This window comes from Pelobates fuscus, chromosome 1 (assembly GCF_036172605.1).
Source record: "Pelobates fuscus isolate aPelFus1 chromosome 1, aPelFus1.pri, whole genome shotgun sequence".
Taxonomy (NCBI): domain Eukaryota; kingdom Metazoa; phylum Chordata; class Amphibia; order Anura; family Pelobatidae; genus Pelobates; species Pelobates fuscus.
In genome coordinates this window covers 269601721-269673809 of record NC_086317.1, presented here as the reverse complement: position 1 = coordinate 269673809, position 72089 = coordinate 269601721, and positions in this window count along the sequence as shown.

Genomic DNA, 72089 nt, shown 5'->3' with positions numbered 1-72089 from the left:
TGCCCTTTGTCAATAGACATGTAGTGTGACAGCACACACTGTCTCTTCATGAAGAATAAAACCTATTCATCCTCACCTTTGTGAGTTTTGGTGGTGATGCAGCAATGTAGGTCCTCCCCATCATGGTAATCAGGTTCTGAATATCATTGGGAGTAAAGTTTTTGCATAATTGGATGAATGGCGACATTGGATGGTTTTACAAACTTTTAACACATATGGAAATAGGGTGCTTTAGGCTGTCTGAGCATGTTGAGAAATGTAGTTTATAATAAACAGTGTCAAGGCTGGCTATAGTTTGCAGACTACATTTCCCTTCATGTTTGTGGACTTGATGCGTATGTATAACATTTTCCTATCGGCTGTCTTGCCATCCAAGGAAATTGAGGTTCCTATAGGTACAGAGAACTCAGTACCAATGTTAGTCATTGCCTGTGCAATTGCTTTTTAAATATCCACAGCTGCATTTTTTTTAAGGTCCACTATCAGTATTATCCCCCATTACACATCCTTCCATTAAATTAGTCCTTCATGAGTATCTTGTGCAGAAGTGATGTCCCGAACGGTTCGCTGGCGAATAGTTCCTGGCGAACATAGCTTGTTCGCGTTCGCCTCAGACGGCGAACATATGCGATGTTCGGTCCACCCCCTATTCGTCATCATTGAGGAAACTTTGACCCTGTACCTCACAGTCAGCAGACACATTCCAGCCATTCAGCAGCAGACCCTCCCTCCCAGACCCTCCCACCTCCTGGACAGCATCCATTTTACATTCATTCTGAAGCTGCATTCTTAGTGAGAGGACGGACAGTTTGCTGCTGCTGATTTAATAGGGAAATTGATAGCTAGGCTAGTGTATTCAGTGTCCACTACAGTCCTGAAGGACTCATCTGATCTCTGCTGTAAGGACAGCTCCCCCAAAAGCCCTTTTTAGGGCTAGAACATCAGTCTGTTTTTTTTCCTGTGTAATCACAGCGTATACTGTGCCCACTTGCCCAGTGACACCACTCATATGTGGTGTCACAATAGCTTGCATTTAACAAAAAAAAACCTTTTTGGACTGTAATATAATAGCAGTCAGTTTCCTTCACACGTGTGCGTTTTAGGGCCTGCCAGGGCTCAGTGTCACACCAGTGCAACTCATATCTGGTGTAACAGTAGTGTACATTTAAAAAAAAAAAATACAATTTTGACTGTAATAGATTGAATAGCAGTTAGTTGTCTGCCAGCATGTGTGTCAGGCTCACAGCATATACTGTGCCCACTTGCCCAGTGCAACCACTCATATCTGGTGTCACAATAGCTTGCATTTAAAAAAAAAAAAAACTTTTTTGACTGTAATATAATAGCAGTCAGTTTCCTTCACACGTGTGCGTTTTAGGGCCTGCCAGGGCTCAGTGTCACACCAGTGCAACTCATTTCTGGTGTAACAGTAGTGTACATTTAAAAAATAAATAAAATTTTGACTATAATAGATTGAATAGCAGTTAGTTGTCTGCAAGCGTGTGTCTGGCCTACAGCGTCTACTCTGCCAACTTCTGCCAGTGAACAGTGCCACTCATATCTGTTGTCAGGGCCGCCATCAGGGGGTGACAACCATGACTGTTGTCATGGGCCCGGCGGTCCTGGGGGGCCCAGGCACCCAGGCCCCCAATTCCCAATGTGCATACATATATATAGCAGTTATCGCTATATACATGTGTTTTGGCAGTGGCAGAACTACTGAGGGGGCCCATCAGGTGGCCCATGCACTTAGGGCCACCCGATGGGCATATCTCTGAAGGGGCCCGATCAGTGCCGTGGATTTTTAAGAGCTAGTCCGGGCCCCTTTAAGGATCCTGGCACTGGCAGTGCTGGGAGGAAGTGAGCTCACTTCCTCCCAGCTAACACCCGCGCGGGAGGAAGCACCAGAGAGTGTGAAGAGGAGAGGAGGACAGTTAGACCCACACCCACATCAGCCCCAGGCCCCCAGCCAGTAGAGTCCACCCTCCTGCAGCCTAAAGGTAAGAAACAGGAGGGTGGGAGGAAGCATTGGGGAGTGTGAAGAGGAGGACAGAGTCAGACCCACACTCACATCAGCCCCAGCCAGCAGAGTCCACCCTCCTGCAGCCTAAAGGTAAGAAACAGGAGGGTGGCTAAAAAAAAGTGTCAGTGTGTCTGTATCTATGTGTACCTGAGTGTTTGTGTGTGTCTGTCTGTATCTATGTGTACCTAAATGTGTGTGTGTCTGTCTGTATCTATGTATCTATCAGTGTGTGTATCTATGTGTACCTGAGAGTGTGTGTGTCTGTCTGTATCTATGTGTACCTGAGTGTGTGGGTGTCTGTCTGTATCTGTATATCTATCAGGGTGTGTATCTATGTGTTTGTTTGTATCTGGTTGGTAGTGTGCACCTGAGTGTATGTTTTTGTTGTTTTATTCTTTGATTTTTTTTTATAGCAGTGCTGCAGCTTTTATGTTCATGGTTTTCTAGTGTCTGTGCTTTTGATTTTTATGTACACTTTTTGTCCACAATCATTTTCACTACTTAGTTGATATTCCCCATTTGTTTTAGTTGTGGCTCTATTTAAATGTTTAAACAGATTGTTAGTTCGTTTTGGTAACTTTGTTGTAATGTATATCTTTTCTATTTGGCGCTGCCTGTCCATGTTGTGTACGTTTTTATCTTGCATAGCCTGTCTTATATTTTATTATGTGCATGGCCCATTTTCGGTCGTTTGCATTTATTTTTTAAAGTGTGTTAATTAGTGCAATATATATAATATTTTGCTGGAGCGCTCACGCTTTCTTTGTTTTCTGAGATTCTCAACTAAAGCTGTGTTTATTTGGTGTTATTCTGCCCATAGAATTGATTACTTTATTGTTGTTTTTCTACATTTTTACACAAATATTTTATTTATATTTAGTTTTTTACGTGTATCTGTTTATGTGTGTCTGTATGTATCTGTGTCAATGTGCACCTGAGTGTGTGTGTGTGTCTGTATCTTTCAGTGTGTCTGTATATTTACATGTATGTCAGTGTGTATGTATCAGTGTTAGTGTGTGTATGTGTGTATCTGTGTATATATGGGTGCCAGATTGCACCTGAGTGTGTATCTGTGTGCGTGTATCTGTGTGTCTGTATCTGGGTGTCAGTGTGCACGTGAATGTATGTGTGTGTGTGTGTAACCGTGTCTGTATATTTCCATGTATGTCAATGCATGTGCCTGTATCTCCTATGTGTGTGCATGTATGTATATCAGTGTGTGTGTGTGTGTCAGTGTGCACCTGAATGTGTCTGTGTATATGTTTGCATGTCTATGTATCTATGTCAGTGTGAACCTGAGTATATATGTGTGTGTAACTATGTGCCAATATGTGTAACTGTGTGTCTGTGTATTTACATGTATGTCAGGGTGTGTATCTATCAGGTGTGTGTGTGTATACACTACAGACAAATGCACGCTTGCATTCAAACACCAACATTCAAACACACACATGCTCAATTCAATACCATGTTTATACTCAAACACACATACACTGCTGAGTGCTAAATACAGCCCTGCAAATTGTAGATCCCCAGCTAGCAAAGCATTCTGGGACTTACAACAGATTCAGAACTACATTTGGCCACTTTACACACACTGCATCCACTAAACACACACTGTGCATTGACTACACACACACACACACACAGACTCTGCATTCACTCTACACACATACAGCATCCTTGTGGGCATATTCAAGGACGGCCCTGTGGGCGGACTCGTGAGTGGGCTCTAGGGGCCCAGACCTTGAACTTTGTCAGGGGCCCCAAAATTTCTGATGGCAGCCCTGTCTGTTGTCACAGTAGCTTGCACGCATAGTACCACTAATCGAAAAAAAAAATGACAGGCAGAGGCAGGCCACCCCGCAGGGGCCGTCGTGGTGCTGTGATTCCCTTTGGCCCTAGAATAATGCCCAGTGTTCCCAGGCCACATACCCTGAACTCGAAAAGTTCTGAGGACATAGTTGACTGGCTAACACAGGACACCCAATCTTCGACAGCTTCCGCTTGGAACCTTGACGCACCATCCTCCTCCAGCTTAGCTTCGGGCACCTCTCAAGTTACCACTCGCCCGCCTACCACCACCACCAACACTAGCACCACAGCCACTTCACTTGGTATGTCAGAGGAGTTATTTACACATCAGTTGGTAGAAATGAGTGATGCGCAAGCATTATTGCCAGAGGATGAAGATAACAGGGATATGTCTCAGTCAGGCAGCATTACACACATGGACGTACGGTGTGATGATGATGATGTTGTACCCGCTGCTGCTTCCTTTGCTGAGTTATCAGATACAAGTGAAGCGGTTGATGATGACGATGCGTCCGTGGATGTCACATGGGTGCCCGCTAGAAAAGAAGAAGAACAGGGGGAAAGTTCAGATGGGGAGACAGAGAGGAGGAGGAGGAGACGAGTTGGAAGCAGGGGGAGGTCATCGCAAGGAGCTAGTGGCACAGTCAGACAGCATGCATCGGCACCCGGGGTCAGCCAGACAGCACGCCAATCAACGCATGCTGTTGCCACCACCAGAATGCCGTCATTGCAGAGCTCAGCAGTGTGGCATTTTTTTGTGTGTCTGCCTCTGACAACAGCAATGCCATTTGCAACCTGTACCAAAAGAAACTGAGTCGTGGGAAGTCCAACACCCACCTAGGTACAACTGCTTTGTGAAGGCACATGATCGCACATCACAAACGCCTATGGGATCAACACATGAGTACAAGCAGCACACAAACTCAAAGCCGCCATCCTCCACCTGGTCCAGCATCTTCAGCCACGTCAACCACTGCTGTCCTCCTTGCCCACTCTCAACCATCCGCCACTCCATCTCTCGCCTTGAGCAGTTCCTGCTCATCTGCCCACAGTCAGGTGTCTGTCAAGGACATGTATGAGCGTAAGAAGCCAATGTCACAAAGTCACCCCCTTGCCCAGCGTCTGACAGCTGGCTTGTCTGAAATCTTAGCCTGCCAGCTTTTACCATACAAGCTGGTGGAGTCTGAGGCATTGAAAAAATGTGTAGCTATTGGGACACCGCAGTGGAAGGTACCCGGCCAAAATTTCTTCGCACATAAGGCTATCCCCAACCTGTACTCGATTGTGCAAAAGGAAGTAATGGCATGTCTGGCACACAGTGTTGGGGCAAGGGTCCATCTGACCACTGATACCTGGTCTGCAAAGCATGGTCAGGGCAGGTATATCACCTACACTGCGCATTGGGTAAACCTGCAGACGGCTGCCAAGCATGGAATGCGCGGCTCTGCAGAGGAGTTGGTGACACCGCCACGACTTGCAGGCAGGCCTGCTGCCACCTCATCTACTCCTCCTACTCCATCCTCTTCCATAACCTCCTCGGCTGAGTCCTCTTCTGCTGCTGCGTCTTGCTCCACATCAACGGCACCCCCCCCAGCTCCCCAGGTACTATTCCACATCCCGGATACGGCAGTGTCACGCCGTCTTGGGGTTGACTTGCCTGAAAGCAGAGAGTCACACCGGACCAGCACTCCAGTCCGCCCTGAACGCACAGATGGATCAGTGGCTGACTCCGCACCAACTGGAGATCGGCAAAGTGGTTTGTGACAACGGAAGAAATTTGTTGGCGGCATTGAATTTGGGCAAGATGACACATGTGCCGTGCATGGCACGTGTGTGTAATCTGATCATACAACGCTGTGTGCTTAAGTACCCAGGCTTACAGGACGTCCTGAAGCAGGCCAGGAAGGTGTGTGGCCACTTCAGGCGTTCCTACATGGCCATGGCGCACTTTTCAGATATCCAGCGGCGAAACAACATGCCAAACATTTCAAACATTAAAGATTATAAAGCGATTAAGTTTAAGCAAATAATGGAAACATTGAATAAGAAATCCCAAGTAGAAATGTGGTATAAATTGGAAAGATCAATATCACAAAAATATTTGAATTCTATATCTTGGCAAACGAATTATAAGGAAAAAACTACCTATCAAATAAAAATCTAGAGTTATTAAAGATTTATAAAAAATGTGGAATAAAATTAAACAAAAACTTAAATTAAAATTGTTTAAATTATTTCTTCTATTCCAATCTCAATTGTTAAAACAAATCTGATAGATATTAATATTGATCAGTGGATAACAGCAGGTATACATATTGTTAAAAATGTTATTTCAAATTGCAAGGTTAAACCACTTGAACAATTACAGAGGGAGACAAGCTTACAAAGCAGTGGCATCTTCTGTTATTTTAGAATGAAAAACTATCTTCAAAGGTTCTCAATTTTTGATCCATATAGAAAAGAGGATTGAATATACAGGTTTCTTTTCAGGATTGGATAGGATCTCAAACCTTGGTAAAGAAAAACATGCATTGTTTAAATCGATTACATTTGAAGTTGTATGAGCTCAGAGGAGCAGTGACTGACAGATGTCCTGGCGTGCTATGGTCCATACGGTCCCGGAGAGTCAGACACGACTGACCGACTAAACAACAACAACAAATTAAAGAAGATTTATCCAGAATGTTAGCTATTCCCTCGGATTGCAAATTGTATGCATATATGGTAGATGTGTAACCCTCTCCAACATTTCTGATTAATGATTAAAACAAAAAAAGAGAGTTTAATAGAGAAAGATTTGGACTTTAAACCTGAAATATTTTTATTGCATTTAAGTTTAAAAAATTTAACAAGAATAGAAAAATAAATTCTGATACATATTTGTTTCGCATCTAAATATGTAATAGCTAAAAAGTGGAGATTGCCTACTACACTTAATTGGCATGAAGTAAAATCCCAAGTTAAATACCAGTTTAAAATGGAGTGGCATAGGTCCAAAATTGAAAGAAAAATGGCAACACTGGATAAACAAGATATCTATGGAAGTATAGATTTATTTTGGCTCTGGATTATGTTTATATGCATATTTTCCTTTTGGAGGAGGTAGTTGCATATAGGAAATTGCCCACCTCTCCTTGCCCTTTTCCTGTTTCTTCATTACTACTTAATGTTAGTTGTTAGTATGTTTAGTTATTTGTTGTATGGTTCAATATAATAGAATAACAATGCAATTTTTAATATAAATGTATGTCATACGTAATGATCCGTTTGTATAATTAAACAATAAAAATTATATATATATATATATATATATATATACACACATACACTGTATCTCACAAAAGTGAGTACACCCCTCACATTTTTGTAAATATTTTATTAAATCCTTTTATGTGACAACACTGAAGAAATTACACTCTTCTACAATGTAAAGTAGTAAGTGTACAGCATGTATAACAGTGTAAAGCTGCTGTCCCCTCAAAATAACTCAACACACAGCCATTAATATCTAAAGCATTGGCGACAAAAGTGAGTACACACCTAAGTGGAAATGTCCAAATTGGGCCGAATTAGCCATTTTCCCTCCCCGGTGTCATGTGACTCGTTAGTGTTACAAGGTCTCAGGTGTGAATGGGGAACAGGTGTGTTAAATTTGGTGTTATCGCTCTCACAATCTTTCATACTGGTCACTGGAAGTTCAATATGACACCTCATGGAAAAGACTTTCTGAGGTTCTGAAAAAAAATAATTGTTGCTCTACATAAAGATGGCCTAGGTTATAAGAAGATTGCCAAGACCCTGAAACTGAGCTGCAGCACGATGGGCAAGACAATACAGCGGTTTCACAGGACAGGTTCCACTCAGAACAGGCCTCGCCTGTGCATGTGTTGAATGCATGTGTTCAGCGTCATATCCAGAGGTTCTCTTTGGGAAATAGACGTATAAGTGCTGCCAGCATTGCTGCAGAGGTTGAAGGGGTGGGGGATCAGTCTGTCAGTGCTCAGACCATACGCTGCACACTGCATCAAATTGGTCTGCATGGCTGTCATCCCAGAAGGAAGCCTCTCCCAAAGATAATGCACAAGAAATCCCACAAACAGTTTGCTGAAGACAAGCAGACTAAGTGAACCGTGCCAATTATGCAACTCTGCTTCAGAATGGCTGGCTAACTGAAATAAATGAATAAAACTAAAGTAAAGTAATCTTCCATCCTATCAACAATAACATACAAAATGTATAACAACTAACAGGGGGGAGGAACTACAAAAGATCTTCATTTTCTTTGGAATGCGCAGACACTTAGGAGATAAGTGCATCACAAAAACATGTTCAGCTGGGGGACTTGGACATAAGTCCAAGTCTATATGGCCATTATGTTAACAATATGTAAGAACTAATTATTAGCTACACTACCGTATTGCACAGTTTAGGCCAACATCAAGCTAGATAATTTCTCCAACTCTTCTGCAATCGCAGCTTGACTATTTTAGTCTGAATTTTGCAGCTGATTTTACTATTCAACACAATTCACTGTTTAATGAATAAACTATATTGTATTTGTTATTTGTGCTTACTGCTGTAGTAAACGCATAACATAACAAAGAATGTCAAATATTAATGCAAGATAAGTTGCTAATGATGCACTGAATGCTTTAATATGAGCAGCATCAGAGCTGTAACATGCATTTTGCGGTTGGAGTAATGAATTTCTGAGACCCAAGAGTGTAGACCTGAATAGGTTAATACATAGAATGCCTGCACTGGGAATATGTTCCACTGTAGAACTGTTTTGTTACTGACATTAATGTTAATGGACTCTATAATTCTCTGTAACACACACACACTCGCTTCCCTCACGTCCTCCCCACAGAAAAAGCCATAATGTAATCAGCGCTGATGCATTGCTGAGGATGCTCCGTCTGTTTTATGACTACCAGCCCCGAAGCTTTCCAAGTGAGATACAGCTTCTCGCCTGGGAACTGATTGGCTTTAATGTCAGCGTTACAATGAATGGGAACTGAAAAAGAACCGAGGCACCTTGCCTTACAAACAATGAAAGCCAAAGAAGACTTCAGAGGGAAGAGGCAAGAGGAAAAAAAATGGTCCTTATAGAAAAATAAAAGAAATCTGTAATGGGGAGACATGTGTTTCTATATGTGGATTTATTTTACTATGGTGATTGGAGAAATGGGTTTTAAAACTAAATTTGAAACACGTAGTTTTTAGGAAAGCATGAGGAAGAAAAGATTCCCACTACCTAACTATACATACTTCCTATCAGTAAGTAGTTGATAAGCAGGGCTGTTTTAACAACATTATAGGCACCTGGGCAAAGCGGTGCACTGTGACCCTGCCTGCACAACCACACACAAGAATAAAAATTTAAATTATAAGAAAAATTAAGCTTATATTTCTTGGTACCTCCATCAAAATCAGTTTTAAACATTAAGAAAACATGCTGAACAGTAGATATTATTTTACACTAACTTTTAGTAGGGAGCAGGGGGAGACAACTGACGTTGACTGTTAAAAAAATATTAGAATAACTTTATTATAGCTTTACAGCTTCAAAAAAATAATGTTTTGATTTTGTCTTGCTTATGTAGAATTAGTACGTATACATTGTTTTTGTCAAGATCAAGATATGTATTTGTAACAGCAAGATCACATGTCCAGATTACATAATACTGATGTGATTAGTCCACCTAAACATTTTAATATAGAGGGTTTGAAAACTGGTCAAGAAACCTAATGATATATCTGCCTACCTCAAATTCTCATGGAATGTAAATCTCCATCACTTGTAAAATGTTGGTGCTATATAATATTAACTTTGAAAAGAGACCTTATCACTTGATGCTCACAGTTTTTGTAACGATCACTGTGTCACTTTAACTGGGACACAATTGGTCAACTCCACCATAAAGGATACATGTACATCTCAGCAGACATGCATGGCATAAATAAAGCAATACGATGAGTCAAACATTGTGTATATTATAATGGGGCAACTGGGTGCAAGAATTAATACACATCTAGTTGGGACCAACACATAACATTAATTCAGTAGCACAACTTTGGGTAAAATAAAATAAAATCACTTGACTTTTAATTTCAAAATAGCCGTCTGGAATTTTCCTTACTCAGGAAATTTAGTTGATACTTAGCTACTATTAGCAACACCTCAAGGTATAATTCATGCAAACATGATCAGGATATTTAATTGATATTACACCAAGCAACACAGTAGAGCAGAGGGAGTATTTGTGCTAGACATAGTAGTGACTGATAGTTACATTCAACATATGCTTATATATACACTTTAGAATTCAGGATTGTTCCAGATTTATGTATTACACAAGGAGCTTGCGGAGTCGACAATTGGCTTGCATAATTTAGTTGAACAAACTTTACGTTATCCGATTCTTTCATTATTTTTCAGTAATAACTGGGTGTGATAACAGTTCACTCACATTATTACATGAATGTGATGACTATTAATTCAGATTATTACTTCAATTTATCATTAAGCTGTGTACTGCGCTTTCCACGTTGACCCATTTTTGTACCTTGAAAATTAGATTATAATTATTTTTAGATTTAGGTACAGCCTACACCCCTTTTGATTCAACATTTATTATTTTGTACTGATATATGACAGATATTTTTTATGAAGATATTATTCAAGTGCATTACACAAAAATAAATTACTAATTGCTATACATAAAATCAATTATTTTATTTAATGGTTTGGCATCATGTCAATCTAAACTGAACTTCAATATAAACATCAACAAATGGCTAGTTATATTGTGATAATGTTATTATCAGAGGTGATTAATACAAATACATACTGTAAATTTACAGAACCTTGGTTATTGTATTCTTATTTCATTGTTTTAAAAACTATCATTTGCATACCTTTTTCTTTTTGCGTAATGAGTGAAAAATTTATATATTTCCATTTAGCAATAGAAAAACTATACACTATTTCTGGAAAGGTGCAGTGATATAAGGAAAAGTGACCTGTGTGCCTCTGCTCTAACTCCTGATAATAAATACACTTGTATTCAGAATTCCCGGGATTGAAAACATGCTTTTTCTAGGCAACCATTTAGATTTACAGATGGACCAACTAATTTCCCAGCATTTATAGTCTAGAATTCAGAGACACTGAGATCACAAATGTTTGTTCTTTAATGCTAAATAATATCTAATACACAATAGTTAATCAAACCAGGAGCTGATCCAGAACCTAATCTTGGGAAGGGCACTGGTTGATTATTTAAAGGAGCAATCCAGGCACAATAACCACTACAGTTATATGTAGTGGTTATGGTGTCAGGAGTGATGTGGTGCCCTCCCAGAAAAGGTAGTCAAACTGCCGGGATAGGGGCTCTAGTAGGGTATGGAGTAGGGTATAGGGGCAGTGGTGTGTGAGGGGTGCAGTGTGTGTTTGTGTGTGAGAGAGAGAGGGAGGGATGCAGTGTCTGTATGTGTAAGGAGTGCAACGTGTGTGTGGAGTGAAGAGTGTGTGTGTGTGAGGGGTGCATTGTGTGTGAGGAGTGCAGTATGTGTTAAGGTTTGTGTGGGGTGCATGGAGGGGCGCAGTGTGTGTGTGTGGGGTAGAGTGTGTAAGAAATACAGTGTGTGTGAGGGCTGCAGTGTGAGTGTGTGGAGAGGTACAGTTTGTGTGTGTGGAAGGGAGCAATGTGTGTGTGTGTGTGTGTGGAGTGCACTGTGTCTGAGGGATGCAGTTTGTATGTGTGTGATGGGTGCAGTTTATGTATGTTAGCGGTGCAGTGTGTGAGGTGTGAGGTGTACGGTGTGTGAGGGGCACAGTGTGTGAGGGGTACATTGTGTGTGGGGGATCTTTCTCAAGCCCTGGTGGTCCGGTGGAGAATCCCTGGAGGTCCTAGTGGTGAGAGTGAACTCTAGCCTGCAGCTTCTGGACTAGAGTTCACTCCCGCGAGATCCGGTCCTCTCTCCCTCCCCTGCCGGCTACCAAGCAAAGTGCTTGCAGACTGGTGAGGGAGATTTCTCATCTCCCCTCCGGTCCGTGAAGGCACAAAGCAGGGCCGCCGCTTGGATAGCACAGGTCTTGCAGGGGACAGCATAGGCTCTCTTTGGGGCATTTGCCCTCTTGCCCCCTCCCCGAATTAGCCATTGAATCAAACATGTAGAGTATATAGTTTCTGCTTGTTTCCTCATTTACCGGGAGAAATGTGGACAATGATAGTATATAGTGGTAAGTTAAACAGAAATTTAAAAACGATTATTTGGTGTCTAAACCAAACATGCCCAGGAATTTGTTCGAGACCAGTTTGCTTTAGTTTTCTCTTTTGCCAGAATTAAAAAAAAAATTAAACAAGAGATAAAGAATATCAATATAAAGTGTCAGCGCTTAAGTAGATAAATCTTTAGTTGCACAATCAGGGTAATCTACACATAAATTATGAAGTAGAAAAACAACATATGCGTCTTAAAAGATAATGATGAAATAAAATAAAAAGCACATATATCACAACATATGCTACTTCAATATATGAATCATATGATATAATGTCCAAGAGTTCTGGGGTAATCTGTATGGGGGTAATATTCCCAAAAGTTTGGATCCACACTCCTTGGATGCAGTACGTGAGAAAAAATCCAAAGTACCTTAAAAAGATACAAGGAGATCCAAATAGTGTAACACTGTATTTATTGTAACAAATAAAAACCCCTCTCCCCAAAAGGAACCATTACATTAAAATGTTGTGGTACTCGTTTCCAAGAAACCACACAGTAAGCATTGGTGTATAGCAGTCTGATGACTTTACAGTCTGGTCCTCCTGTCATGCGGGTTCTGGCTGCTGGCCTAAGCAGAGAAACGATGACCTCTGTTTGGAAGGACACTGGAGCTGGAAGCTGCTACTCTCCTGCCAAGCTTGAAAAGATAACGCCGCTCACTTCAACGCATTTCGCCCGTACCTTTGGACTTTTTCAAAATAGTGCGGCAGCAACCCAGAGAGTTCTTATATACACTCGTATCTGAAAATCATTAAAGTGCCAGATAGCCTGAAAGTCTAACACAGTCTTTACATAAAAAGGACTCCTCTCTTCATTAAATATCTAAGAGGGGCTACAGCTCACCTTATTTGAACAGATTATTGATGATACAGTACCGTTTCCCTCCCCCTGCTCCTGGCACCTACTTAGCCCCTAGCACTTTTGCACTGCTACTGATAGCTACACATTTAATAGTAGTGTGAACAATAGCCTATTCTAAGTATTACCATATATGCTTTATTTTTGCATGTTCTATCTATGTAGATCGCATGTATTATCCAGGAGGTTTAAGTAGCGAGAGTAGCATTTTTGTCATGCTTATGTACCGATACTAACGTAGAGCTCTAGTTTCTATACCACTTCTGGTTCATTGTACCGTTCATTATCTTATTCCACCAGAGAATAGTGGAGTCAGCTAGAATCCAAACAGACCTCTGTCAACCTAGTGACCTACAGGTATTGTCATGTCCTTATCACCTAGTACAGACAGAACACATTTTTTTTTTTAAGGTGATTGTCCTTAATGTTTATATGTTACTATAGTGTTCTACCAACTGCGTCCAGTAGGTGGCATTCCCCAGGCACATATAAACTTACTAGTATAATCAGCACAGACGTGTGCTATTTGATACATGTAGCGTATCTGCTTTAGACTTTATCCTTCTTTATATATCGATTTATCAGGCATCGATTTAGCTCTGTAATACAGTTTATTATTTCTTTTTCTATATATATTTTTTTTATTATGGTTTCCACTACACATTGGGTGATTGCCGGTTCAGTAAATGTTAAAATTTTTACAATAATTAGATTTTTAATTGTAATATTCTTATCCTTTCTTGCCTTTATCTGCATTAATTGCTTCATACCTTTATTTTCTGCCATCTATCCCAGTACCTCCCTTTTGGTACACTACTATCTTCATACATCCCCATTAAACCAGTTCCACTTAACCCTCAACATAGAGCCTTGTCTCATGTGTGGAGGGAACAGCTACATTCACTACTCTGGGGATTGCCATGATTACAATACTTCCTTGGAGTATAACACGGTTTTACCTGCCTTGCTCTCTGGATTAGGAGAGGTCTACCCACTGGAAGCTGGATCCCTGACTTGGATCCAGAGTGGGTGGAGGACAGCGAGACTCCAGCCAAGCTGCAACGCTGGCTATGGGGACTGCAGTAGTTATGGTGTCTGGTGGAGTGCTTGAATGTACTCTTTGTTCTAGAAAGCAGCGATTGACGAAAGGGCACCCAGTCGGGGTGCCAAGTGGTCTGCCACAGGCTACATATACTTCTAGATGTTCTATTTTTGAGATGTGTTCCTTATGCATTACAATATCTTTTCTATTTTCCACAAAAAAAGTGTTATTTCCCTCTATTCATACTCAAAGTAATGAATAGTATTTATTTAAACACATAAGTATATGATGTCTTTGTATACAGATGTCTTATCTGACATTACTTGTTATATACATATACACAATTATGCAGGGAAGTAGACTAACTACTAAATTGGAGGCTCATTGAAGGTTTAACCCCTTAACCCCTTAAGGACACATAACCTGTGTGACATGTCATAATTCCCTTTTATTACAGAAGTTTGGTCCTTAAGGGGTTAAGGACCAAACTTCTGGAAAAAAGGGGATCAGGACATGTCACCAGGGCCGGACTGGCCCACCGGGATACCAGGAAATTTCCCGGTGGGCCGCGGCACTTGGGGGGCTGGAGATGGAGCCCTGCTCCCTATATTTTAATAATATCGCGGCCGCCGGCCGCATGTCGGTGCCGCCGGGTGGTCGGTCCGGCGGCACACTCTGAGGTGATTACTCACCTTGCGGCCGGCGGCCCCATCTCCTGTGCTGACAGTTATGCTGCTGTCAGTATCAGCGAGTGTGCTGGGTGGCCGCCTAACCGGTCCGGCGGCACACTCACTTATAATGACAGCCGTGCAGCTGTCAGCACAGGAGGACTGAGGGAGGGGGCGGAGCTAACTACCAAGCTCCCTCGCGGTTCCCATAATTCCCAGCATCTACACACAGGGCCGCCATCAGGGCATGACAACCATAACGGTTGTCATGGGCCCGGCAGTGCTCAGGGCATCCCGGGCCCCACATTAGCTATGTGCACACATATATAGTGATTAGCGCTATATATGTGTGCACTGCGGGGCTCCCGCTATCTGTATTCTGCAGGGGACCCAGCACACTTGAAATATACTGCCCAGCTACTCTGTAACATTAGCTCTGTAACATTAGCTCTGTAACATTTACACAAACTATACACTGACATTTACACACACTATACACTGACATTTATACAAACTATACACTAACATTTATACAAACTATACACTAACATATACACACCTTATTCACTAAAATTTACACACACTAGATCCTTACACAAACATACACTCTGGAGTCACTACACAAACACACACTCTGCAGTCACTACACACACTACATTCACTACACAAACACACACTCTGCAGTCACTACACACACTCCATCCTTACACAAACACACACCCTGCAGTCACTACACACACTACTTCCTAACACAAACACACACTCTGCAGTACCTACACAAACACACACACACTTTGCAGTCACTACACACACTGCATCCACTACACAAACACACAGTCTGCAGTCACTATACACACATTAAATACTTACACAAACACACACTATGTAGTCACTATACACACACTACATCGACTACACAAAGACACACTCTGCATCCACACACTGTATTCACTAAACACTACATCCACTACACACACTCTGCATTCACTACACACACACACTACATCCACTACACAAACACACACTCTGCATTCACTATACACATCACATTTAATACACACAAACACTACATCCACTACACAAACACACATACACACTCTGCATTCACTATAAATACACACTACATGCACTACACAAACACACACTCTGCATTCACTATAAACACACACTACATCCACTACACAAACACACACTCTGCATCTAATATACACCTCATACATTACACAAATGTACAATCTGCATCCACTATACACACTCTGCATCTACTACATCCGCTACATAAACACACACACTGCATCCGTTAAACACACACCGCATCCACTTAACACACAAACTTTGCATCCACTACACACATTCTACATCCACTATACACACACTAGAATCAGTACAGACACTGCATCCCTGTGGGTGGACTTGGGGGGGGTCAGGGCAGCACTTTGGGCAGACTCGGGTGCAGGCACCGGGGGGCCAGACCTTGAGCTGTTTCAGGGGCCCCAAAATTTCTGATGGCAGCCCTGTGTACACATCATAGAGTAGGGATTACTCTATGATGTGTAGATGCTGGGAATTATGGGAACTGCGAGGGAGCATGGTAGTTAGCTCCGCCCCCCTCCCTCAGTTCTCCTGTAAAAAGGTCAGAAGGGACACAGAAGGGGAAGGGGGGGGACAAATAGAGGGGAAGGGGGGGGCAAATAGAGGGGAATGGGGGGACAAATAGAGGGGAAGGGGGGGGGCAAATAGAGTGGAAGGGGGGACAAATAGAGGGGAAGGGTGGCAAATAGAGGGGAGGGGGTAAATAGAGGGGAAGGGGGGGCAAATAGAGGGGAAGGGGGGGGCAAATAGAGGGGAAGGGGGGAGGCAAATAGAGGGGGGGAGACAAATAGAGGGGAAGGGGGAGATAAATAGAGGGGAAGGAGGGGAGACAAATAGAGGGGAAGGAGGGGAGACAAATAGAGGGGAAGGGGGGAGAGACAAATAGAGGGGAAGGGGGAGAGACAAATAGAGGGGAAGGGGGGAGAGACAAATAGAGGGGAATGGGGGGGAGAGACAAATAGAGGGGAAGGGGGGGAAGGGGGGGAGACAAATAGAGGGGAAGGGGGGAGAAAAATAGAGGGCAAGGGGGAGACAAATAGAGGGGAAGGGGGGGCAAACAGAGGGGAAGGGGGGGGACACAAATAGAGGGGAAGGGGGTGCAAATAGAGGGGAAGGGGGGGACAAATAGAAGGGAAGGGGGACAAATAGAGGGCAAGGGGGGGCAAATAGAGGGGAAGGGGGGAGACAAATAGAGGGGATGGGGGAGACAAATAGAGGGGAAGGGGGCAAATAGAGGGGAAGGGGGAGCAAATAATAGAGGGGAAGGGGGGAGACAAATAGAGGGGAAGGGGGGACAAATAGAGGGGAAGGGGGAAGAGAATAGAGGGGAAGGGGGGGGCAAATAGAGGGGAAGGGGGGAGACAAATAGAGGGGAAGGGGAGAGACAAATATAGGGGTAATAGAAACACAGGGGAATGGGGGACACAGAGACTGAGGGGTAATAGCAAGACACCAGGTGGGGGTGGACGACAAAGAGACAGAGGGGTAATAGAGAGACGGCGGATGGGGGGGCAAAGAGGGGTAATAGAGACAGATGGGGTAATAGAGAGACATAGGGGTTGGGGTGAGAAAGAGATGGGTATTAGAGAGACACAGGAGAAGGGGGGACACAGAGACAGATGGGGTAATAGAGAGACACAGGGGATGGGGGTACAAAGAGACAGATGGGTAAGAGAGAGACACAGGGAGGAGATGGGGAAGAGAGACACACTGAAGGTTTGTTGGGGGGGCAAAGAGACATACAGTAGGAAAGTGACACAAGATTTGTGGGAGGCAATGCTGGGCTGGGGAAAAAGAGACAGAGAGTGGCTGGGAGAAGAGAGTTAGAAAGAGACACACATGAGATTTGGAAGGGGAGAAAGAGACAAAGTGGCTGGGGCTAAGAACAACACAAAAGGGGCTGGGGGAAAGAGAAATACAGTGGCTGGAGAAGGGTAAAAAGAAACACACAGGGACTGGGATGAAGTAAAAGATGCACAAGGGTTGCTGGAAGAGGAAAAAAAAGGAGACAATTGGAGACAAGATACACTAAACAAGGTAAAGGTAATAGACGTAAATTGATGTGATCCTGACAGTAATACACACATATACCGTATATACTCGAGTATAAGCCGAGTTTTTCAGCACATTTTTTGTGCTGAAAAACCCCAACTCGGCTTACACTCGAGTCAATAGTCTGTATTATGGCAATTTACATTGCCATAATACAGACTGGGGGAGAGGGGGGCTGTCAGAGCTGTAACTTACCTCTCCTGCAGCTCCTGTCAGCTCCCTCCTCCTCCGCGCCGTCCGTTCAGCACCTCGGTCAGCTCCCAGTGAATATCTCGCGAGAGCCACGGCTCTCGCGAGATTTACACTGGGAGCTGACAGAAGAGCTGACCGGACGGCGCGGAGGAGGAGAGAGCTGACAGGAGCTGCAGGAGAGGTAAGTAACGCTCTCTCACAGCCCCCACAGCCCCCACTGAACTACCAATGCTGGACCACCAGGGAGTAAGAGCCCCCCTCCCTGCCATATATCAAGCAGGGAGGGGGGACGAAAAAATAAAAAATTATAATAATAATAAAATAAAATAAATAATTAAATTAAATAAATAATAATAATAAGAAATAATAATAAAAAAATATGAAAATAATTAAAAAAAATAATAATAAAATTGCCCACCCCCACCAAAGCTCTGCAACACACACACACACACACACACACTGCATCACACACACACTGCACTCATATACACACACACTGCATTCATACACAAACACTGCACTCATACACACACTGCACTCATACACACACACTGCACTCATACACACACACTGCATTCATAAACACACACTGCATTCATACACACACACTGAATTCATACACACACACTGCATTCATACACACACTGCACTCATACACACACTGCACTCATACACACACTGCACTCATACACACACTGCATTCATACACACACTGCACTCATACACACACACTGCACACATACACATCCACGCACTGCACACATACACATGCTGCAAACATACACACGCTGCACTCATACACACGCTGCACTCACACACGCTGCACTCATACACACGCTGCATTCATACGCACACACTGCATTCATACGCACACACTGCATTCATACGCACACACTGCATTCATACGCACACACTGCATTCATTATACACACACTGTAAATAAATATTCAATTAATATATTTTTTTTTAGGATCTAATTTTATTTTGAAATTTACCAGTAGCTGCTGCATTTCCCACCCTAGTCTTATACTCGAGTCAATAAGTTTTCCCAGTTTTTTGGGGTAAAATTAGGGGCCTCGGCTTATATTCGGGTCGGCTTATACTCGAGTATATACGGTATATATATATATGCATGTATATTGATGTGTGTATTAGTAACATATAATTATGCCTATAATATTTACACATATAGTAATATACATTTATATATGCATAATACACACATAAATGTCATATATATATATATGTGTGTGTGTGTAATGAGCACGTATTGGCCCTGTCTTGTTGCTAGTTGTATACTCATGCACAATAACATATTCAAAGTGAAGAGCGCACCCATAGAACTTCAAAATTAACCAGATCACTTCATTTTTTTAGTTGTGCAACTGCAGACATTCAGCATTTCAGTGCCATTACTAAAATGTCCTTAATAGGCCAAAGTAGTTGTACTGAAACATTGATTACATGCAAATGTACGTCTACTTAAAATAAAGGCGCTCTTGTTTATTTTGAAGCCCTATATGCGTTCCTTCGTTGGAGTAAGAGTTTTCAATTCTAAGTTATTTTTTCACCCTCTATATCAGCACACTATGCTGGCGCAACACATTATTGGGCTGGTATAGAATTTTTTTCCAGGGCTGATTTTAGTTCCCAGTCCGGCCCTGCATGTCACACATGTCATGTGTCCTTAAGGGGTTAAAGGTTTAACACCTGTGTACATTAACCCCTTAAGACCGGAGGGCGTACAATTCCGTCCTTTTAAAAGCGTCTCTAAACGCCGCAGGGCGTAATTGTGCGCCCTCCGTTTTTTGTAGTTACTTACCCGGTCGCCGGCGATCCCACGCCGGCGATCCCGGTTGGGGGGACTCCCAGGGAGCCCCCCGCGGCACCTCTGTCCTCTTCAGCACCCCCGGGCCATGTGAGAGTATAGTCCTTGCGAGGACCTCGCAATCACATGGCCGGGATAGCTGGCTGCAGCAATGCCAGCAGGGGGACTAACTGTAATGACAGTTAGTCCCCCTGCTGGCTGGAAATAAAATTAAATAAGTGTAAAAAAATATATATATACTTAGATCATATATATATGTTATATATATATGATCTAAGTATATATATATACACATACACACACACATACACTGTCTATGTGTATTTTAATATTAATATATATCTAATTATATATATATATATATATATATATATATATTAATATCAAATTACACGTAGACTGATACTGATTAAATATATATAAATAATTATTGTATACGTAAAAAAATAAAATGAAAAAAATAATTAAAAATAAAATATTAAAAAATATATAGATGTGTTTTATTTCGTTCTAACTGTATTGTGATATTAATATATATATATATATATATATATTTATATCAAAATACACGTAGAACTAAATAATATATATATCTATATACATTAATATATACGTATATATCACTATATATATATACCTATAAATAAATATAAATATTTTAAAAAAATTATATATATGTATATATACACATATGTATATATATATATACATATATTAATTCTACACATATATTTATGTAATATTTTTACATAATTAGGTATCCTAATTAATTACAATTAGCGGGACCTGCCTGACAACCCATGCCGAAAGTATAGGGAATTTAATTTGCTAGCACTATATTTAACCCTATAACTTTCCAAAACACCATAAAACCTGTACATGGGGGGTACTGTTTTACTCGGGAGACTTCGCTGAACACAAATATTAGTGTTTCAAAACAGTAAAATGTATTACAACGATGATATCGCCGGTAAAAGTGAAGTTTTTTGCATTTTTCACGCACAAACAGCACTTACACGGACGATATTATTGCTGCAATACTTTTTACTGGTTTGAAACACAAATATTTGTGTTCAGCAAAGTCTCCCGAGTACAACAGTACCCCTCATGTACAGGTTTTATGGTGTTTTCAAAAATTACAGCGTCAAATATAAGGCTTGTGTTTCATTTTTTTCACATTAAAATTCGCCAGATTGCTTACGTTGCCTTTATGACCCTATGTTAGCCCAAGAATGAAAATTACCACTATGATGGCATACTATTTGCAATAGTAGACAACCCAAGGTATTGCAAATGGGGTATGTCCAGTCTTTTTTAGTAGCCACTTAGTCACAAACACTGGCCAAAATTGACGTTTTTTGCATTTTTCACACACAAACAAATACTAACGCTAACTTTGGCCAGTGTTTGTGACCAAATGGCTACTAAAAAAGACTGGACATACCCCATTTGCAATACCTTGGGTTGTCTACTATTGCAAATGGTATGCCATTATGGGTGTACATTTATTTCCTGGGCTACTATACAGTCTCAAAGGCAACGTAACCAATCTGGCGAATTTCAATTTCAAATGTAACACGCTATATTTGACCCTGTAACTTCCCAAAACACCATAAAACCCGTACATAGGGGGTACTGTTTTACACGTGAGACTTTGCTGAATACAAATATGTGTATTTTATTGCAGTAAAAGTTAAAATGTCATGTAGAACTACAAAAATAAAAAAAAATCTTATTTTCTCCCATTGTTTTACATTTTTTTCATATTAAATTATGTTTCATAGCTAAATATTTGATATTAAATGAAAGCCCGGTTTCCCCTGAATAAAATGATATATAATAAGGGGGGGTGCATTTAATATGAAAGAGGTGAATTACGGTTGGACAGACATATAGCGCAAATGCCAGGTTTTGTTTACATTTTGTTTCGTTCACAACGTGTACATTTGGCTCCGTCCTTAAGTGGTTAAATGTCAATTCACCTGGGCAGTAACTATTTTTGTTTTAAGGGGACTCTAGTACTGAAACAATGCTACCTTACTCTGGTGTTAAGCTAGTAGTCAGACATTTGACAAAACTCACTGTAGATTGATATTTTATAACATGATGTAGCTGTCCTCTGGCTGTTTTCTATCCTATATTGATTTTACATAGAAGATAGGAATTTCAGGACCTACTGATAAGTCTTGTCTGCTATACATATATTTATTTTAGTTCTATCCCGCTATCCCTGATCTGTCCATGGTCTTGTTTTTTTCTCTATCTCTAATATAGTCTTATTGCCTCAATATACCATCTGTCTAAGTGTGAGAGATAGACCAAGTTTGGTATAATAGAGACTCTTAGCAGCAGTGCTGTGGAAATTGATAGACTAGCTCTCAAGTGATATAGATTTTCTATTTTCTTTCCTGCAGTAATATAATAAACAGATAAATAAGTGCCTGTTGGATTAGGAAGGAGGACAGCCAAGTTATTTATTTGTATTTCTAAATACCCGCCCATGGAAAAATAAAAAGAACACTTTATGGTCTGTTCCACTTATTAACTCAGTGTGTGTGAATTAGGTAGATGTACAATGTAGTAGATAGAAAACTGTTCTAGATCTCACTGCTAACTGAAGGGTTAATATCTCCACCGAGTTATAAAAAATAAAATTGATGCGTACAAAAAAAATCCTGAAATATGCTATTACCTTAAATTTGATTAGGACTTAGCTAAGTGTGCAGGTACATTTACTGTTACTTTTTAAATTAGTTAACTGTTAATGTGTTTTTTTTCTGCTGTTAACTACTTAACCCCTTAAGGACACATGTCATGATTCCCTTTTATTCCAGAAGTTTGGTCCTTAAGGGGTTAAGGGATCACTATAGTATCAGGAAAACAAAGTGGTTTTCCTGACACTATAGTGCCCTGAGGATGCCCCCACCCTCAGGGTCCCCCTCATGTGGCGCTGGTGGGGTTAAAACCCCTCCTCCCCCGCTGACGTCAGCTCCCTCTGCTGACATCAGTGGATCCGAATGCGCATGCGCGGCAAGTGCCGCGTGCGCATTCATGCTGTCAATAGGAAAGCATTTCTCAATGCTTTCCCATGGATGCCCTGCGCGATGGAGGCATAATATGCCTCCAGCGTCGCAGATGCGCCTCTAGTGGCTGTCTTCCAGAGGCTGGCTTAACCCTGCAATGTAAACATAGCAGTTTCTCTGAAACTGCTATGTTTGCATCTGAAGGGTTAAAACCTGAGGGACCTGGCACCCAGACCACTTCATTGAGCTGAAGTGGTCTGGGTAACCATAGTGTCCCTTTAAAAGCTAAGGTAGTGAACAGTTCTGAAATTAACACATTGTTATGGTTCAATTAGCTTTACTTTGAGTACAAATATATTTGTACAAACTATATTGTCCTATATGACTCCAGTGTTAATTTTGTCGACTAACAATTTTAGTCAAATTTTAGTCGACTATAACATTTGAGATTTAGTCGACTAAAAATAGGCTAAATCAACTTAGATTACTAAAGTATGACTAAAACGACTTTTAATAAAAAAAACTATGACTAAAACTAGATTCAAATTTGCCACCAAAATTAATACTGCAAAATCTACTGGAAATTTAGACTAGAATCTACTGGAAATTTAATCGACTAAAATTAGAACAATTCAGATGGCTAACCGCAAGCACATTTTCCTGCCCAAAACAGTTCCATAGATTTGTGCTGTGTGGTCGGTCAATTTCACACAGAAAAATGACTAAGTCCCATTCGAATGCACGAACGGGGCCGTTCGTGCATGACTAAAATTAAAATGGCATTTTAGGCGAAAGACTATGACTAAAACTAAATTGGAATTTTCCGCCAAAATTAACACTGATGCACTCTGTTAATTTTTTTGCACATTGTACTTTGTCGTTTATTGTGGTTGTTTACATAATTAGGGTTACTGTCATTGTGGATACTGTCACATTGTATGGGCTTAATACACTCCTTACTTTATCATGTGATCAATTGAAGGGACACTATAGGTACACAGACCACTTCCGGTCATTAAAGTTGTCTGGGTGCAGTGTTAAGACTACCTCTCTTGGCTGTCTATCAGGCAGGCACTAGAGGCGCTGCCTGCTCTTTCACAAACTTTAATTCTGTGAAACTATACTGGACATCCTCACGCTTTGCATGAGGACATCCAGTGTTTTCTAAAACCCCATAGGAAAGCATTGATTCAAAGCACTGTACACGCAGCGCATTAGGTTCCCCCTCGTAATGATGTTGGAGGAGGCATAGACAGAGCCAGTAGAAGATGAGTGTTTAATAGATATGTTTAACCCTTTAATTGCTGTAAAGAGGAGGTGGGGTGGAGGGACACTACAGTGTTAGGAATACAGCTTGGTATTATCGAACCTCAGAATAGCCGGGTTTAAAGTAAAAATTAGATAAAGTGTAGACATTAAAACAAGCCAAGATCTGGTACCAGAAATATGATATAACTAGACAAATCAGGGAACACACTGTACAAGGAACAAAGAGGAAACTACGACAGCGCAATGACAAATGGGGATAAAACTTTATTTCAATCATATGGTGGACACTGCTTGGTCCACATCAGCCCTGCAACCCCAAAAAGTGCAAGAATGGGGTCCCTGTGATGACTTGGTATTGCACTCAGTAATTCCAGAGTAGCAATCGAGTAAGTACTGCAGTTGCTTCTTTGCTAATAAAGGGAATAAAGGCATATCATTTTTCCCAATAAGAAGTGCTGGACATTTATTTGTTAACTACTTTTCCTGTAAGGTGAAACTGTACTCTTATGGATAGAGAAGTGGATGCTCCCTCAAAATACTTTGTTTGCACACAGAAAAATATAGTCACATTCAATTTGGTGGTCCTGCTTATGGCATGTTATGGTTTTCCTTTTTATTATATGTTCAGTATTGGCAAAGTATTCTGAGCAATCTTGCCCACACTTTTGCGCACCAAGCCATTCAGATCGTAAACTCCAAGCTGTTCATGCTTTCATTGGGCTTTCAGTACAATCCAATTACAGGACATCTGTGTGATTTATATTGTTGTTTGGAACATACAATATTAATATCACATTCCATTGTGACCTGTTATACATTTTAATGCACAACAAAATAAACATAAACCCATGGATATTCAGTCTAATAATCAAGAGATTATTCTGCTGCTCCTGATAGCATGTCCTTTGCAAGGAGAATAACTAAGCCTCCATAGAAATGGAAAAAGGAAAAGATGACAATAAGAAAATATTGCATAATTTCTAAAGACATTTTCCACAATGAAATTGCTTGGAAATTAATAAACACTCTCAGACTTGATATTCTGTACAGTTATTTATACAGGGTTATTCACTAAACACTGGATTCTTTTGTGATGGATACAATCTAGTGAAAGTGACCGAATTCCAACTGCAATGTCAATTCTCAGATTACTAAAACCAAATACAGTGAAAATACTGTTTCCCTGAGCAAATAGGTTGCACATTCGCAAATTAGCTTTCACTTGCTTTCATGCAATCGAACGATAATTTAAAGCACTATTTTCATGCTGGCAGCGTAAGCAGCAAGCAGGCAAATTGTTAAAACATTTTTTGCAATGTGAGGGTTAATTATGTGGTTGGCAGGTAAGTGATTGCACAAATGTAATAGTTAAGACAAAATAAAGTAAATAAATATTAACCCTATGTGGTCAATAAATAAAACAAGGGCATCGGGCAAAGAACTTTAAAATAATAGGGAGATCAAGAGTAGTGAAACATGGCTGTCGGAGAACTCTGAGTAGTTGGATTGCTAATCAAACTATCAGAGTAGTCTTGCTCACATTGCATAGTATGGTATATGTTCTCATGCTTTGCAATAGCTGGAATAGTGTGCAAAATCTTATATAAAAGACTTTCCTAGTTTTTGTAGCTCAGCCTTCACAGAGTTCTCCATCAGTGGATTCATATTTTTTTGTGTAGGTTTTTTACTTTCCAACATTTTTTTATTTTTGCAATCAGGCTTTTTATGTTTTCATTAGTTTTGTGGATTTCTATTATACTTTTTTTGGAGCTGAAGATAAGAATTAGAAAGAAAAAGACTTATGATAATATTTCAGGTATTAGCTTTATTGGCCCAGCTCTCTATTTTTGTTTTTATTAGGTTGAGGGGGTAGGTAGAATTAATTATTTTTATTAAGGGGAGGCTAATGGAGCCCTAATCACCCAAAGGGAAGGAAGATGGACATCCAACTATTTGGGGGCTGGACAATGGAATTTTTCCCATTATTTAATTAATTAGAGCTCCCTATGGGTGAGGGTCCATGGGGACAATAGGTCCGCCACCTTATTATTATTATTATTATTATTATTATTAGTGCCCCCACCAGTTGCAAATGGATGTCCCCCTATATATTATAATAACCCCTGCGCAGATCATGGTAGTGATGGAGACATAAGCATGTTCAACCCTTCATTTGACTCAGTATCCTCACCCGCTGGCCATGGGTAGGGACAGGAGGAGTAGACAGTACTAAATATACAGATATACAGTAGTAGGTATGCCTCCAGTAGATTTAAAACCTCCTTATAGTAATATGGACATAGACTTTTTATTTATTATTTTTTTTATACTATTTAATGTGGCGGCTGGCTAGCAAGCAGATGTAATTAATTTGGTCTGAATATCAGCTGTACAGCAGTCTGTGACTGGACAGCCAGAGAAAGTCTGTGTGGGGTTTGAAGGGGAGGGCTTGCAAAGGCTTCAGACAAGAGTACTGCAGGTTTTGCAAGCTGTTTTTAGAATTACCCTAATGAAAATGAAACAGTGCATTAATTAAATACATGCACGCTGTAATTTATGGTACATCTACTAAACAGTGTTTTCTTTCTACCTCTTTTGTATTTGGGCAGCAGAGTATCCCTTTAAGTAAGTGCTGGTACATTAGTGTCAATTTAAGTACTCTGTTTCACTGACAAGTATCCATTGTGAAGACTGATTGTATTCAGATATTGATTTGGCCTGCCTCTAACCTATCATTCTTGCTGCCTATAATTATTAAACCATAGACCACTAATCTAGGAGGCATGCCACTGAATTTTTATGATCACACAACAGCTTGTCAATGTGTGTGGGGTACATGATAATTCTATTTTGCTTGTTTATTTTCACACATACTTTTTAAAAAAAATGTTTATTAACTGTTCTTCAAATCAATATATTGGCGATGCCCATCCTGAAAGACCGGCCTAGCTTGGCTATTAGAGCAATTTCCAAGTCAGTTGTCTTTTATACAGGTAACAAGCTGAGATTAGGAGCAATCCCTCTAAGAGAGTGCTCCTAATCTCAGCTTGTTACCTGTATAAAAGACACCTGGGAGCCAGAAATCCGGTTGATTGATATGGAATCAAATACTTATTTCACTCATTTACATGCAAATTAATTTATACCTTTTTTGACATGTGTTTTTCTGGATTTTCTTTTGTTATTCTGTCTCTCACTGTTAAAATACACCTACTATTAAAATTATAGACTGATCATTTCTTTGTCAGTAGACAAAAATTCAAAATCAGCAGGGGATCAAATACTTTTTTTCCCTCACTGTATATATATATATATATATATATATATATATATATATGTGTATATATATATATATATATATATATATATATATATATATATATATATATAAATTGTAATTTAGGCACTCACCCCTGAATGAACTCAAATATATCCTGCCTTTGGTGCATCCACTGTCCAAATATATATCAAGCGATACACTGGAGCACTCAAAAGGACTTTTCTGTAGTGGGTTTATTTATACAAAAAGCTTACATCAAAGTGTAAATCATCTAAATCGACGTTTCGACCCCTCAGGGTCTTTTTCAAGATCGATTTACAAGTGAAATGGACACAATTTAAATATAAGTGAAGGAAATTGACTCACCAATCTCGTGTGTGCAGCTACCCGTTCAAACCCGGAAGTGTCACGGAGACCCACGTGGATTCCCTGACGTGCGTCAATATGTACAGCGTGGTTGCTAGGTGATAGTCTGTATACTGTGAAATTATGTGAAACTCGCAACCAGCCAGAACGAAGTGTCATTATGAGTTGTGATTTGAAATAGTGATCGCTAGAAAAGAGATCTCTGAGTGACATTAAGCAATAATAAATCGGAAGACCTCAGAATCATAAATGTGTATCGCTATGAGACATACAAGCGAGGTGTATAAGTGTCAAAAAGTGCTGTGAACCTAAAGTGACAGTGACAAGTGAAACAAACCGAAAAAAGGTGATATAAAAATTAAACAGCATAAGTCTCATAAATTTCATTAAAACAAGCGAGAAAGAGATAATTATTAAGTATGAAAACAAACATAATTCATAAATAAAATACATATAGTTAATGAATACTATATACCATCCAATATACTGAATAGCGTGAGCAAATATTGTCTTTAAGAGATATTGCAAACTGACAAGGTTTTAGAAATGGAACATATTGTTTTTCATACATGTTTCTTTAAGCAATAACCTCTAACTTACCTTCAGTGCATAATATGTTTACGCTATTTCGTCCCAGACGAAATACAATAACAATAATGCATAAACAAGCTATAACAAGGCTATGCCATGACTCTTTTAGTACATATTATACTGCGGTAACCCTAAATAGATAAAGATGAAGGTAAGTAAGAAGTTATTGCTAAAAAGAAACATGTATGAAAAACAATATGTTCGATTTCTAAAACCTTGTCAGTTTGCAATATCTCTTAAAGACAATATTTGCATTTGCCCATAACACCCTCTCCATTATACGGTGGGCATTGTAGAGCATTTCTTCCTTAAATTAGTAAACCAAAGTTCTCCAACAGTCTTTAGGTTTTTATGCTCCCAGCATCTTTGATCATTGCTGTAGCGGTGAAACATCTGTAGTGAGTACTTTGCATGTAAAGGTGGTTGATTAAAGTGAGCAAAACCTTTGTCTGGGAAAGAATTGAAAAGAACACCAGGTTCCAGAGTAAGATATTCTTGGATGGATCCTGATACGAAATGTAATCCAAAGTTAAAAGTAGTAATTGTATTTGTAATCCAAAGTCTTTAAAAGCCGGTGGAAGTTTACATTCCTTAGATGGAATTCCTTAGCTGGAGGTTGTGTTTGTAGAATACCCGGGTATTTGTTGTAGAGTATAGGTTGTAGAGTCCAGCTATCCAAATATTTGGCTAGAATTCGTTGCAGATATTGAATCAGCATCATCTGTTATCACCGTGGTGATGGTGTTGGTATTTGTCTTTGTCGTTTGTCTTTGCTTGTTTGTTTTTTTTTGTTTTGTTTTTTCATGAAACTTTTTTACACAGTTTATGATGTGTATAGATTGGATACTCTCCAATATTCTTTTACGGAATAAATTAATTGATAGCATATTCAAGACATTGTCTTAAGTAACATGGATCCCGTTATAGTAAATGTTATGTTGATACAGCAATTGAAGTGGTTTCTCAAGAGTGCCTCTTTTTGCTGTATTGGAGTCTTGGTAACACCTATGCATCTCACTGATAGACATATAACGACATCAGGTGATGTTGTGCTAAAAATGTTAACAGGTAAAATCTGTGGAAAAATCTTTACATTTGTTATACTTTGTATAATAAAGATAGGTGAAATAGTAACAGTTAATCTTTCTAGTGTTTTGTTTTAAAGATAAACACCCTTGTATATGATTTAGATATATAAGGATAATTTGAAGCAGCAAAGTATTTACCGCCTTTGTTCACAATGGTATGTAAAATTACTCTCTCTCTCTCTCTCTCTCTCTCTCTCTCTCTCTCATAACTACAGTTATTAGTGGCTTAAAATACCAGAAACACAAAAATTGTCTTAAAAACATTTTCTTTACCAAGGTCTGACAGCCATTGTGGAAAGTCATGTTCGTGAGATTGGATGCTTAACAATATGAATCTAATTTGTTTAAGTATATTTTCCAGCGGCTGTTAGGTGTAGCTTAAGATGATTTTAATTTTTTATTATTTTTTTAAAAGTGTGTTAAGAAAGCACTCCAATGCTATATTGAAGGTATTTATATTTTAACTCTACCTTTGTATAAATGGTTTTAACACAAATTTTCTTTAATAATAATAGATAACAGAATCTGTTGTAACTATAACTGATTGAAGTGGGGGTATGTTACAATCAGAACATGAATTAATAATCATATGTATAATATATTGAATAAACAATCAATAGATGTGGCAGGATCATTACCACAAAGTACATGCACCTTTAATCATCACAAACCAAATAACATTTTCTTGGTATTTGAAAAACAGATCAAATATTTGATCACATGTATTTTAATATATATATACACACACACACATATAGTGGTATGGATGTTGAATTTATAGCATTGATATCTTTTCACCAGTTTGCAAAAGGTGACCTAATATATCAATTTCCAAATTCATCATGTATATCACCTGGAAGGGTTAATCCATAATACACTTTTACCTTCCATTGACTGACCTTAGCTCTGGCAGACTGAACATGTTTATCATTATAAATGAAGTTGTGTGATAAGTGAAGTAAAGTATCTGCCGGTCTTTCAGTTAAATGTTAACTGTTGAAGTACTTCTCTTATATTAATTAGATTAGATTAATTATACCATTCTGCTAACAAACAAATATCGAGTAGTTTCTGCTTTATTAAAAACGTTTTACATTATGTTCTACAGTTTAAACTTTATTCATTATTGCAGTTGTTATTGTAATCATATGATCTTTAACTAGCATGATTCAATTATGTAAAGATACATTGTTAAAATCAGATAATCTAGCCACTGCTTGGAAGTTGGATTTAATCTACAAGTAAATGTCCAGTAGCTATAAATGAATCTGCATTGTTTAGCTATTTCCGTTTGCTGCAAGACACAAGCATTAATGTACATTCATCTGGATAATCAGCTGTTATGCTCTTATGCTTTATGTCTAATATATTTGTTTGTAGGGCAGACTGCAGCTGCATATGGCATTTTAGCAATCATTTTCAATTACATTTCAGATACTCACAAAGTCTATCCATCTTTGCAATTAACACATTATGTGTTTATTTTATACCATTAATTATAGTATCTGTATTATATTACATATTGTCACTGACACATTTCTGATACAGGGAAAACATAGCATGATTGCTTTAGTAATTATAATTTTTCTGTCCATGCATCACATTCCTGGAACTATAGCAAGAATCCTTTGTATATGGTTCTATGGAGTCATTTAACGTTTTGATTGGCATAGTTATACCAAAATAGCAAGGAGTACATCAGTAGATCGCATCTGCAACAGAACCATTACTAATTTCTTGTTGTATCAATGTCTCTGTGTTTATGTTCACAGGAGTTCCTTGCTTTGCAGGTATGTGCATAATATGTAGAGTTTAAGAAAAGCTGCAAATTGTGCTTTAGTACAAGTGTCCCATGATGTCAAATTTCTGAAAGGTTTTGCTGGCTTTTTTATATTCCATTCTCTTGGCAGGGCTTCTGCTCTTAGTATGCCTGTCTTGTTATTATTTATTAATTGCATCAAGGTTTCTTTCGTTAATCTGTTTCTTCCAAATTCAAATTCACATGTCACCAAATGTCATTGTAAAGTTCCTTACTACAGAATATGGTTCCAGTATGGTTTTTCACTCTAAGTTCACTTTAAGCACAGGGCAATACATAATTAACAAGTTAGCCAATTTTAATATAGGACAACAATTATGGGGCTTACAAGCTTGAGCCTTGGAATCAAGGTGCATTCCTTTACAGTCAATCAGGTATTCTCAGTACTGTGTTGCATCTTGAGAAATAGCTTGGTGTTGACAGTTATCAGCCTTTATTTCTTTTTCCGGTCATCTTCTGTCTGGAAACATAATAGCAGAATTAGCATAGTACTTCTTTCCCCATAAGAAGGCTGTTTGCAGTACTCATTCAATGATAAACTATATGGCAATGTATTTTCTTGCATAACCTTCATAGGTTCATCCAAAGTCTTTCACAAGCATCTGTCCCGTCTTTTTTTCTTTCTGATTCCAGCATGCTTTTCCATCATCATTGAGTCCATTATTAGGATTTGAAATAGTCCAATCACATCTTTCTCATGTATAATCGTTTTTTGGAATGATCTTCAATAGGTTCCTTGTGAAATACCAGTGTAGGTCACATTAGCAATCATTTCACTGTGAGCTGTTTTTCTCATTTTGAGATGGTTCTTGGAGGTAGTCGTCACGATCATAGAACTTGTATTATGTGCAGTCCAATTCAGTTCAGGTGCTTCTTGCTTAACATAATCCTGATGCAGTTTTAAAACGACAGCTAGAGTTGATGTTATGATAATGCTGCAGATTGTAAGAAGGAGACACCATAACCAATTTTCTAGCATCCTTTTGCTTGCATCTTTGCATTTCTTTGTACCTGAATTATCTTACACAGTAAGAGTCTGTTTTCTCCAGAGTCTTTCTAATAATGATTCCTTTATCATGTATTCCATGTTAACTGTGAATGTATCATGTCTGTCTGTTCATCCCTCTCCTTCACATTTGCAGGTTTAGATTTCAGATCATGATTCAGTCTGTAACGTGACTATGATTCTAGTGGTTGTGTTCTGGTGGCATTTCTTTCATCCTATGTTTGTTTCATCTTGTCTTCTTTAGCAGCATCTATTGTATCAGTCAGTGGTTCTGTGAACATCTTGGTCCAGTATTTAGCTGGCTGAAAATTTTAAAAACTTACTGTTCTTTGTTGGTGTTGGCTCTGATTGTTCTCTGTAGTAAAAGTTCTTGGACTCACTCTCTCCAGGACAAACTGGCCAACAGTATGAAATAGGTGGTGGTGCAACGTGAGGTGGGCTGGAATATTTTGTTTGCTAAATTTCTCTAATAGAACCAATGGTTCTAAGCTATCCCTTGTGCAGAAATATGATTGTCAGTGAAAAATGTGTAACATTTCATATGGTGTCTCACCATTTGTATAATCAAGTATGTTGTTAATGCTCATCTGTACCATAGGAATAAGTAGATACCACTGTGTGGGGGCAAGCAACTAGTAACTTGGTTAATAGTCATTTAACCTCAGCATTTTTCCAAGACCACAGCCCCACTACTTAGGGGGTGGTTGGGTGCACTGAATTCCCAAAGTAACCCAGATGTGGTTGCCCAGTTTTGTGTTTCCTTTCCAGTAACTGCAGGCCCACCATCCAAGTGGATGTCCCGGGATTACCAAATGCATACTAAGGAAGTGAGGCTAGCAAACGTGGTATCAGAGGTTGCACTTTGCACAGGATACATCCAAGTAAACCTGTACATGCATCAACACATACAAAAACATATTTATAACCATGAGATATTGGCAAGCTTCCAATATATAGTAATTCAAAGAGTATGTTAGATATTAAAATTTCAATAAACAGTACATCAGTATTGTGGCAATAAGTAAATGCTTAAGATTACTAAACACATGAACTACAGTATTTCCCATATTGGGTCACCAATATTCCTTTTCAGTAGTTAGAAGTACATTACCTCTATCTATATGAGCTTGTCCTAGCCATGAATAAGCTTTTAGGGCAAGTCTATCTTTCCTTTACAGGAATAACAACCAACTTATTACCTTCAATGGTTATTATATAATTAACCCCTCTGTCAGGGTATTTATATCGGCAGACATTTTGTGCTATGATAGAAATACAAAGTGTATATTCTGAAGTCAATCTAAATAGACCAGACTCCATTTTGTATCTTCAAGTTAACAAAGAGACACAAAATTTCTATCCTTTCTCTAAAACTGACCGCTTTGCCCGAGCTGAATGGAATGTGTAAGATAAGCAACCTAGAGATAAGACATTGAGAATGGGAGATGGATAGACTGTCTAATTACTAATGGAATATAATACATTTTATACCCAGACGTAGGTGACAGAGGATTAAATAATTAAATTTTACTTTCTATACCAACAGGTTCTCATTGTATTTTTGAGTTCATCTATAGTATTATAAGCTGTCATATTAGGAATTATTACAGAATATGGAGACACATAGTCTGAAGAAATCCTCTTGATCTGACAGAAAATATAAAGTTATAGCCCCCATATAGATAACGAAAATGACGTCAAAAATAGCCACCAGGCAAAGTTAACTCTTTCCTGGATAGGTATGTGTAGTGGAACAAGGCTGCCATCTAGAGTCCAAATACTAAAATGGCTACCTAGAAGGGAACCACACCCCACATTTGTGATTGGCTATCACCTAAGGAATTTCCCCTTTAAAAAGTTAAGACAAGGGAAGAGAGGGAGATTCAAGATTCAGAGATTCAAAGATTGAAGAGAGAGACATGACAACACTCTCGGGAGATTCAAGATTCAAGGCAGAGAGGAGGGAGACTCAAACAGGCAGAATCGGGCGATCAGAGTAACCAAGAAACTCTTACACTCCGTGCAGAGAGAGAAACATTCCTTGACAACCTGAGAACATCTGATGAGAATATCTACTTAAACTGGTAAATATACTGGCTTCCATTAATTAATTTAAATTAATTAAAACTAATAGCATGATATATGACTGGATAAATCATGATTAGATTTCATATTTAGAAATCTTAATTATTAAAGAATATATATATGGTTATAGCATCCCATCTGCAGCTGGGATTAATATAGCCATTAATGTATGTGTGATTAATATCACGTTAGCATATCATGACCATTTATCCAGCTGTATTGATTGGCTCTAAAATAAGATAAAATATCTATTTAGACAAATTAATTAAAATATCAGCTTATGTAACATAGTAAGATTTTCTCTTAATTTGATGGAATCAAGGAAGTGGTTACTGACTTTTTAAATATAAAATTTTATTTAAAATTACACAAGAGTAGATCTTAAATCCCTAGGAGAGGTCTAGCCAGCATTGAAAGGGTTATTTCTGCCAGAAAGTTTTTACTGCAACTCTAAGGAATGCTCTGTCTCCCTGTGAAACCTTCTTTGTCTCTGTGAAAGGGTCGTAAATCAATCTTGACACCTAATGTGTAGATTCTAAACTATGTCTTAGTCATTAGATGTTTTTAATTACCATATTGTATTGCATATTAATGTTATACTGAAATTCCATTGATTATTATCATGCATGTTACTCATCATTATTATTTAAATTGTTAAGAAATAAAAATTATCTATTTTTATAACAATTTGTGATTTTAATTACCGGTATATGGTTATACATTTCACTTATAACGATAAACGTTCTTAGGGATCTGAGAATTGAAAATCGTGGGCAATTCTCTCTGTTTACAATTATTATCCCATAAATATCCCCACACCTCTAAACGATAGGAGTATTTATTTGGATAACCAGGTGGATTAGGTCTGGTTATCCTTGCAAGCAAAAACTTTGCATAATGACTGAGAGATAGGGTATGCTTTTGTGATCCAGTGACCACAGAAAAACATTGGTAGACACATTGCATCAAAGTGCCTGTTAATGACCACCTATATGAGGAGAGGGACCAAGCTTAGTTATAAGCATGTCCATACGTATTACAATGCCAGGCTTTCAATTTGTTTCAACAAAGCAATATGCAGTTGTGGATTTAAACTCACAACGTATCGTAAGAAAAACAATTTGAACACCAGACTGAGACTTGAGAGATCAACAGTGGAGCAAAATAGATAAATGAAATCTTTTATAAGTAATATACTTTCTGCAAATTACTTTATTCTCAGTATTAACTATGAAATATTAAAGTTAAAACAATAACATTTAAAAGCCAACTTTTAGTGTGCGTAGGAATTACAAGGCCGTTCATAATGTGAGATAAAGAACAGCTTTTTAAAACTGAATATTCTGTGAACACAAAATGACCTTGCACTGAAAATTCAAACTTTTTTTTCTTTAATAAATTAATTAAACGTAGTTAGAACCTCCCTCAAAGTCCTGATGACTTTGCAAGAAACATGTCATCCTTAAATACTGGGTGAGTCTATTAAACAGTGACATAGCATTTTTACCCTGTATATTATTTTGTCACAGCTATAATGTGTAGTATAAAAAAACATTTTATAAGTGTTGTGCCAACTGTTCATTAAAAGCCAGTGGTCTAGCGAGCTATAGAATATTTATTTATTCTTTAAAGCCCCTCAATCGGCAAAGCACTATTGTAATGGTGTCCATTGCAATCTGCTATTTATACTTTCTGCTCTTTAAAAATTCTGAATATGTTCTGAGAAATTCCCGGATTCTGAGATTTCTTGGGCAATAATAAATAAAATGAAAAAAAAAACTTTGCATTTATGCTAAACCTGCCTGTTGTAAACGGATTCTGTATATTTCTTGTCATAAGCACTTGTACTTAAATCTGTTTAACAAAGCTGTTGTTTATGTTGTAGTAAAAAATAAAAAAACATATAATGATTTATCTTTAAAGATAACTGCATGTTTAATTAAATATCCTTTATATGTCTTTAAGGCATACATTATCTGCAAATTAAGATTATATACAAAAATGCATATCAAAAAAATACCAGCACTCTAGGCTTTGTTCATCCGATTTACAAGTATTTATGACAAGAAATATAGAGAATCCGTTTACAACAGGCAGATTTAGCATAAATGCAAAGTTTTATTTTTTTGGGATTTGTTATTGCCCAAGAAATATCTGAATATATTCAGAACTTTATTTACAGGTGATACTCGAAAAATTAGAATATTGTGCAAAAGTTCATTTATTTCATTAATGCAACGAAAAAGGGGAAACGAATTTATTACATAGACGCATTTCATGCAAAGCAAGATAGTTCGAACCGTGATTTGTCATAAGTGCGATGATTATGGCTTACAGCTCATGAAACTCCCACATCCACATTCTCAGTAAATTAGAATATTACATGCAATCAATAAAATAAGGAGTGTACATAGAACAATATCGGACCTCTGAAAAGTATAAGCATGCATATGGACTTGGTTTGGACCCCTTTTGCAGCAATTACTGCCTCAATGCGGCGTGGCATGGAAGCTATCAGCCTGTGGCATTGCTGAGGTGTTATGGAAGACCAGGATGCTTCAATAGCGGGCTTTCAGCTCTTCTGCGTTGTTCGGTCTCATGTCTCATCTTTCTCTTGGCAATGTCCCATAGATTCGCTATGGGGTTCAGGTCAGGCGAGTTTGCTGGCCAATCAAGCACAGTAATCCCACGGTCATTGAACCAGGCTTTGGTGCTTTTGGCAGTGTGGGCAGGTGCCAAGTACTGCTGGAAAATGAAGTCAGCATCCCCATAAAGCTCGTCTGCAAAAGGAAGAATGAAGTGCTCCAAAATCTCCTGGTAGACGGCTATGTTGACCCTGGACTTAATGAAGCACAGTGGACCAACACCAGCAGGTGACATGGCTCCCCAAATCAACATAAACTGTGGAAACCTCACACTGGACTCCAAGCATCTTGCAGTGTGTGCCTCTCCATTCTTCCTCCAGACTCTGGGTCCTTGGTTTCGAAATGAGATGCAAAAGTTGCTCTTATCAGAAAAGAGGACTTTGGACCACTGAGCAACAGACCAGGTTTGTTTTTCTTTAGCCCAGGTAAGACGCTTCTGACGTTGTTTGTTGTTCAGGAGTGGCTTGACAAGAGGAATACGACATCTGAAGCCCATGTCCAGGATCCGTCTGTGTGTGGTGGCTCTTGATGCACTGACTCCAGCCTCAGTCCACTCCTTGTGAAAGTCCCCAACACTTTTAAATGGCCTTTTCCTGACAATCCTCTCCAGGCTGTGGTCATCCCTGCTGCTTGTGCACCTTTTTCTTCCACACTTTTCGCTTCCACGTAACTTTCTATTAATGTGCTTTGATACAGCACTTTAGCAACATCCAACTTCCTTCGCAATTACCTTTTGAGGCTTTCCCTCCTTATGGAGGGTGTCAATGAGGGTTTTCTGCACAACTGTCCGGTCAGCAGTCTTCCCCATGATTGTGATTCCTACTGAACCAGACTGAGAGAATAATTAAAGGCCCAGAAACCCTTTGCAGGTGTTATGGCTTACTTAGCTGATTAGAGTGGGACACTGTTAGCCTAGAATATTGCACCTTTTCACAATATTCTAATTTATTGAGATTGTGGATTTGGGGATTTCAAGAGCTGTAAGCCCTAATCATCGCACTTTTGACAAATTACAGCTTGAACTATCTTGCTTTGCACGTAATGCATCTATCTCATATATTAGTTTCCCTTTTACGTTGCATTACTGAAATAAATTAACTTTTGCATGATATTCTAATTTTATGAATATCACGTGTATCTAACAAGTAAAAAAAAAAGCAGATTGCAATGGACACCATTACAATATTGCTTTGCCGATTGATGTCAGAGCTTTAAAGAATATATAAATGAATAAATGAAATATAAAATATATTCTATAGCTCGCTAGATCACTGGCTTATAATGAACAGTTGGCACAACACTTATAAAGCAGTTTGTTATACTGCAAATTATAGCTGTGACAAAATAATATACATAGTAAAAATGCTATTTCACTGTTTAATAGACTTACCCAGTATTTAAGTACGACATGTTTCTTGCAAAGTCATTGGGACTTTAAAGGAGGTTCTAATTACGTTTATTTTGTTTACTTAATTAATATACTAAAGCAAAAAAAAGTGTTTTTTTTGGGGGGGGAGGGGGTTTTCAAGTGAATTTTCAGTGCAAGGTCATTTTGTGTTCACAGACTATTCAGTTTTAAAAAGCTGTTCTTTATCTCACATTATGAACGGCCTTGTAATTCCTACGCACACTAAAAGTTGGCTTTTAAATGTTATTGTTTTAACTTTAATATTTCATAGTTAATACTAAGAATAAAGTAATTTGCAGAAAGTATATTATTTATAAAAGATTTCATTTTTCGATTTTGGTTCACTGTTCACTGATCTCTCAAGTCTGGTGTTCAAAAGTTTCTTACGATACGTCGTGAGTTTATAGCCACAACTGCATATTGCTTTGTGGAAACAAATTGAAAGCCTGGCATTGTAATACGTGTATGGACATGCTTATAACAAAGCTTGGTCCCTCTCCTTACATAGTTGGTCATTAAGAGGCACTTTAATATAATGTGTCTACCAACGCTATTCTGTGATCACTGCATCACAAAAGCATACCATGTCTTAGTCATGATGCAAAGTTTAATCTTTGCAAGGATAACCAGATCAAATCCACTTTGTTATCCACATAAATACTCCTATCGTTTAGACAGTAGCACCTGAACTGAATAGGACTGCACATAATACAAGTTCTATGATTGTGAGGACAACCTCCAAGAACCATCTTGAAAGGAGAGACTCAGCTCACAGTGAAATGATTACTAATGTGACCTACACTGGTATTTCACAAGGAACCTATTGAAGATCATTCCAAAAACCAATTATATATGAGAAAGGTGGGATTGGACTATTTCAAATCCTAATAATGGACTCAATGATGATGGAAAAGCATGCTGAAATCCAAAAAAGACGGGACAGATGCTTGTGAAAGACTTTGGATGCACCTATGAAGGTAATGCCAGAAAAATAAAAAATATAGTTTATCATTGAATGACGACCGCAAACAGCCTTCTTAAGCTGAAAAGATGTGCTATGCTAATTCTGGACATTGGTATTATGTTTCCAGACAGAAGGTGACCGGAAAAAGAAATAAAGGCTTATAACTGTCAACACCAAGCTATTTCTCAAGATGCAACACAGTACTGAGAATACCTGATTGACTGTAAAGGAATGCACCTTGATTCCAAGGCTCAAGCTTGTAAGCCCCATAATTGTTGTCCTATATTAAAATTGGCTAACTTGTTAATTATGTATTGCCCTGTGCTTAAAGTGAACTTAGAGTGAAAAACCATACTGGAACCATATTCTGTATTAAGGAACTTTACAATGACATTTGGTGACATGTGAATTTGAGTTTGGAAGAAACAGATTAACGAAAGAAACCTTGATGCAATTAATAAATAATAACAATACAGGCATACTAAGAGCAGAAGCCCTGCCAAGATAATGGAATATAAAAAGCCAGCAAAACCTTTCAGAAATTTGACATCATGGGACACTTGTACTAAAGCACAATTTGCAGTTTTTCTTAAACTCTACATATTATGCACATACCTGCAAAGCAAGGAACTCCTGTAAACATAAACACAGAGACATTGATACAACAAGGAATCAGTAATGGTTCTGTTGCAGATGCGATCTACTGATGTACTCCTTGCTATTTTGGTATAATTATACCAATCAAGACGTTAAATGACTCCATAGAACCATATACAAAGGATTCTTGCTATATTCTGGAGTTCCAGGAATGTGGTGCATGGGCAGGAAAATTATAATTACTAAAGCAATCATGCTATTTTTTCCATGTATCAGAAATGTGTCAGTGGCAATATGTAATATAATACAGATACTATAATTAATGGTATAATATAACACATAATGTGTTAATTGCAAAGATGGATAGACTTTGTGAGTATCTGATATGTAATTGAAAAATATTGTTAGAATGCCATATGCATGCCGGACATTTACTTGTAGATTAAATCCTAGAAAAAGAAAAAGTGATCCTAGGGCAGAAATGTCCAGGATACACGGATAGGATATTTCAGAGTATCTATTACTGATAAAAAACATAAGTTTATTGGTCATCATAAACATAGACAAACAAAATAATAATAAAGAAACACACACTAACCCAAAGGTAAACACATAAAGAGGAGTTAATAAAGCTCAGTAGGCTAGAAAGGGGAGGCCAAATATAGTGGTAATACCAGAGGTATCTTTCTTTGACTTGACTGTACATTTACCATTACCGATGAATTACAGATTCACACCACCCTATATCGTAAACCCACATCTACCAAAAATATGTTAAGTTGGGGAAGCTATCACCCTACCTCACTTAAGAGGGGCATTCCAGTGGGGCAGTATCTTAGACCAAAAAATAAACTGTTCCTCCCTTGAGTACTTCACACAAAATGCTGCCCTATTAAAAGGTAGATTCAAAGCCAGAGGGTACCCTAATAGGTGCCTTAAACAGGCATACCAAAGAGCACTTCGGTGCGAACGTGAGACCCTCCTGGAGGATGAACCCAAACCCTGCCCCCCAAAAATAATTAGGTGTGTGGCAAATTACGATGCAGGGTGAGATACAGCAAAAAAAGATCCTGGCAAGATTTTTGCCACTGCTTACTCAAGACCGGCACTTGAACGACGTAATTTCCCCACAAGTTTCTATAACTGCTAAAAGAGGGAAAAACGTAAAGGATCTTCTGGTACCGAGTCACTTCTCAAAACCTAATATGAATAAGAAGAGTTGGATTAATGTGCAGGGTACCCATCAATGCGGATGGTGTGTAGCCTGCCGCTATATAGATAGGGACTCTAAGTTTGTAACGGACTCTTTTGGCAATGTGAGGATCCCAATTAAACAGTTTTTTTAACTGTAATTCAACAGGGGTAGTCTATCTTCTCACTTGTAAATGCGGTAAAAAATATGTAGGGAAAACTATACGCCCCCTAAAAAGACGCATGATGGAACATATCCACTCAGTGACATCTGAAAGAGACACCCCTGTTGCTAGACATGCTAGGTTACATCACAGCGATTCACCTAGATGTTTCAAATTCGTTGATGTTGAAAAAGTACAAATGGGTAAAAGGGGAGGTGATCTGGATTTTGACCCTTAAAAGAAGAGTGCTTTTGGATTCATAAATTAGACACTTTGTCTCCAAATGGCCTCAATGAGGGTTTTACTTTTACCCCTTTTATTGAATCCTAGACCATATTCTAATGAGTATATATTAGCCAATCTGTTACTACCTATACTGATCCAGGATTTGCATCATAACCATTGACCACTGAGGACAATACACCGCTACATGGACCATATGTATTTATCGTGCTAGTCCATATCTGTTTGGATTATTATTCGCCTTAATTCAAGAAATTGTGCATGACATGGTTTAAAAATCCCATTATAATCCAGACTCTAAAAGTTTGTACAGTTATTTCTATATAAGCACTCACTGTTATAGCCACTTGACATTGTGACTCTAACCTAATTAGATTTTCTCTCTCTCTATCTACATCTATATCTATATCTATATCTATCTATATCTCTATATCTATATCTATATCTCTATATCTCTATATATAGAGTGCTTTAATATGTATTCAATATACAAATAAGACATGTCTATATAAGCACTTATTGTTATAGCCACTTAACATTGTGACCCCAACTTACCGTATATACTCGAGTATAAGCCGAGTTTTTCAGCACATTTTTTGTGCTGAAAAACCCCAACTCGGCTTATACTCGAGTCAGAGTCTGTATTATGGCAATTTGCATTGCCATAATACAGACTGGGGGGAGAGGGGTGCTGGCAGAGCTGTACTTACCTTTCCTGCAGCTCCTGTCAGCTCTCTCCTCCTCCGCGCCGTCCGTTCAGCACCTCGGTCAGCTCCCAGTGTAAGTCTCGCGAGAGCCGCGGCTCTCGCGAGACTTACACTGGGAGCTGACAGAGGGAGCTGCACAGACCGCGCGGAGGAGGAGAGAGCTGACAGGAGCTGCAGGAAAGGTAAGTACAGCTCTGCCAGCACCCCTCTCCCCCCACTGAACTACCAATGAAACTGGACCACCAGGGAAGGAGCCCCCCTCCCTGGCCAGCTAGCAAGCAGAGAGGGGGGACGAAAAAAAAAGATAATTAAAAAAATAATAATAATAATTAATTAATAAATAATAATAATAAAAAAAATAATAATATAAAAATAATAATAATAATAATTAATAATATATCAAATGCCCACCCCCACCAACACATACACAAACACACAATGCATCACACACTGCATCACACACTCACACTGCACTCATATACACACACTGCACTCACACACACACTGCACTCACACACACACTGCACTCACACACACACTGCACTCACACACACACTGCACTCACACACACACTGCACTCACACACACTACACTTATACACGCACTACACTCATACACGCACTACACTCATACACGCACTACACCCATACACGCACTACACTCATACACGCACTACACTCATACACGCACTACACTCATACACGCACTACACTCATACACGCACTACACTCATACACGCACTACACTCATACACACACTGCATTCATTATATACACACAGAGAAAATAAATATTCAATTAATATATACGCACACACACTGCACTCATACACACACACACTGCACTCATACACGCACTGCATTCATACACGCACTGCATTCATACACGCACTGCATTCATACACGCACTGCATTCATACACGCACTGCACTCATACACGCACTGCACACACTGCACTCATACACGCACTGCACTCATCCGCGCACTGCATTCATACGCACACACTGCATTCATACGCACACACTGCATTCATTATATACACACACTGTAAATAAATATTCAATTAATATATTTTTTTTAGGATCTAATTTTATTTAGAAATTTACCAGTAGCTGCTGCATTTCCCACCCTAGTCTTATACTCGAGTCAATACGTTTTCCCAGTTTTTGGGGGTAAAATTAGGGGCCTCTGCTTATATTCGGGTCGGCTTATACTCGAGTATATACGGTAATCAGATTTATATATATATATATATATATATATATATATATATATATATATACAAAATACAAATAGCTTGGCACTCTCCTTATTGTATAATAGGATACCTGCCTGGGTGCAAACCACGATGCGTTCCAAATATAGACAAAAATAGAGAATGTAGGATGCACACTCAGGTCTTTGTGAAAAAATGTGTAGTTTTATTCAATCCAGGTACAAACCAAACCAACGTTTCGACCTCTGCAGGTCTTTTTCTCTTCACCGAACCCGGAAGTGTGTTAGGACCACCCATATGACGTCATTACGTCATTACGTCATGACGCCGGCGGAATACTCAGTGATTTCCATGGAAACATATCCATTGTGCATAAAGTCTGTGTCTAAGAAGAAATGTGAGTCCGAGGTTGTGTTAAAAGGACAACAGGACGGAAGATATCTACAGCCTTTTAGGAAATCTACTAAATTACTATAATGACTACATAGAGTAATTAGGCATCTCATTACTCTATGTAGTCATTCACCGAAAGGTGACAACAAGCCCCCTGGACGCCTGCTGTGTTTGGTCTTCCACCTCCTCAAAGCCACCTTCCTCCTCTGACTCCTCTTCTTCAGACTCCTCTCTCTGCGTTGCCTCTCTCTGCGTTATTATAAGGTGTGTTAAGTAGTACTATTCTTATCAGTTTAATCCCTGTTACGAGTAGAGGACTATTTCCTTGTTTCACCAAACCCCTTCAAAGATGGAAAAAGCGGTATGAGTGGAAGAAACAAGGAAATGTGGTCAGGTGGTGGTGCCAGCCCCACCGAGGGCTTGTACCCAGGTATGCTAATAAACTGAAAAAATAAAAAATCTCCCAAGGAGGATATCTAAAACTGGCATAGGAAAAGGTTAGACAACTATAATAAAGTGATACCTACAAATCCTAGTGAGCATAGGTGTATAATAGAGGGAGAAAGGGAAAGCAGAGTAATGCTTCCTAATACCGTGGTTAGTACCCTTTGTTAAAGTAAATTGAGTAATGGACAAAAGTATGTATTGTATCATTTATAAATAACAAAGGGATACTATACTCATTCCCCTATAGTGGCTTATTGTGTAATAATGGTAATACTATTACCTAATATATAATATTGCCAGGGGCAAGGAAATTCCCTCTAAATAGATGGGTATAGGCCAGGGATAGGCAACCTTCGGCTCTACAGATGTTGTGGACTACATCCCCCATAATGCTCTTACACACATAATGCTGGCAAAGCATCATGGGAGGTGTAGTCCAAAACATCTGCAGAGCCGAAGGTTGCCTATCCCTGGTATAGGCAGAGAGTATGGAGACCGGAGTGATGCTGTTATAAAAAGTGTCAATAAGGTGATATAAAGTTAAATGTATCACAGACACACAGCCACCCTTTCTCTTAGCTAGTTTCCAGAAATGCTGAATAGGTAGAAGGGCTATGCTATAAAGACTCAGAGAGGTCAAAGAAGAATCCTCTAAACTAGCCCTAATCTCCTTAAACACCTTCAAGGGTGTTCTAAGCTAAAGCTCAATCTAAACGTTTAGATGACTGTCTGATTTCCCATCACAGATGCTGGCTAGGAATAACACTGTGCAAGACAAAGAGTGGGTCTAAGTGCCTATAGTGCAGTAAAGTGTCCCTAGTGAAGTGAAAAAGAGAATAACGAGCTGGCGCCCAAGAGAATAACGAGCTGGCGCCCTATCAGGGGACGTGTATATGGCATCGATTTTAGAAACCAAGAGATGGAAAAAGATGCTTGGTCGGTCCTCCTACTTCAAATTTGGGGCACTGCGCGTGCAATCTAATGTGCCACCAGATAGGAGTGGTGTGTTAAGTAGTACTATTCCTATCAGTTTAATCCCTGTTATGTGCCTTTTTTTTTATTCGGTTTTTGAAGCCACAGTGCAGCACCAGAGGCCCGAAAAATTAGGCATGTACACATGCCTGAAAAATTAGGTATTGTTGCAGCCACTGCTACAAAAATTGATGTTTGTTTCCCAGGCAGAAAGTGCCCTAAAACATTGTGGCTTGAACCCTAGTTGGTGGCGGATAACTCACGGAAATCAACCGGCATTCAGAGCTAAAATACAGCAGCGTGTGGACCATTTTTAGCCCAAGGCAGCTCATCTCATCAGGCCTTTTTAAGTCGAATGTATCGCCCACTGTCAGTCCCTTCGGGATCCATCCCTCATTCATCTTAATAAAGGTGAGGTAATCTAGACTTTTTTGACCTAGGCGACTTCTCTTCTCAGTGACAATACCTCCTGCTGCACTGAAGGTCCTTTCTGGCAGGACACTTGAAGCGGGGCAGGCCAGAAGTTCTATCGCAAATTGGGATAGCTCAGGCCACAGGTCAAGCCTGCACACCCAGTAGTGAAGGGGTTCATCGCTCCTCAGAGTGTCGATATCTGCAGTTAAGGCGAGGTAGTCTGCTACCTGTCGGTCGAGTCGCTCTCTGAGGGTGGATCCCGAAGGGCTGTGGCGATGCATAGGACTTAAAAAGTTCCGCATGTCCTCCATCAACAACACGTGTAAAGCGTCCTGTCCTTGCCGGCGTGGTCGTGGGAGGAGGAGGATTACTTTCACCTCTTCCCCTGTTAGATTCCTGTTGTGCTGTGACATCACCCTTATACGCTGTGTAAAGCATACTTTGTAATTTATTTTGAAAATGCTGCATCCTTTCCGACTTGTTGTAATTCGGTAACATTTCCGCCACTGTCTGCTTATACCGGGGGTCTAGTAGCGTGGACACCCAGAACAGTTCGTTCTCCTTCAGCCTTTTTATACGAGGGTCCCTCAACAGGCACGACAGCATGAAAGACCCCATTTGCACAAGGTTGGATGCCGAGCTACTTATTTCCCGTTCCTCCTCCTCACACAGAGCAGAATAGAGACTGTTCCCCCTACATAGGGTCACTTGGCAGATATGGCGTGGTCGTGCGAGCAGGAGGAGGAGGATCACTTTCACCTCTTCCCCTGTTAGATTCCCGTTGTGCTGTGACATCACCCTTATACGCTGTGTAAAGCATACTTTTTAATTTATTTTGCAAATGCTGCATCCTTTCCGACTTGTTGTAATTTGGTAACATTTTAGCTACTTTCTGCTTATACCGGGGGTCTAGTAGCGTGGACACCCAGTACAGGTCGTTCTCCTTCAGCCTTTTTATACGAGGGTCCCTCAACAGGCACGACAGCATGAAAGACCCCATTTAGACAAGGTTGGATGCTGAGCTACTCATTTCCCGTTCCTCCCCCTCAGTGATCTCAATGAAGGTATGTTCTTCCCCCCAGCCACGTACAACACCACGGGTACCAGATAGGTGACAACGAGCACCCTGGGATGCCTGTTGTGGTTGGTCTTCCTCCTCCTTCTCAAAGCCACATTCCTCCTCTGACTCCTCTTCCTCAAAATCCTCTTCCAGCATTGCCACAGGTCCAGCAAGCGATGCTGATAAGGCTGTTTCTGGTGGTGATGGTGACCACAACTCTTCTTCTTCCTCTTCACGCTCATCTACGGCCTGATCCAGCACTCTTCGCAGGGCACGCTCCAGGAAGAAAACAAATGGTATGATGTTGCTGATGGTGCCTTCAGTTCGACTGACTAGGCTTGTCACCTCCTCAAAAGGACGCATGAGCCTACAGGCATTGCGCATGAGCGTCCAGTAACGTGGCAAAAAAATTCCCAGCTCCCCAGAGGCTGTCCTAGCACCCCGGTCATACAAATATTCATTAACGGCTTTTTCTTGTTGGAGCAGGCGGTTGAACATTAGGAGTGTTGAATTCCAACGTGTCGGGCTGTCGCAAATCAAGCGCCTCACTGGCATGTTGTTTCGCCGCTGGATATCTGCAAAGTGCGCCATGGCCATGTAGGAACGCCTTAAATGGCCACACACCTTCCTGGCCTGCTTCAGGACGTCCTGTAAGCCTGTGTACTTATGCACAAAGCGTTGTACGATCAGATTACACACATGTGCCATGCACGGCACATGTGTCAACTTGCCCAACTTCAATGCCACCAACAAATTTGTTCCGTTGTCACAAACCACTTTGCCGATCTCCAGTTGCTGCAGAGACAGCCACTTTTCCACCTGTGCGTTCAGGGCAGACAGGAGTGCTTGTCCGATGTGACTCTCTGCTTTCAAGCAAGTGAAACCTAAGACGGCGTGACACTGCCGTATCCGGGATGTGGAATAGTACCTGGGGAGCTGGGGGGTGCCGTTGATGTGGAGCAAGACGCAGCAGCAGAAGAGGACTCAGCCGAGGAGGTTATGGAAGAGGATGGAGTAGGAGGAGTAGAAGAGGTGACAGCAGGCCTGCATGCAAGTCGTTGCGGTGTCACCAACTCCTCTGCAGAGCCACGCACTCCATGCTTGGCAGCCATCAGTAGTTTTACGCAATGCGCAGTGTAGGTGATATACCTGCCCTGACCATGCTTTTCAGACCAGGTATCAGTGGTCAGATGGACCCTTGCCCCAACACTGTGTGCCAGACTTGCCATTACTTCCTTTTGCACAATCGAGTACAGGTTGGGGATTGCCTTTTGTGAAAAGAAATTTCGTCGGGGTACCTTCCACTGCGGTGTCCCAATAGCTACAAATTTTTTGAACGCCTCAGACTCCACCAGCTTGTATGGTAAAAGCTGGCGGGCTAATAGTTCAGACAAGCCAGCTGTCAGACGACAGGCAAGGGGGTGACTTTCTGACATTGGCTTCTTACGCTCAAACATGTCCTTGACAGACACCTGACTGTGGGCAGATTAGCGGGAACTGCTCAAGGCGAGAGATGGAGTGGCAGATGGTTGAGAGGGGGCAAGGAGGACAGCAGTGGTTGATGTGGCTGAAGATGCTAGACCAGGAGGAGGATGGCGGCTTTGAGTTTGTGTGCTGCTTGTACTTATGTGTTGATCCCATAGGCGTTTGTGATGTGCGATCATGTACCTACGCAAAGCAATTGTACCTAGGTTTCTTTTGGCACAGGTTGCAAATGGCATCGCTGTTGTCAGAGGCAGACACACAAAAAAAATGCCACACTGCTCAGCTCTGCAATGACGGCATTCTGGTGGTGACAACAGCATGCGTTGATTGGCGTGCTGTCGGGCTGACCCCGGGTGCCGATGCATGCTGTCTGATTGTGCCACTAGCTCCTTGGGACGACCTCCCCCTGCTTCCAACTCGTCTCCTCCTCCTCTCTGTCTCCCCATCTTAACTTTCGCCCTGTTCTTCTTCTTGCCGAGCGGGTACCCACGTGACATCCATGGACGCATCGTCATCATCAACCGCTTCACTTGTATCTGACAACTCAGCAAAGGAAGCAGCAGCGGGTACAACATCATCATCATCACACTGTACGTCCATGTGTGTAATGCTGCCTGACTGAGACATATCCCTGTTATCTACATCTTTTGGCAATAATGGTTGCGCATCACTCATTTCTTCAAACGGATGTGTAAATAACTCCTCTGACATACCAAGTGAAGCGGCTGTGGTGCTAGTGTTGGTGGTGGCAGGCAGGTGAGTGGTATCTTGAGAGGTGCCCAAAGCTAAGCTGGAGGAGGATGGTGCGTCAAGGTTCCGAGCGGAAGCTGTAGAAGATTGGGTGTCCTGTGTTAGCCAGTCAACTATGTCCTCAGAACTTTTCAAGTTCAGGGTATGTGGCCTCTGAAAACTGGGCATTATTCTAGGGCAAAAGGGAATCACAGCACCACGACCACGACGGCCCCTGCGGGGTGGCCTGCCTCTGCCTGTCATTTTTTTTTCGATTAGTGGTACTATGCATGCAAACTACTGTGAGACCAGATATGAGTGGCACTGTGCACTGGCAGAGGTTGGCAGAGTACACGCTGTACGCCTGACACACACTTATGAAGGACACTGACTGCTATTATATTACAGTCAAAAACTTTTTTGTTTTTAAATGCAAGCTATTGTGACACCAGATATGAGTGGCACTGTGCACTGGCAGAGGTTGGCAGAGTAGACGCTGTAGGTCTGACACACACGCTTGAAGACAACTAACTGCTATTCAATCTATTTCAGTGAAAAAAAAATGTGTTTTTAAATGCAAGCTATTGTGACACCAGATATGAGTAGCACTGTGCACTGGCAAAGGTTGGCAGAGTACACGCTGTAGGCCTGACACAAGCTTGAAGGACACTGACTGCTATTAGATTACAGTCAAAAACTTTTTTTGTTTTTAAATGCACGCTATTGTGACACCAGATATGAGTGGCACTGTGCACTGGCAGAGGTTGGCAGAGTACACGTTGTAGGCTTGACACACACTTATGAAGGACACTGACTGCTATTATATTACAGTCAAAAACTTTTTTGTTTTTAAATGCAAACTATTGTGACACCAGATATGAGTGGTACTGTGCACTGGCAGAGGTTGGCAGAGTAGACGCTATAGGCCTGACACACACGCTTGAAGACAACTAACTGCTATTCAATCTATCACAGTGAAAAAAATTTTTTGTTTTTAAATGCAAGCTATTGTGACACCAGATATGAGTGGTGGCACTGGGCAAGTGGGCACAGTATACACTCTGAACCTGACACAGAAGCTGGCAGGCAGGAAACTGCAATTAGATTACACAGGGGAAAAAAAGCAGACTGATGTTCTAGCCCTAAAAAGGGCTTTTTGGGGTGCTGTCCTTACAGCAGAGATCAGATGAGTCCTTCAGGACTGTAGTGGACACTGAATACACTAGCCTAGCTATCCATTTCCCTATCAAATCAGCAGCAGCTACACTTTCCCTCCTCTCACTAAGAATGCTGCTTCAGAATGAATCTAAAATGGATGCTGAATAGGAGGTGGTGTCAGGGTACCTGGGGTCTCTACCTCCGAAAGAGGTAGAGACTTAGCTGTTCCTTCATCCAGACGGCCTGATGGCTCCCTTCCCCACGGTCTATCCGGTCATGCAAGGCCGGCCGCGAGGGAGTGACTGCCTTTTACAGCATCTAGGCAGGAAATTGTCATCAGGACACTCCCCCGGAACGACCTGTCACTCAATTGCTGCAGGACCAATCAGGAAGCCTTGGAGGCGTGGTTACTGCTCTGAACAGGGTATTTAACAGAGCTTCTTTCATTAGCTCATTGCCCTGTTGTGGTTCTAGCTTGTTCTAGTCACTCAGTGCTTGTGTATTCTATTATCCCTTTTGGTTTTGACCCGGCTTGTTTACCTTACTCTGCTTATCTCTGTTACCCTTGATTCGGCTTGTCTCTCGATTACCTGTCTTCTGTTACCCTCGACCTCGGCTTGTCTTTGACCATTCTATACTGTACTACTTACGTTAGTCCGGCCATTCTAAGGTCCGGTATACGTATCTGGCTACTGTTTGTACTCTGCGTGTTGGATCCCTGTCCCGATCCTGACAGGTGGGAGGGTGTGGAAGGGAGGGTCTGCTGCTGATTGGCTGAAATGTATCTGCTGACTGTGAGGCACAGGGTCAAAGTTTACTCAATGATGATGAATAGGGGGTGGATCGAACCACGCATATGTTCGCCCGCCGTGGCGAACGCGAACACGCTATGTTCGCCAGGAACTATTCGCCAGCGAACCGTTCGGTACATCACTAATGCCATATAGGAATTTTTTCTACTGTATCCAACCTCTTGTATTACCACTATATTTGGCCTCCCCTTTCTAGCCTACTGAGCTTTATTAACTCCTCTTTATGTGTTTACCTTTGGGTTAGTGTGTGTTTCTTTATTATTATTTTTTTTGTCTATGTTTATGATGACCAATAAACTTATGGTTTTTATCAGTATTAGATACTCTGATATATCCTGTGTATCCTGGACATTTCTGCCCTAGGATCACTATATTTTTCAAGTTAATATTTAGGGTTACCCCCTGTCTGGATATTTTCAGGACACAGTTCATAGTCCCTGCCCAAGGGAGGGACTTTCTCTTTTTTCTTTTAGATTAAATCCTAGCAGTGGCCAGATTATCTGATTTTAACAATGTATCTTTACATAAATGAATTATGATAGTTAAAGATAATATGATTACAATAACAACTGCAATAATGAATACGGTTTTAACCTTAGAAGAAAATTTAAAATGTTTTTATTAAATCAGAAACTACTTGGTATTTATTTACATTTGCAGAATGGTATGATTAATATAATCTAATTAAAATAAGGGAAGTACTTCAACAGTTAACATTTAACTGAAAGACAGCTAGAAACTTTACTTGTCACAAACCTTTATTTATAATGATAAACATGTTCTGTCTGCCAGAGCTAAGGTCAGTCAATGGAAGGTAAAAGAGTGTTATGGATTAACCCTTCCAGGTGATATACTTGATGAATTTGGAAATTGATAAAATATATTCCTTGTGGTAATGATCCTGCCACATCTAATGATTGTTTAATCAGTACATCATACATATGATTATTAATTCATATTCTGATTGTAACATACCCCCACTTCAACCAGTTATAGTTACAACAGATTCTGTATATATTATAACAAAAATGTGTTAAAACCACTTATTCAAAGGTAGAGTTAAAATATAAATACCTTCAATATTGTATCCGAGTGCTTTCTTTTAGACTAGACTTTTTCTAGACTTTTAGAAATAATAAAAAATTAAAATCATAGCTACACCCAACAGATGCTGGAAAATATACTTAAACAAATAAGATTCATATTTTTAAGCATCCAATCTTGCGAAAGTGTCTTTCCACAATGGCTGTCAGATCTTGGTAAAAAAATGTTTTAAGACACTTTTTGGGTGTTTCTGGTATTTTAAGCCACTAATAACTGTAGTTATTATATTTACTAATTATAACTTAGGGAATAAGTTGTCTTCTCCCTGACAGGAGAAATAAAGAGGAATAATGTCATATTTCCAATTATCGACTGTTCTAAATAGATTGAGACATTATACATATTATTGTGAACAAAAGCCGTAAATACTTTGCTGCTTCAAATTATCCTTGTATATCTAAATCATATACAAGGGTGTTTATCTCAAACAAAACACTATAAAGATGAACTATGTTACTATTTCATCTATCATTATTATACAAAGTATAACAAATGTAAAAAAAATTCCACAGATTTTACCTGTTAACATTTTTAGCACAACATCACCTGATGTCATTATATGTCTATCAGTGAGATGTATAGGTGTTACCAAGATTCCAATACAACAAAAAGAGGCACTTTTGAGAAACGACTTCAATTGCTGTATCAACATAACATTTACTATAACGGGATCCATGTTACTTAAGACAATGTCTTGGATATGCTATCAATTAATTTATTCCGTAAAAAAATATTGGAGAGTATCCAATCTATACACATCATAAACTGTAAAAATGTTTCATAAAAAAACAAACAAGCAAAGACAAAAGACAAAGACAAATAACACCATCACCAGAGTGGTAACAGATGATGCTGATTCAATATCTGCAACCAATTCTAGCCAAATATTTGGATAGCTGGACTCTACAACCTATACTCTACAACAAATACCCGGGTATTCTACAAACACAACCTCCAGCAAAGGAATTCCATCTAAGGAATGTAAACTTCCACCGGCTTTTAAAGACTTTGGATTACAAATACAATTACTACTTTTAACTTTGGATTACAATTCCTATCAGGATCCATCCAAGAATATCTTACTCTGGAACCTGATGTTCTTTTCAATTCTTTCCCAGACAAAAGCTTTGCTCATTTTAATCAACAACCTTTACATACAAGGATCATACTACAGATGTTTTACCGTTACAACAATGATCAAAGACGCTGGGAGCATAAAAACCTAAAGGCTGTTGGAGAACTTTGGTTTACTAATTTCAGGAAGAAAGGCTTTACAATTCCCACAGTATAATGGAGAGGGTGTTATGGGCAAATGCAAATCTTACAAGTTTTAGAATGAAATATTGTAGTCCTCAAACTGTATACTTTGTCTTTAAGAGATATTGCAAACTGACAAGGTGTTAGAAATGGAACATATTGTTTTTCATACATGTTTCGTTAAGCAATAACCTCTTACTTACCTTCAGTGCATAATATGTTTACGCCATTTTGTCCCAGACAAAATACAATAACAATAATGCATAAACAAGCTTCAAGTCTATACCATGGCTCTTTTAGTGAATAATATACTGTGGTAACCCTAAATAGCTAAATATGTTCAGACTTTAAGATGCCATTTTGACTTAAGTCAGGAATTTTTCCATGACATGTTATGGCCTTGTATTTTTGCCAAGTTAAGGGAGGTCCTAAAATGGATAAAGTAAAAGTAGTGTTAATTTTTCATATGTAAACTATGGTAACCCTAAAATGAAGACACCTAAGGTATAAATATGTGTACCTTTTAAATGTTAACACATAGAGAGGAGAGATTTGGAGACAGATGCTGCTCCATCTTAAAATGACAGAGAGGCTGACAGGACGTGTCACGATTCCGGGAACCCAACATGCTAACAGACACACACACACACAGAAAAGGTGCCGTACCGGACCTTAGAGTGGCCGGGCTAAGCACACACAGAATAGTCAGGAGACAAGCTGAGTCAGGGGAACCAGAAAACAGGATAACAATAAACAAGCCGAGGTCAAAGGGTAGGAGAAAGTCACAAAGTCAGTTTAACAAGCCAGAGAGTACGTAACCAGAAATCACAAGTTCAGCATCAATACCATACAGCAAAGACCACAACAGGGCAGGGAGGAACAGGAAAGGTGAGTATAAATACCCTAGGTTAAATTCTGATTGGATAACTTCCAATCAGAATTAACAATCACACGTGGGAGATATCTAAGCCTCCCACTGTGATTGTGATACTGTTGCTTTGACGCCGGGTCACTCACGTGACCCCGGCGTTTGCATAAATCAACGACCTTCCAGCGTGCAGCGTTATACATGCTGCCGCTGGGAGGCGTGACGGATGCGAGCGGCGAGCGGCGGAGAGGAGACGCCGCTCGCCGACAGGTAGGAGGAGGGGAGACCGCGGGCGGCGATGGACTGAGGGTGAGTGCTGCGAGTTGCGAGCAGCCTCCCCTACTAGCCGCCCGCGGACCCCTGACATAACCCCCCCCTCGAGGACCGCCCAACGGGCGGGAAGCCGAAGGCTTCAAAGGAAACCGCGCATGAAAGGAGCGGACCAAAGAGGGCGCGTTCACGTCAGAGGCAGAAACCCAGGACCGCTCCTCAGGGCCGTATCCCTTCCAGTCAACCAGATACTGCAAGCGACCCTGAGAAAAACGAGAATCAAGCAGGGCAGCCACGTCGTACACGTCACTAGAGGCTGCGCGGAGGGAATCCGGACGCCTGAGAGGGCCAGAGAATCGATTACAGAGCAGGGGCTTCAAAAGGGAGGTGTGAAAGGTGTTAGGAATACACATGGAAGGAGGTAAGGCCAGGGAGTAGGACACAGGATTGACCCTACGCAATACCTTGTAGGGGCCAAGGAACCTGGGTGCGAATTTCATCGAGGGGACCCTGAGGCGGAGATTCTTAGAGGACAACCAAACCCTATCACCCGGAACATAAGAAGGAGCAGCACCTCTACGGCGATCAGCAAATCTCTTCTGAGCAACAGCCACTCGAGAAAGAGTAGCATGGACCTGATCCCACATCTTCCGTAAGGAGGTTAGGTGCTCGTCCAAAGCGGGAATTCCCTTGTCGGAGAATACGCCGGGAAGGACAGAGGGTTGGAACCCATAAGCAACCAAAAAAGGACTTAAGCCAGTGGACGAATGAGTCACAGTGTTTCTGGCGAATTCAGCCCAGGGAAGGAGGTGAGACCAGTTGTCCTGGTGTGCATTCGTGAAGCAGCGTAAATACAACTCCACAGATTGATTTGCCCGTTCGGCAGCTCCATTGGATTGTGGATGATAGGAGGAGGTAAATGACAAGGAAATCCCCATCTCAGCACAAAAGCCCCTCCAAAACCGAGAGACAAACTGAGGACCCCTGTCGGATACGATATCCTGTGGTATACCATGCAAGCGGAAAACCTCATTGGCAAACACCCGAGCCAACTGAACCGCAGAAGGTAGTTTTTTGAGTGGAATAAAGTGTGCCATCTTAGAGAACCTATCAGTCACAGTCAAAATTACTGTCATTCCATCGGATGAAGGAAGATCAACAATAAAGTCCATGGATAGGTGGGTCCATGGTTTCTTGGGTACGGACAGAGGCATCAGGAGACCCGGGGGTTTAACAGTAGGGGACTTACACTGTGCACAAACACGACAAGCCTGCACATAATCCACTACGTCTTGCTTAAGTGAAGGCCACCAGAATTGTTGAAGGAGATCCTTGTATGTTTTGGTAACCCCTGGGTGACCAGCCGTTTTGGCGGTGTGAAATAAAACTAACAATTTCTTTCTCTTTCTTTCACGTATAATCTATCAACAGGTGTCTCAGAGGGTGCTTGGGTTTGGTATGCCTTAACCAAACGGGTAGCGGCTATTATCTTAGACGTGGGTACAATGGGTTCAGGAGCGGGGGCAATAGACTCCAAAGGTTTGTATTGTCAGGAGATAGCATCAGCCTTGACATTACGGTACCCAGGCCTATATGTGATAATGAACTGAAAGCGTGAAAGAAATAAGGACCATCTGGCTTGACGAGAGGACAATCTTTTAGCATCAGCTATATAGGAGAGATTCTTATGATCAGTTATAACCAGGATTTCGTGTCTGGCTCCTTCTAATAAGTATCTCCACTCTTTAAAAGCCATCACAATAGCTAATAGTTCCCTGTTCCCGACGTCGTAATTTTTCTCCGAATCAGATAATTTTTTAGAAAAGTAACAACAGGGATGGAGGGGTTCGTTAAAGGATAGTCTTTGTGATAATACAGCTCCCACATCTGATTCTGAAGCGTCTACTTCCATTACAAAGGGAAGGGAAGGATCGGGATGGTGTAGCACAGGGGCAGTGGCAAATGCCTTTTTGAGAGTCTCAAAGGCTTTAATGGCTTCAGGAGTCCAAACCCTGGGGTGCAAACCCTTTTTAGTCAGTTTAGTGATAGGAGAAATGACTGATGAAAAGTTTTTAATAAACCTGCGATAATAATTGGCAAAGCCTATAAATCGCTGTATTGCTTTAAGGCCTTGAGGAAGAGGCCAAGACAACATGGCTTCTAATTTTGAAGGATCCATGCTGAACTCCTGTTCAGAAATGATGTACCTAGGAATTGTACTGATTTTTGGTCGAATAAACATTTCTCCAATTTACAATAAAGACCATTTTGTAGCAATCTCTTAAGTACCTTCCTCACATGGGCATGATGAGACTCCAGATCAGGAGAAAACACAAGTATATCATCGAGATAGACCACGGCACAGACATGTAGTAAATCTCTAAGGACATCATTTATGAGCTCCTGAAAGACAGCAGGAGCATTACACAGTCCGAAAGGCATAACTAGATACTCGTAATGCCCACTGCGTGTATTGAACGCTGTCTTCCATTCATCGTTTTCTTTTATACGAACCAAGTTATAAGCCCCCCTGAGGTCTAGTTTGGTAAAAAATCTAGAACCTTTGACATGGTCAAACAACTCAGTAATGAGAGGGATAGGGTAAGCACTTTTAACTGTTATATTATTCAGGCCTCTATAGTCTATACATGGCCTTAAATCGCCCTCTTTCTTGGAAACAAAAAAGAAACCAGCACCAGCCGGAGAGGAGGACCTTCTGATAAAACCTTTACGTAAGGATTCCTGTATGTACTCCTCCATGACCTGGTTTTCTTTCTCAGAAAGCGGGTAGACCTTGTCCCTAGGAGGCATCGTTCCAGGTAACAAGTTTATGGCGCAATCATAATCCCGATGTGGGGGTAGTCTATCAGCTTCCCTTTTTTCAAAGACCAATGCGAGGTCTGCATAGACAGGGGGGACAGAAACAGAAAGTGGTTTAGCTGTAGGCACATTGAGTAAACAAACGGGACGTAAACGGACCATACAGTCTTGTTGACAGGATTCCCCCCAGGAGAGTATATCCAAACAACCCCAATCAAGTACCGGGTTATGCTTAACTAACCAGGGGAAGCCCAGTATGATGGAAGCTGTAGGGGAGTCAATTATTTGGAAGGTTATCCTTTCTTTGTGTAAGGCACCCACGGCCATAACCATTTCTTGGGTCTCATGGGTCACCAGGGGTTTCTCAAGTGGTCTACCATCTATGGCCTCAACGGCCAAGGGTGTGGCCTTTTGGATCAGATTCAAGGCTGCGGTTTTAGCAAAGTTCTCATCGATAAAGTTATCTGCAGCAGCTGAATCGATCAAGGCTTTAGTTGTAATCGTGGTTTGATTAACCAAAAGAGTAACCGTAATGAATGGTCTGGAGATGGACACATGAGGGGAAAAAACCATAACACCCGAGGCCGACCCCTCTCTAGGCCTTAGGTGCTGTACTTTCCCTGCAAACTAGTTACTTCGGAGATGCCCCCTCTTACCACAATAAAGGCACAAGCCCTCCCTTCTGCGGTATGTTCTTTCAGCTTCAGATAAGCCTACAGCACCTAATTGCATGGGTTCGGGAGGTGGTTGAGTAGGGGGAGGTAACGCTAGTAGTGCAGTACTGGGTAAAGCAGGTAACCCCTGTGTATTCATTCTTATTTGACTACTCCTCTCTCTTATACGGTTGTCAATTAGAATGATATAATCTATTAGATCATCCAGAAGAATAGGCAATTCCCTGGATGCTATTTCGTCCAATATGTAAGCGGCCAAACCCTCCTGAAAAGCTGTTACGAGAGAGTCGTTATTCCAAACCACTTCAGCTACCAGAGTGCGGAATTCAATGGTATAATCCGCTACTGATCTACGGCCCTGTCGGATCCTAAGCAGACCTTTGCCAGCAGAAGCAACCCGGCCGGGCTGATCAAACGTACGTTTGAAAGCTGTTAGAAAGTCTGCAAAGGACATTGGGGACGTGTTCTCCCACATGGGGTTGGCCCATGCTAGAGCTTTTCCTGACAAATGGTTGATCAGAAAAGCAATTTTGGCTCTGTCAGTGGGGTATGAGCGCGGATTCATCACCAAATGAATATCAATTTGGTTGAGGAAACCACGGCACGATGCTGGATCACCGCTATAGCGCTGAGGTGGCGTCATGTGAACCACGTGAGCAGGATTGGTTACCGGATCAGGATTGGGTTCTGGCCCAGCAGCAACAACTTCTTGAACGGCAGGTTGCAAGTGAGCAGTACGAGCCAGTATGGTTTGTAAAGCCTGGGCAAACTGATCCATACGATGGTCTAAACCATCCATTCTAGCCTCCTGATTAACTAGGAGCTGTGGAATGTCAGCAGGTTCCATAATGGCCCTGTTGTAATGTCACGATTCCGGGAACCCAACACGCTAACAGACACACACACACAGAAAAGGTGCCGTACCGGACCTTAGAGTGGCCGGGCTAAGCACACCCAGAATAGTCAGGAGACAAGCCGAGTCAGGGGAACCAGAAAACAGGATAACGATAAACAAGCCGAGGTCAAAGGGTAGGAGAAAGTCACAAAGTCAGTTTAACAAGCCAGAGAGTACGTAACCAGAAATCACAAGTTCAGCATCAATACCATACAGCAAAGACCACAACAGGGCAGGGAGGAACAGGAAAGGTGAGTATAAATACCCTAGGTTAAATTCTGATTGGATAACTTCCAATCAGAATTAACAATCACACGTGGGAGATATCTAAGCCTCCCACTGTGATTGTGGTACTGTTGCTTTAACGCCGGGTCACTCACGTGACCCCGGCGTTTGCATAAATCAACGACCTTCCAGCGTGCAGCGTTATACATGCTGCCGCTGGGAGGCGTGACGGATGCGAGCAGCGAGCGGCGGAGAGGAGACGCCGCTCGCCGACAGGTAGGAGGAGGGGAGACCGCGGACCCCTGACAACATGTTCAGGAGGGTATGTTAATCTATTAATTATATTTGCAAGCATTCAATTTAATTGTATAAACTCTGCTATAAATTATTGTAATGGACTTTATATGTCTATATTTATATTTGTATATAATAAATATCTAAACTTTTTCTATATTGTATTCTCAATTATTTATAAATGTTAAATAGGGGATATATTACTAATTATATAAAATTATGGCTAAGATAACTGTATGGTTAGCCCTGCTAAGTTCTATGATTTAAGACATTATAGTGGTAATAAGGGATAACCAGCTGCGGTTACATATAATTTTAAAGGAAAACTATAGGATTAGGAATACAAACATGTATTCCTAATGCTGTAGTGTTGTACTACCTAATTAGGTTCCTCAGTCCCCCTCAGAATGGAGTCTTTTATATATTTTAAGTAGTCTTTTAAAATTTAAAACTGTATTATTTCTGTAGTGTGGCAGGGTGCATTATCCTGCTGAAAGAAGAGTCTGCCATTACTGGCCACCATTGCCATGAAGGGGTGTATGTGGTCTGCAAACATCTCTAGGTAGGTGGTAGTGTCAAAGTGATCCACATGAATACAAGGATCCAGGGTTTCCCAGAAGAACATTGTCCTGAGCCACTGCTGGCCTTCCTATATATATCCTATTGTCTACAATTTAAAGCCCTCTTTTGTATACTTGACAAACTTGTGAAAGGGGAGTATCCTGGCATCATAAATAATCTAAAAAGCTAAAGTGGTTGACTTGTTGCTAGTGCTAAATGTGAATACATATTTGTTAATAGCTATTAGAGTTAAGCGAACACCTGGATGTTCGGGTCCGGCAGGCTCGGCCGAACTTTGAAAAAAAGTCCGGGTTCGGGCTCGAACTTGAATCCGAACCCGAACCCCATTAAAGTCAATGGGGACCCGAACTTTTGGGCACAAAAATGCCTCTAAAAAACTCCTGGAAAGGGCTAGAGAGCTGCAAAAGGAAGTTAAAAGGGGGTAAGAGTAGGACAAGTGCCCTGCAAACAAATGTGGATAGGGAAATCACTTAAAAGAACATAAAAATTAAAAATACAGCTGAGCCATAAAATAGCACTCTGCTATTGTGTACACAGTTTATACTAAGTGACCCATAGAAAGAGGAGGCGGTGACCGTGGCGGTGTAGAAGGAGGCAGCCAACACTGTTTTTTATATATCTATTTTTATTTTAATTGGGTTAACCCCCAAAATATTGGGACATATAAAAAAAAAAAAGAAACATTTGCGGCCTGCGGTGCATTTCTTACAGTCCTGATGCATGGAGAAATGCTCAACTCCTGATGCATGGAGAAAAGGCTAAGTGGATGGCCCACGGAAACCCCGCCAGCAGAGTCATCAAAAAGCATAAGAGACTGCTGCATGACTTGTGGCTCAGACTCCTTTGCTGATTTGCAAGGGGGTGAGGTGAAAGACAGATGGCCATTGGCTGCAGGTGCAAACTCTGATCTTTCAGCAGGGGGCCGTGTGGGAGACAATGTGCAGGAACTGGAGGCACTGTCAGCCATCCAATCTATTATCGCCTGTACTTGTTCTGGCCTCACCATTCGTAGAGCGGCATTCGGGCCTACCAAATAACGTTGAAGGTTCGTTCGCCAACTCGCACGTGAGGAAGGTGTTTCACTTGTGCGTGTAGCTGGCACAGATCGACCACGTCCTCTCCTTGCAACAGGAGCTCCACCAAGACCAGCAGCACCATGACCAGGGCCACGTCCCTTATTTGACGCTCTCCTCATTCTTTGCGTTCACTGACCAAACTAACAGAGGGTTTATGTCAGGCGACAATGTAACCGCCAATAGTCAAAAAAAGTTTTTGTGTTTTTTTTAGTTCATTGAACTGCAAGAAATGCACCGAAGGCCGCAAATGTACTATTTAGCAGAATGTTTACAATTGCGCTGTAACCGCAGTATTTGACGCTTCTATTTGACTCTCAGATATGAAGTGCAGGCCGCAAAATTTACTATTTAGCAGATTAGCACCCAGAAAATAAGAATGTTTACCACTCCGCTGTAAGCACACTATTAGACGCTTCTATTTGACTCTCAGTTATGAAGTGCAGGCCCCAAAATTTACTATTTAGCAGATTAGCAGCAAAACAATTAGAATTTTTAGAACTGCGCTGTAAGGGCACTATTAGACACTTCTATTTGACTCTCAGATATGAAGTGCACCCCACCAATGTATTTTTTTAGCACCTAAAAATTTTGAAGTTTTAAAACTGCAATGTGACAGCAGTATTTGACGATTCTATTTGACTCTCAGATATGAAGTGCACCCCACTAATGTACTATCCCACTAATGTACTATTTAGCACCAAAAAAAAAAAAAAAAAATTACTTTTAAAACTCGGTATTTGAAGCTTCTATTTGACTCTCAGATATGAAGTGCACCCCACCCCACTAATGTACTAGTTTGCAGAATTCTTTCCTAAGCTGTCCCTATCAGCGGCAGCATCTTCTCCCTACACTAATAAGACCTCATGCGTGCGGTGCTACGCAACTCCAGCTTATATATAGAGGCTGGGTCACATGCTGCACTGGCCAATCACAGCCATGCCATTAGTAGGCATGGCTGTGATGGCTTCTAAGGGCACACGAGTCAAACGCTTGTTGATTGGCTGCCCTGCAGCCTTTGAAAATGCACCATTAAATCGCCGAACTCCAACCTGAACATACAGTGATATGTCTGGGTCCGGGGTCCAAAAAAAAAAAATAATGTTCGTTACGAACCCGAACTTTACAGTCCGGGTTCGCTCAACTCTAATAGCCATCTATATTTTGTATCTTCTGTATGACTCCTGCAAATTTGAAATAGGACTAAATATTTACACAGGGTGCAAAGATATTACCTGTGTGGTCATTAGCTAGCAGACCTGAAGTCATGTAGGTCCAGTGTTCTCAAGAAACATGCATGCTACTGTTGTCATAAACATTGAGCATACCATGGAAAGCATTGCAGGACTACCATTGTAGATGTATTGGCCATTACAATTAACAACCTGAGCCACAGTACATTACATTTATAATTGATAAGTGGACATCTTGTCTTATCGACTGTTCTAGTACTACAGGACTTTAATGCACAGGCAAGTGATAGCAAACTCCACTGATAATATTCAAACATGCATATTGGGTTCCTAAAGGAAACATTTACCAATGTTTGTACAAATAAGAAGTCATTTATCTTGTGATTTCCCAGTGAATTTGTATAGGAATAGTCTCTGGGAAACTGATTATTCCCAGATGCCTTTTAATAGACCTCAATGTTAGGAGAATGTTTTAAGGCACTTCATAATGAGCATCTGCTCATTATTCATATGATGGCATGCTTTCTGTCAGTGTGTTTTGACTAAATTGAGTTTAGAGACAGTCAGGTTTATTTGGGGGGTCAAAATGAGGCATGCAGACTTCGTATGAATTATGAACATAAGAGACAGGTTGCTCTAACACAAGCCTTAGGCTACAAGCAAATGAAATGCTAAGCAGATGACAAATATGATACAATTATTTTATCAATAGTGACTTCTACAACGTAAAAAAAAACCTGTGTAAACGCTTCTGTAATCCAAGTTTGCTTAGTTTTATTTAAAATAGACACATGTACAGTGGAGACACATCACGTTGATCTGATTGCTTGCATTGATTCAAAACAACACTTCTTAGTAACTCCTTAGTGACTAAGGGTTTTGTTCAAACATTCTATGTATTCATTTTTTAGGCTGTTTTGGCATTTCTGCATTCTAGTTAAGTGCACCTATACATACACTGAACAAAATTACAAATGCAACACTTTTGTTTTTGCACCCATTTTTCTATGTACACAAAAGGCCTATTTCTCTCAGATATTGTTCACAAATCTGTCTAAATCTGTGTTAGTGGGCACTTCTCCTTTGCCGAGATAATCCATCCACCTCACAGGTGTGGCATATCAAGATGCTGATTAGACAGCATGATTATTTCACAGGTGTGCCTTCATCTGGCCACAATAAAAGGCCACTCTAAAATGTGCAGTTTTATCACACAGCACAATGCCACAGATGTCGCAAGTTTTGAGGGAGCGTGCAATTGGCATGCTGACTGCAGGAATGTCCACCAGAGCTGTTGCCTGTGGATTAAATCTTCATTTCTCTACCATAAGCCGTCTCCAAAGGCATTTCAGAGAATTTGGCAGCACATCAAACCGGCCTCACAACCGCAGACCACGTGTAACCACACCAGCCCATGACCGCCACATCCAGCATCTTCACCTCCAAGATCGTCTGAGACCAGCCACCCAGACAGCTGCTGCAACAATCGGTTTGCATAACCAAAGAATTTCTGCACAAAGTGTCAGATACTATCTCTAGCTTCCCTTTATTTGCATGCTCTACATCCTCCAGGATCTCGACTTGACTGCAGTTCGTCATCGTAACCGACTTGAGTGGGCAAATGCTCACATTCGATGGAGTCTGGCACTTTGGAGAGGTGTTCTCTTCATGGATGAATCCCGGTTTTCATTGTACATGGGCAGATGGCAGACAGCGTGTATGGCATTGTGTGGGTGAGCAGTTTGCTGATGACAACATTGTGGATCTAGTGGCCCATGGTGGTGGTAGGGTTATGGTATGGGACAGGTGCATTTTATTGATGGCATTTTAAATGCACAGAAATACCATGATGACATCCTGAGGCCCATTGTTGTGCCATTTATCCACGACTATCACCTCATGTGCATGATAATGCACGACCCCATGTTGCAAGGATCTGTACACAATTCCTGAAAGCCAGGGCCGGTGCTAGGATTTTTGACTACACAGGCGAAGATGCATTTTGACGCCCCACCCCACGCCTCCCCCCAAAAAATAAACAATGCATCTTCACCTCTGTGTCTCGTAGCCCCCTTTTGAATTTCTTACCCCCATTAGGGTTGCATATCCAACCTCTTCAATGTCTTACCCCTTTGGCCCCTTTGTGCCCTTTAGTGTGTCTCCTACAACCCCTCTTATGTATTTCTTACTTCCCCGCCAGCCCCTTTCTGTCTCTTTCTTCCCCCCAGCCCCTATCTATCTCTCTTTTTCTCCCACATAGACATGGACACAGGCAAAAATACATACATGCACAAATACACAAACATACAGACACACAAGCACACAGACATAATTATTCAGGCACACAGTCACAAAGATATACAGACACACAGTCATAAAAGGCACACAATCAAACAAACACAGTCATACAATCTACACATACAGGTACATTGTCGTGCAAACACAGACATACATTCATACAGACACAGGCACACACAGAAATACAGACATAAAGAAACAGAGAGGCATATAGAGACATACATACACAATGATACAGACAGACATACACACACACACTGACAGACATATATATACACACACTGACAGACAGACATATATATACACACACTGACAGACAGACATATACACACACACTGACAGACATACACACACACACACACACACACACACACTGACTGACAGACATATACACACACACTGACAGACTTACATATACACACACACTGACAGACAGACATATACACACAAACACTGACAGACATACACACACACTGACAGACAGACATACACACACTGACAGACAGACACAGACACACACTGACAGACAGACACACACACTGACAGACAGACAGACACACACTGACAGACAGACAGACACACACTGACAGACAGACAGACACACACACTGACAGACAGACAGACACACACACTGACAGACAGACACACATACACACTGACAGACAGGCACACACACACTGACAGACAGACACACACTGACAGACAGACACACACTGACAGACAGACACACACTGACAGACAGACACACACTGACAGAAATACACACACACTGACAGACATGCACACACACTGACAGAAATACACACACACTGACAGACATAAATACACACACACACTGACATACATAAATACACACACACTGACAGACATAAATACACACTGACAGACATACACACACACACTGACAGACATACACACACACACACACACAATGAAAGACAGACATACGCACACACACACACACACTGACAGACAGACATACACACACACAAACAGACATACACTGGCAGACAGACATACACACACACTGACAGACAGACAGACATACACTGACAGACACACACACACACTGACAGACAGACAGACAGACACACACACTGACAGACAGACAGACAGACACACACAGACAGACATACACACACTGACAGACAGACAGACATACACACACTGACAGACAGACAGACATACACACTGACAGACAGACAGACATACACACACTGACAGACAGACATACACACACTGACAAACAGACAGACAGACATACACACACTGACAGACAGACAGACAGACATACACACACTGACAGACAGACAGACATACACTGACAGACAGGTTCAGGAGGGTGGCTTACCTGGGATCCAAAGTGCTGCCTGAAGTAGTTGGGAGTTGGAGGAGCTGGTCCTGCCCAGCCCCCCTCCTCTCTGCCTCCTCTCTGCTCTCTTCTTGGGAGGACTTCCTTCCATGCTGACGTGAGGGGGCCGGCGGTAGCTCCGCCCCTGCTGGGCGCCAGCCGCACTGTGTGCTACAGAGGGAGCAGGGATATGACGTGTTCATATCCCCGCCCCCTCCACACAGTCCGCGGCACTGCCGGTTTGCGCTCGGCCATGCTACAAGAAGTGACCGGCAAGAGAGGGGAGCTGTGCGCTTCCCTCCTGCCGGTCACCCGGACTTTTGCGCCCCCGGGCCGGTGCGCCCTAAGGAGGCCGCCTGAGCCGCCTTATGGACGCGCCGGCCCTGCTGAAAGCTGAAAACATCCCAGTTCTTGCATGGCCTGCATACTCACGGGCAGGGCTGGTGCAGAGATCTTAGACTACACAGGCAAAAAATACATTTTGCCGCCCCCAACGCAAACTACACACATATGTACTGATAGACATGCACCACCGCCTCCCCTGCTGCCAGAGGGTCCTGCAAGAAAACTCTAGTTCATGTAACTGAGCTATGTCTGTCCAGCTGTGCATTGCCTAGCTCATTGGCTAACAGTGCTCACCTGAAGCTCTTAACCAATGAACAAGGCTCTACATGCCGGGCTTAGCACATGGATGGATTAACTCAGCAAAGGAGAAGTGCTCACTAACATAGATTTAGACAGATTTGTGAACAATATCTGAGAGAAATTGGCTTAGAAAAAGTCTTAGATCTTTGAGTTCAGCTCATGAAAAGTGTGGGCAAAAACAAACGTGTTCAGTGTATATATCAAATTTAAAAGGCAGGCATGGCTTTTTACTGTCATGTATGTCTATATAGAATAACATTAAGTAAAAATACAAAATTTTAAAAATGAGAAAAAAGGTTTCATATAACAATTTCTATTCAACTAGTGCAGCTTAAGAAAAATAAACCTGTAGATTACCTGATTGTGAAAATGCCTTGTTTGTCTAGGATGTCAATAATTTTTGGAAGTTATAGGTCAGATATTGCTAGCAGGAAATAACTATTTTACAGCTACAGTTTAAAACAACTCTAAATAAAGGTGCGCTGTGTCTTTAAGACCAAATTTCTAAAGTGCCAAATGTGCAATTTGTGATAAAGTGCAAAAATATAGAAAGTGCACTCAAAGTGTTAAACAAAATTAAACATACATATATGCGTCCTCTCCAATAGCAATGAACATATAAAAGGGAGAGACAAAAAAGCAATAATAGTGTAAATCTATTTTAAAAGACTTATTAGTATGGTGATATAAAATTTACACTCACAAAGATAGAGCAGTAAAAGCCTACTCTAGCTGTATCAGCTTCTTCAAATATTTCCTTAAGGAAAAAGACTGCACGGACAAAATTTGCACGGATTCTTTTCACATATTTAATGCCCAGCTTAGCACAGGTACTGGTACTTCACCTTCCTCTGCATACAGTGCGTGATCAAATAAAACAGGTCGTGTACACTTTGGGGTGTCGACAAGTCGTCCCTTAGTATTCCGCCGATACTGTCACCACTGCCTCTGATTCAGGCTTCCGGTAGGAGGAGTTTCCAGTTGTGTGTAACACGTGGTGCGTAATAAGCGTGATGACGCGTTTCGCCGTACTCACGGCTTCATCAGATCTGTCCGTTCACGTCCTCTTCGATCTTTTCTACACACCTCCATGGGTGTGTTTAGCTAATTGGCATCAATAGTCTTCATTATAATCTCTCAACCACTTATTAACACTATGTACCTCTTAGATACAAAGAAATATTTAAAAATCAACTTTATTTCAAAATTTAATCTGTTAAAACCTGTTGGTATAAAAATCTATTGGCTTAAAATTGTATATAGCCAATACCAATGCAAATAAACCTAATACACAAAAATACATTTAACATTTAAAGAAACAGTACATAACATATAAAAACAACAAAATCACCTTACTTGAAAATTCTCTTATTGCAAGTAGTAAAAAATATATTTATAGCATTAGAAAAATACATAATTGCTGTATAAAATATAAAAAAATAGAAAATTAGTACATATATCTATATAATAATTTTTTATATAATAATACATTTTTAAAAAATGAACACTAATCTAGAGAAATTATTTAAAAATGAAGGAATTATTCTCTCTTTTCTCTTTTTGATAGAAGCTTAAATTATTAATATTTTACAGTTTGGCAAATATTGGAATGTTTATAGTAGTATGTTAGGTGTAGTGGTGGACACCGATTTCAAAACATTTATACTGAAGTATATAATTATGGAAAGTAGCCTTTCAAGGCGTTTAGAGGTAGTTTGATAGTTGTAAACATTAGATCACTTTTGCTGAAACGTCTGTTTATATTTTAGACTTGGAGATTTATTTGGTTACAAACTGAAATTCCTTTGAATTTGGGCTGATGGGCAATCATATGAATTCCTAAACTTCACGTGAAAATGCAGCTGAATCATGGACCAAACAAATTGTGCAATGCAAAAATATGTTAGTTAGGATCTGTAATTTGGAAATCCACCCATGGCAACAACAAAAAAAAAAGGAAAAGGCAATTGATTGGAAAAAAATATGATTGGTGGCTAGGAGACAGCCACTGAATGTTGATTTTTTTTTAACAGATCAATTAAGAAGTGACAAATAGAAGGAGGAGCAGTAAAACAAAATCTATATTTATCTATTTGCATATTATATATTTAATAAATACATATAATTAGATTTTTCTTTTTACTGTCCTTCCTCTTTTTTCCCCTCTGTGGTTATTTCTCCTCTGTGAACTGTTAACCAAATGGCAAGGAAATCTGCATATCAGTGTACTGCCAATATATATACATAATATTTATATTTATATATTTTGCCGCACACTGATTGGACTATTTTCAAGGCCTTTTGGTTTTTCTGATTTGTTATCTCAAATGTATTTTCTCAAATTCAGGCAAGCCCGTCTGCTATATAGGTGATATGTGGTTCGCAATTCTTTGTACCCAAAAAACAAGTGTTATTAGTGAAGACCATTTATCTCTTAAGTCTTTCTTTAGATTATCAATTGGATTGAGGGCTTGACTTCTAAGTCATTCAAGGTATTCTAGTCGTAGATACCTTAAATACTAGAAAAAGTTTTCCTCTTAAACTACCTTGCTCCATTCATCTTGTACTTTAATATGGACTTGTCTTTCAGTTCCTGCAAAAATAAGCAATGACGACATGACAGATATGGTGTTCAGCTCTTTTACAGTTACCATTGACAAATGGACTCCTTACCCACTCTATGGGACTGAGTGTTGGTAAAATGCATACCTGAGGCATAGCATATTCTTGCCATATTTTAAACTTTTCTTCTGGGTGATAACATTTTTACCACAAATGTTTAAGTTAAACTTGATTGGTGAACCTCAGTGTATCATCTTGGTCTTCATCATACAGTTTTCTTTTCTTTTTTTATTTCGGCTCACAATTAAAATATACAACAAAGACAGCACAACACTTGGTTATAATGCGATTGTTAATATTATTGTACAAATCAACTAACAATATGGGTTTTTAATACAGATTAACATTAATACATGTTTCCATAACAACAATGAAAAAGAGCATTGTCAAAATTATTGCCATTCCATGAATACATACATTGACATTCGCTAAAACACACAGCAAACATCAGAATAGAGTCCAATGAGGTAGTAAAAAAAAACAACCATTCAATGTGCTGCAAAAGTTGGGTACAAACATCCACACTTGTAAAACATTAAAAACCTTCTTCAAATTCAAATACACAAGTTTTGAAACACAAATAAAATACTGTGTGTGGTTGCAGATTTTAATTTTGGAAAGGAAATAGCTTTTCTGGTCTTTTTTGGTAACTGTCAGTACAAATGTACGTTTTCTGTAATTACCCTATAGTAAACACCATATCAGCACCATGGACAACATCATACTGCCATGCAGAACAGAGATCTCAAACCTTGCCACCTTAGATGTTGCTGAACTATAACACCTATAATTCTCTGGCCATCGCAAACAATTATGGGAGTGTTTGGCCATCAACATCTTGGGGTGGTGGAAGACTGGCAGAGTTTGACATATCTAATGCAGAGGTTTCATGCTCTAGTCTAATGGGTACCAAATAATTGGGAATTGGTAACATCCCCTGGATGTTGAGCAAAAGTAACATCTCCAGGATGTACTTAGAAACGAGAGAATACATGAATGTACATTTCCCATTTAAACACTATTATTATTATTATTATTATTATTACTACTGCATATGCAAACATCACAAAATGATTACTAAAAAATAGTACCTACTCTAATCAGAGCAAAGTGTGAAAAATCAGCTTAAGTTAAAAATATCATGTTTAACTGTATTACCACCTCTAAAGGCCTTTTTTCATGAGGACAAATACAATGTCTTCTAAATACTATCTATAGAAAATAGCTTTCAGTGTTTAATGCAACAAATAAACTGTGAAAGGACTATGCATTATTTGACCTTCTACAGGAGTAAAAGTGTTATGTAGAGTTAAAAACCCAATTTATGAAGTAGTTTTTCTTCTCAAACTATATGTTGAGTTCTTACATCTGTGTGAATAGATATGCAAGCTTGTGCAAGGTATGAGAATGACGCAAGCAAAGTGCTAAAATAGTCAGCCTCTTTACTGCTGTAGCATATTGCCCTGAACCAAACTTTAAAAGTATGTATAGGAATGTGGTATCAGATGTAAGTTTTTTTTTTTTTTTTTTTTTTTTTTTTTATTTCAGACAGTACCTGCCGATGATTTTCTGCTGCCGTTCATATAGTTCGGACTATGGTACTAAGTCATCATTAATATTTCACATTATCAAAAACAAAAAACATAAAGACAATACAATACAAACATATAGATGGTGACAAAGGTCCTCAGAAATGTTCCCATAGTAGTAATTAGAGTAACTAGCTGATTATCTTAACATTTATTCTTATTTTCTATTCTTTTCTTTTTCCTTTCATTTCATTTTTTTTTCCCCCTTTTTCCCTTCCCTTTTCTTTTTCTCCTATTTTCTTTATCAAATTAGAATGCGCACAGCTTATTTAGCCATATATCTATATCCATCTTTTTTTTTTTTTTTAGATTTATATTTAAGCCGCTTTCCATTTTTAGCTGAAAGATTAACTGATTTTTTATGGTTTCCCAATTCGGTATACTATTAGTTCTCCATCTTCTAGCTATAGAGATCTTTGCCGCTATTAGCGCATGAGTAAGAAAGTATTGAAAATCCATATTATATTGGCTAAGATTTAAGTGTAGTATAAATAATTCTGGAGACAAGGGTATTTTAGTATCGATTATTTCTTGGATTTTGCCTATAAACATTTTCCAAAATTCTGTTATCAAGGGACAGCTCCACCAGATATGTAACATGTCTCCCGTCGCACTATCACACCGCCAGCAAGTAGCTGATATGTTAGGATCCATTTTATTCATGCGACTTGGGACCAGGTACAGTCTATTTATAATCTTAAAATGTAACTCAACTAAATTTAAGCATTTAATATGTTTAACCACAGACACCCAAGCTTTTTTCCAGTCGCTTTTTTCCAATTTTTTCTTTATTTTCAAATCTTTCTCCCATTTCTCAATGGCCGGAAAAATAAGATCTTCTTCCTCGAGTCTTAGTATCGAATTACACTTTTTTAATAGATTTTTCGTGTCATTCGCTTTCAGCAGATGACATAACTTACATTTAACTTCTGAATGTTCTTTATCTAGTACTTTGCTTAAGTAACTGTTAATCCTTATGAAGTTATATTTTTCTTTTTCTGGAAGAGCGAATTCTGTACTTAATTGTTCAAATGATTTAAGATTTGATCCAATCATTAGGTCTTCTATATTTTGAATACCTGCTTTGGCCCAATTTTTTAAATTTAGATCTTCTATATTGTTTTCCAAAATTAGAATTGGTAAAGTGTTAATGATACGATTATTAAGACCCATATTTTTTCTTATTTTGTTCCATGCTTCTCCAATATTTTGTAACACTATACTTTCAGAACATGGTTGGCAGTTATCTTTCTTTTTTTGCGTCGACCAAAAAAGGGTAGACAGATCTTTATTATATGACATTTTCTTTTCTATTGCATACCATCTCTCATGTTTAG